The sequence below is a fragment of the Puccinia triticina genome, chromosome 7A (assembly GCF_026914185.1).
Source record: "Puccinia triticina chromosome 7A, complete sequence".
Taxonomy (NCBI): Eukaryota; Fungi; Basidiomycota; class Pucciniomycetes; order Pucciniales; family Pucciniaceae; genus Puccinia; species Puccinia triticina.
The window spans coordinates 833050-904327 of record NC_070564.1 but is presented as its reverse complement, the minus strand read 5'-3'; the positions used below and the strand labels follow the sequence as shown (position 1 = coordinate 904327).

At 47.8% G+C, this 71278-nt stretch overlaps 6 protein-coding genes across 6 annotated transcripts; 3 read left to right on the top strand and 3 right to left on the bottom strand.

Annotated features, from left to right (window-relative positions):
• Nucleotides 1–13642: 13642 nt before the first annotated feature.
• On the top strand, nucleotides 13643–16631 carry PtA15_7A106 (uncharacterized protein; the record flags this gene model as incomplete). Its single annotated transcript, XM_053170678.1, has 5 exons — nucleotides 13643–14246; nucleotides 14334–14495; nucleotides 14589–14726; nucleotides 14804–16519; nucleotides 16594–16631. The coding sequence occupies 5 exons, from the start codon at nucleotides 13643–13645 to the stop codon at nucleotides 16629–16631; spliced, it is 2658 nt and encodes an 885-aa protein (XP_053021935.1).
• Nucleotides 16632–17600: 969 nt separating this feature from the next.
• Nucleotides 17601–21504, bottom strand: PtA15_7A105 (uncharacterized protein; the record flags this gene model as incomplete). Its single annotated transcript, XM_053170677.1, has 18 exons — nucleotides 17601–17804; nucleotides 17882–17935; nucleotides 18014–18092; nucleotides 18161–18205; nucleotides 18311–18414; nucleotides 18481–18629; nucleotides 18707–18764; nucleotides 18855–18886; nucleotides 18948–19066; nucleotides 19137–19168; nucleotides 19238–19405; nucleotides 19483–19730; nucleotides 19793–19985; nucleotides 20096–20173; nucleotides 20246–20293; nucleotides 20390–20477; nucleotides 20556–20804; nucleotides 20885–21504. 18 exons carry the CDS (start codon nucleotides 21502–21504, stop codon nucleotides 17601–17603), a joined length of 2568 nt encoding a protein of 855 aa, XP_053021934.1.
• A 12455-nt stretch (nucleotides 21505–33959) lies between these two features.
• PtA15_7A104 (uncharacterized protein) lies at nucleotides 33960–37935 on the bottom strand (the record flags this gene model as incomplete). Its single annotated transcript, XM_053170676.1, has 18 exons — nucleotides 33960–34166; nucleotides 34244–34297; nucleotides 34370–34448; nucleotides 34521–34565; nucleotides 34663–34766; nucleotides 34859–35007; nucleotides 35103–35160; nucleotides 35248–35279; nucleotides 35348–35466; nucleotides 35545–35576; nucleotides 35654–35821; nucleotides 35908–36164; nucleotides 36225–36417; nucleotides 36528–36605; nucleotides 36681–36728; nucleotides 36851–36938; nucleotides 37014–37262; nucleotides 37346–37935. The coding sequence occupies 18 exons, from the start codon at nucleotides 37933–37935 to the stop codon at nucleotides 33960–33962; spliced, it is 2550 nt and encodes an 849-aa protein (XP_053021933.1).
• A 1187-nt stretch (nucleotides 37936–39122) lies between these two features.
• On the top strand, nucleotides 39123–40432 carry PtA15_7A103 (uncharacterized protein; the record flags this gene model as incomplete). The annotated part of the gene is made up of 6 exons (XM_053170675.1): nucleotides 39123–39250; nucleotides 39354–39388; nucleotides 39503–39531; nucleotides 39664–39717; nucleotides 39777–40209; nucleotides 40308–40432. 6 exons carry the CDS (start codon nucleotides 39123–39125, stop codon nucleotides 40430–40432), a joined length of 804 nt encoding a protein of 267 aa, XP_053021932.1.
• Nucleotides 40433–40753: 321 nt separating this feature from the next.
• On the bottom strand, nucleotides 40754–41836 carry PtA15_7A102 (uncharacterized protein; the record flags this gene model as incomplete). The annotated part of the gene is made up of 2 exons (XM_053170674.1): nucleotides 40754–41100; nucleotides 41215–41836. The coding sequence occupies 2 exons, from the start codon at nucleotides 41834–41836 to the stop codon at nucleotides 40754–40756; spliced, it is 969 nt and encodes a 322-aa protein (XP_053021931.1).
• A 743-nt stretch (nucleotides 41837–42579) lies between these two features.
• Nucleotides 42580–45020, top strand: PtA15_7A101 (uncharacterized protein; the record flags this gene model as incomplete). Its single annotated transcript, XM_053170673.1, has 3 exons — nucleotides 42580–42883; nucleotides 43906–44250; nucleotides 44902–45020. 3 exons carry the CDS (start codon nucleotides 42580–42582, stop codon nucleotides 45018–45020), a joined length of 768 nt encoding a protein of 255 aa, XP_053021930.1.
• Between the last annotated feature and the right edge of the window lie 26258 nt (nucleotides 45021–71278).

The following is a 71278-nucleotide window of genomic DNA, read 5'->3' as shown; positions in this document are numbered from 1 at the left end:
CTTCAGCGCTCCTCTACTGAGCCTGATCTATAGCGTAATAATCCGTGAGTGAATAAAGCTCCGCACGTCGTAAGCACAAAAATCCGCAAGTAACTCTTGAATAAGGATAAGAACACAGATAATCTCTCAATAACTCTTGTACGTCCGTAGTTGTAAGTACAATGATGATGAGTCAAAAATCCCCCCTTCGATAGGATAAAGATAATAGGATACAAGAGTCCCCCCTTCCGTCCTCCCCTCCGCGCACATCGCCCTTCCCACCCGATCCCACACGTCTGACACTTTCCCGCACTAGTCCGCCTACTCCGCCCGCTATCCCGCTGGTCACTTTCCCAGACTCCGCTCCTCTCCGACGCTTGCCCTCCCACCGTCCTCTGTCTAGCCCCTGTCAGTCGTTCTCTCGCCACCGCCTTCACCCTGGTTCCACCCGCTGATGGAACCCGCTCGGGCTGTCATGGCTCACCCGCTGACGCGCCGCTGCTACCAGTCCACGTGTGTAGTCCTGCCGCAATCCAGCCCTGTCTTTTTCCGCTCCGATCCGAATACCCAATCCAAAATCCACAATCCGCAATCCACAATCCGTGCATTCCAATCCGCGCGTGACTTTCCGTAAGCTTTCCTAGCGTGCTTTCCTGACCTCATCCTCAGTGCTTATGTCACCGGAATGCACCCTGCCTGAGCGGCTTTGTGCATTCCCTACCCGCGCTATCCCCGCGTGGACATTCTACCGCGCTCGCCTATATAAATCACCACATCCGCCCCAGTTTTGAAGTCCTGCCCCCAGGATCTTCCCACACATTTGCCCGCTCCCACACTCGTCACACATCCCCATACACATCATCCTCCTTTCCCACCCATCTCTTCCCGTTCAACATGGTAGCTTGCGTTCGCTGTACTCAACTTGGATTAACCTGCGTCTACTCCCGCGCTGGTCGTGCGTGTAACAACTGTAGGGATTCAAAACGCCGCTGCTCCGCCTTCACTCCCAAATCCAACAGCTCCTGCAGAAACCGCGAATCTCAAAACCGTCCACCGCTGTCTGGATCCCAAAGCTCTCGTGCGGAACGTTCCCCGTCTGTTATCTCGGTCAGTTCCCGCACCAAGTCGCCCTCCGCACACGGTGAAGACCTTATGACGCCGCCACCCAATCGTGCCGACTGCTCGAGCGCCAAAGAATACGTCCAACGAGCCCAGGCGTGGGCCCGTAAACACGGCGTCAACAGACCTTTAGTCGACGAGCGTCTCAAACGTCCTCAAGAACCCGCATCGACACCTACTGCTGGACCTTCATCGGCTGCCGCGCCTTCTCCCACTGCTGGTTCGAAGCGCCCCTCGGCGGATTTTACGGATCGATCCTCAAAGCGTCCATGCCCAGCCGGTTCTCAGACTCTGGGTCTTGCAGCCCGTTTTTCCGCTCATCCGCGTGACCCAACGCCAATCGTTCTCTCTCCAGAGCCCACGTTTCCCCAGGCTCCCGGTAAGTAACTTTCCGCTTCTACTTGTCGAGCCGTCGCTAACAATTGACCGCTTTTCCCGCTCCAGCCACCCCAGCAAGGGACACCGAGATGGCACCTGAAGACTCGTCCCATACTCCTTCTGGCTTGCCGCCCAGCTCCCCGCAGTCCGTTCCGCAAGCCAGAACCGCCCGCGCCGCCTCGATCCACACGTTGGAGTCCACGGACCTGCCTTCTCCGCCGGCCGATACCACTCAAAAGCGCCTCGACTCCTTGCCCCGTCAGCCGCTACTGTTCGAGCCGCATCTCCTGACTCTCCGACTCCACGCCCTCGAGCCTTGTTGGTATATATCCACCTACCGCCGCCTGCCGAGCCTGCCGCGGACACCAAAGCCGCATTGCTAAATCGCCAACTCGCGGAAATCTCCCGCGACCCACGCGACACCTTCCCCGACAACCCCCTCTGGGAACAAGCCGTGTTCCCCGCCGCCGCCGTACTCGACTTCGTATGCGCCTTCCGCGATATGTACCGCGCTCTGCTCCACATCTCCGCGATAACGCCCGCACAACGCCGCCGTAGGTACGCATTCTTCCTTGTCGGCATCAACCAGCTCGTCGAACGACTCGAGCTAGCCATTGTTGTTCCCGCCGACAAACGTACTCTACGAGCTCGACAGAACATGGAGGAAGCGCTACGGAATAAGCCGCACCCCGCACAACCCACCGCCGCGGACTATGACGCTCCTATCCCTGCGGAGCGTACCCGCCGCTCCTCTGACTCCAGACTTCCCTAGCTTCCCTTTTCCCGCTTTTTCTTCTCTTTCTTTTGTCGTCTCCCCCCTTGTATATAGCCCTATCCTGCGGAAACAATGCTCGTAATACACGCGCAGTCTGTGTTCCGCACCCGGATATTTTCCGCCTAGAGAGAGCTACTGAGAATCCAAAGCAAAGTGAGCAAAAACAAAGGTCCGCCATCCCAAAAAAATTTTTTATAAGTGCCTGGACCGCCCCAGAATGAGAACCACTTTAGTCCCTGCACTTCCTTTTTCCATTTTTATCCTTTTTTTTTTTTTTACCACCTTTTACCATACACCATTCAGAAAGAAACCGCAATCCATGAGAGAGAGAAACCAGAGAAAACGTAATCCACAAAAGAAAAACCAGAAAAGCCGCAATCCACAAGAGAGAAATTCCGCAAGGTACCTGGTCCGCCCCAGAAGGATTTTCCGCACAAAATCCCCATACCCCGCACCTAGAAATACAGATAGACAACAAGCCAGTGAAACGCATAACAAAAATGAAACCGAACTCTATAAGATAACAAATATTCTGGGGTGGCTATGTAACCTGGCTGTAGACCAGATAGCGCACCCCCTCACCAATAATCACTTGTGGCTTTTGGCCACGGCTTTCCCTGCCCCAGCCTTTTTAGCGCTGTCCCCAGCGGTCCGCAAACGCCGACTCCGTCGCAACGGCGGAGGTGCCTGATCCGCACTGTCCTCCTCCGACGCAGCTTCCGAACCAGAATCTTCGTCGCTAGCCGCCGCGCCCGTGCCCTCCGCACCCTCTGAGCTTGCTGAAGAAAAGGCGTCCTCAGGGACCCGAACCTCCTCCTCAGAGTCATCCGATTCCGCGGTCTGATCGAAACCCGTAGAACCCCGTGCGTAAAACCGCTTGACATGCGTCGCCGCCGCCCGCCGCTTCAGAAGCGTCCCGTCCAGTTCCTCCAGCTGATAACTTCCACCAGGGAATTGCAACACAACGCGATAAGGACCATTCCATCGGTTAGCAAACAACTTGCCCCACTGAGACTCGAGGCTACGATTGTAAAGAAGAACCAATTCCCCCTTGCGGAGAGAATCCTGCAAGCAATGCAAACACCAAAGGTCCCAGTATCGGACCGCCTTAGCACGACTCTCCTTAAGGCGCGCCGCCGCCTTTGCGATCACTGAATCCCGCCGCAACAACTGCCCCGCTTGCACCAAAAGCAGGTCCTCCGCCGATTTAACTTTCCACCAATCCACCGCCAGATACGTGAACATCTCTATATCTACCGGCAAGACCGGCTGGCACCTGAACAACATCTCGTACGGCGAATACCCCGTCGTCCGCTTAGTGGAAATCCGATCTGCAAACAAAACAGCGGGCAGATACTGCTGCCACTTCTTACTGTCCTCGCCACACAATTTCACCAGAGCGCTCTTGATCGGCTGATGGCCATGCTCAACCATTCCCGCACCTTCAAGGTAGTACTCTGTTACTTTGCCAAACTTAGCACCGCACGACTCCACCAATTTCTGCAAGCCGCCGCGAAATTCCGCACCGCCGTCCACCGTGATGAGTCGCACACTCCCAAACCGCGCAAACCAGTCCTCTTCCAAAAACTGTTTGACTTTCGCCGCCGTAAGATTCACCAGAGGCCGCGCCTCCACCCAACCGGAAAGATCATCTCGCGCCACGATCAGGTACTTGAACTTCCCTGCCTTGATGTGCACCGCATCCATTGATATCCTACTGAAAAGCGTGTCTGTTTCCGTAGGTTTCCCAACTTCTTTAGGCAGTCGCTGACTACGCCTCTGGAATTGCTCGCAACTCCGCACCCATTGCCGCACACTTCTCGTAACACCCGGCCACCAAAACCGCGACTGAACTCTCCCTCTAGTTTCTGCTTTGCCTCGATGACCCAGCTCCTCGTGTAAACTCCGCAGGACAGCTTCCTGATCAATGCGCCGAGTCACTACCACCAAGTGTACCGGTGCGCTCCGACACCATAGTTGACCCTCATGCACGAAGAAATTCGCCGCTTTACGTTTGATCCAGCAATGAACTGTTGGACCAATTCCCGCAGGATAACAAAGAGTCGTCAGGAACACCACCAAGTACTCATACCTCGGCGTCTGAGTCACTGGCAAGCCTCCACCCTCCTCCGCGACCGCGTCCTTCGCCATTCGCACATCAAGAATCCGCCGCTCCACATCCAGCTGTTCCGCCAGCGCAAATTGATCCTCATCGTCACCCAGGGGAATGCGGGAAAGCTTGTCTGGCATCGTGAACGCCTTGCCCGGCACGTGCACCACTTCGAAAGAAAACAACTGCAAGAATGCCACCCACCTTGTCATTGGGGCATTAGGCAGCAACGGACAATTGATCATCCGCATCGACCAGTAATTTGAAATAGACGCCCCACAGTATGTGTTGCAATCTCTGCACGATTTTTGCCACTCCGCACAGCTCCAACTTTGGCTGGGAATATCGCGATTCCACATCTGTAAACGTCACCGATTCATACAGCACGGGCTGATCCTTCCCATCCTCTTCCTGGGTGAGTACTCCGCCCGCACCAAACTCACTTGAGTCCACTGCCAAACAAATCCCGCCGTTATCATAATTGAGTTCTTTTAACAAGATCTTTCGGCCTACTATGTCCTTCAGCATTGCGAACGCCTCATCACACTCTTGGGTCCAGTTCCACTCCGCATTCTTGCGTGTCAATCTCCGCATCAGACTCGCAATTTCCGCAAACCTTTCGATAAACATGCGCACAAAACTACATAACCCAAGGAACTGCAGGATATGAGACGCCGTGCGTGGTTTCGGCCAATCCAGTATCTTGTTTTGCTTAGGTTCCGCGACCCACCGTCCGTCTTTAGACACCTTGTTCCCTAGGACCTCCAGCGCCGGTACACAAACCGCAAACTTCTTTCCTGACACCGTAAGGCCCGCTTCCTTGATCCAAAACAAAACCCGCTCCAGCGCCACTGCATACTCCCAGATAAACCGACGAATATTAGGATTTTTCGCCAACGCCGCTCCGCCGTAGTCACTCCTTGGTCCCTTCACGGCCGCATCTTCAATAAATATTTGCGCCGTGTGAGGTAACTCGTCCTGAAGGATCCAGGACATCTGCGCCTGATACACCGCCACCGAATTGGTAGCCCCCTGCGGAAGCCGAGTAAGCTGCAAGCGCCCCAATTGCGTCTCGAACGCCGTCAGCGGCCTTGACTCCGCGTGCAATTCCCGCTGGTTGTATCCGCCCATTACATCCACCAGACCATAGCAAACCCGCCCCGCCATAGTGTCAATGAATTCCTCTATGCGTGGCGGTAATCCAGCGTCCCGTATAGTGACCGAATTAAGCTGTTGCAAGTCGTGCACGATCCGCAGACTCTTCTTGTCCTGCTTAATTACCGCAAAGATCGGACTAGAGTAACTGGAGCATGATTGCTCATACAACCCTGTCCGCAACCGTTCCTGCACCAGTTCTGTCATCTCCCCACAAATCGCCGCCGGTATAGGGATGGGCCGTATCTGCCATGGATCATGCGGAACCGTGGGGATTCAATAAGGATCCCCAATGCACCGCTTGAGTAAGCCCCGATCTTCCAGTCCGAATGACAACGCCTTCTCCCGCAACGTAATAGCTTTGGCCAATAAGTGAAACTCCTCCTCGTGGAGCCATTCCGGTGGCCCAAAGTTGAGACTGGCCATCCGTTCCGTCGTAATCCGCTTCGTCGGCTCGAACCTTGGCGGAACCCAATGCAGAGGAGTCTTGAACGGATCCCGGCTCCACTTGATCTCCCTCAATGGCGGGTTGAGCTCCTGCGGCATTGCCAGGTTCCGCGGCCGCACCTTCCTCGCCACTGGTTTATACCTCCCACCGTTGACCCGGCCCATTCTTGCTTCACCGTCGTCGCCGATCGTCCTAGCCACAATCAAACCCCTGCGCGGACGTCTCATTTCGCTCACGACCATGGCACAATGGTAGGGTTTTGTAGAAAGCCGACTCGGAAGTGCATACTTGGGAGGACTTACTTGTACACTACTCGCCTCCGCCGCGCAGTTCCTGGTTTCCGCACCAATTTTTCCGCCCTCGTCCATTCCCGCTTTCCGCTTGTCACTCGTCCCTGTCGCAGAGTAACAGCTCACCACAGTGGCGCTGTGGTAGTGCTTTGATCCTTCCACACTCAGAGATGCACACAATGGAAAGCTCACTTTGGTATTGGACTGCCTCGCCGTACCTTCGCCAATACCCTCCTGCTTCTTTAATGTCGACCGTCCAGGCTGAGTCAAAGCTTCCTCCGCCCGGATAGCTCGGCCAACAACTAAAAATCCTCCGCGGGAGGCTCCGCACAGTGATGCAGTGCCCCTTTGCCCACCTCCGTCACCCAATCTCCGCTTTGAGGCTGGCAGATGATTGTCTTGTACTGCTTCCCGTGAGTCCCTTCCACCCGCATCACTTCCTCTTGCCTTGCGGGACAGAAACACAGTTGCGCTCGGAAAGCAAACAGTGCTGGTTGACCAAGGATGATCTCGTGAGACCTAGTTACCAAGAGCGATAACTTCTTGACCACTTTCGCCACCTCCACGGTCTCCGCCTCCGCTATCCCGTCCACTTCACAAGTAAACCCGCCCATCGTGCGGATTTTTATGTGAGTCTTCCGCAGCACCAAGTTAGCCTCCGATGCCAAATCCGCTGGGAGAATGTTGATCATGGACCCTGTGTCGATCATAGCCCATTTCGTGATGTTTCCTACCCTCATACTCACGTATCCCAGTGGACAGCACACGGCCGTAGATGGTAGAACGGGAATTTAATCCAGCGAGTGTCCAAACTCCGCACACTTAACCTCCGCAGTTTCTGCGTTAGTGGTGAAAGCCGTCGCCGCTGGCTTCCTTTCACCTGAAGCCTCTTTCAACACGCTGATCATCTTGTCCGCCATCACCGGGGAAATTGCCGCCAGCTCCTTCAAGGTAAGGGCTACCGTGGTTTCCGCGCCCATTGCTCGCCGTGCAACTTCTTCTGCCTTTTTCCTATTGCCCCCCGCCATCGGAGCTACCGGAAGCTGCTTGACCGGCTCTGGTCTGGCTCTAGGAGCGGGAACGGGATCCAAATCCATCTTCTCCAAACGCTCCCCTAAGAAGACTTCCCCCGTTTGCACGCACTTCACACTGCTGGCCACTGCCGGCGGCTTCCACACCATGCCCTTGACCATCCCAATATTCACTTTCCCTTCCACCTCTTTTCCTTTCACCAAAGGTTGTCCGGCCTGCACCACGTCCCTTGGAATCGGTCCATCCACTGGTGTACGATCCGGCCAGAAGAAAGCGCGCCCCCACGAGGAGACTTTTCCCGCAGCCTGATCCGTTTCAAAGTACTCGCACTGATTCCGCATATGGCCAGTTTCCTTGCAGTAGTCACACACCGGAGGTCCTTGCCTCCACGGCGGCATCCCGCCCGCCTGCGGAGCACCATCTGCCTGAGGAGCCGCTGGAACGGCTGCTGGTGCCACGGCCGCCTGTTGTTCCTTCGGTTGCTTGTGCGCCGCTTTCTGCATGAACAGCTTCAGTTCTTTCAGCGTATCCGCCAGGTCACTCACCTCTTTGACCGTCACCGGCGCCTGCGAAGCCGGTTCGGCCCTCACGACCGCATCTCCTTGGCTGTCGTTCATGAGTTCCAACACTTCGAGTTCCGCCTTGACAGCAGACCGCAGCTCCTTCATGCTGGGCAACAGTTTTGGCCCACCAAGCCGTGGTTTGACCATCAGTCCCCGCTTGTTAAGTCCCCGAAGCACCTTCTCGGTGAAGGTCCGGTTGAATCCCTTCAAGAAAATCCGCTTCGTTGTACCCATATCGGCCGTCACAATCTCATTCCGCTCCAGATACCGCAGAACCTGGTCAAAACTGGTAATGTAGGACACGTACTCCGCTCTTGTCCGCACACTCCAAAGCCACTTTCTCCAAGTCACTCTCCCGATACCTGGGTCCACGATCTTCCCACCTCTCAAGTATCTCCTCCTTGAGCTTGGTCCAATCCTTACTCTTGAACCCCTTCATGTCCTCCACTTCCCGCAAGTCCTTGCCTTCCGGGAAAAAGTTGACCACCTGGTACGCTTTATCCGCATCCGTCAGACCTTCTTGCAGAGCCGCTCTTTTGAACCGGTGGATAAAACGCTCCACCTCCGCCTCTGAAAACTTAAGGTGCGGACAATCCCTGGGCCGTATCTTCGCTCCACTCGGCGCAGGAGCCGCAGGTTGTTGTCCACCTAGCGCTTCTTCCATGGTCTCGTCTTCTGTCTCTTCTGGTTGAACTCCGTAAGTTCCCCTCGTCGTTCCTCCCGCTGACACTGCTGGTCAATCGTTCAGGGTGCTCCGCTGGTACAACTGTCGCCTCCTCGCTGCGATTGACTGATTAGGTGAGAACTGACTCCGCGCTGACGAAAAAGATATCTGTCCTAGTCTTGGTCCTCCCGCTGATCCCAACCACAATTGTCTTTTGGCTGGTCTTGAAGAAGAACCTTCTCCGTTTTCCGCAATTACTGTGTCTCCGCTGTCCGAGCCGCCTGATCCGATCTGAGACTCTTCGTCACCTGGGGTAAAGAATTTGCCTTCCGAAGGGTTCATTCAACGTTTCCGCGCAATTCTAGTTCCCGAGTATCCGATAACGACACAAAGTTGGGTTCCCGGCCAGAACCCCACTTGTGAGAATGAAAGCTGGTTGGCTGGTGAAGAATGTCCGCTAACCGCCTCCTTCAAGAATATTGATGTCCGGGCTGTGTGATTGTCGGTAACTCGGCTCCGCACTGCTACTTTCCGCTAGCCTTCAGCGCTCCTCTACTGAGCCTGATCTATAGCGTAATAATCCGCGAGTGAATAAAGCTCCGCACGTCGTAAGCACAAAAATCCGCAAGTAACTCTCGAATAAGGATAAGAACACAGATAATCTCTCAATAACTCTTGTACGTCCGTAGTTGTAAGTACAATGATGATGAGTCAAAAATCCCCCCTTCAATAGGATAAAGATAATAGGATACGAGAGTCCCCCCTTCCGTCCTCCCCTCCGCGCACATCACCGTTCCCACCCGATCCCACACGTCTGACACTTTCCCGTACTAGTCCGCCTACTCCGCCCGCTATCCCGCTTGTCACTTTCCCAGACTCCGCTCCTCTCCGACGCTTGCCCTCCCACCGTCCTCTGTCTAGCCCCTGTCAGTTGTTCTCTCGCCACCGCCTTCACCCCGGTTCCACCCGCTGATGGAACCCGCTCGGGCTGTCATGGCTCACCCGCTGACGCGCCGCTGCTACCAGTCCATGTGTGTAGTCCCGCCGCAGTCCAGCCCTGTCTTTTTCCGCTCCGATCCGAATACCCGATCCGAAATCCGCAATCCGTGCATTCCAATCCGCGCGTGACTTTCCGTAAGCTTTCCTGACCTCATCCTCAGTGCTTATGTCACCGGAATGCACCCTGCCTGAGCGGCTTTGTGCATTCCCCGCCCGCGCTATCCCCGCGTGGACATTCTACCGCGCTTGCCTATATAAATCACCACAACGGGCCTGTAGCGGGCTTGAGAGGGCCTTGAGTGGGCCTGAGACGGGCCTGCCCCAAAAGCACATTGGTTCAGTATTAAAGGAATTTTGCCTTGCCCTCGGAGCTGCTGGGGCTTTTGATAGGCCCAAAATTCAACCCGGGCCACTGAATAGCCAATGGGCCCTTGAATTCCCAGAAATCCCACCATGAGCCCCCACATACTCTTGGTAGCCCATGAAGATCTCCATGGGCCAACAGATATCCTCATGGGCTTTTGGTGGCCCATGAAGATCTCCATGGGCCAACAGATATCCTCATGGGCTTTTGGTGGTCCAAAAAGCCTCCCATGGGCTTTTTGTGGCCCAGAAAGGAAGCGAACAGCCCATGGGATCACATGATGGATGTATCTGTTGGCCCGTGGGGATCTTTATGGGCCACCAAGAGCCCATTAGCTATGTGGGGGCCCATGGTGGGCTTTCTGGGAATTCAAAGGCCCATGGGCTATTCAGTGGCCCAGGTTGATACTTTTAGGCCACCAAAAGCCCATGTTGAGATTTTGGGCCCATCAAAAGCCCCAGAAGCTCCCAGGGCAAGGCAAAACTCCTTTGATACTGACCCAATGTGCTTTTGGGGCAGGCCCGTCTCAGGCCCACTCAAGGCCCGCTCAAGCCCGCTCCAGGCCCGCCAGGCCTGGGAAACAAAACAATCCCAAAACATTGTCCAATGATTTTTGCTCAGTTTGGGAGATTTTATTTTTTTGGCTCAGCATGCTCAGTTTGTTCCCCTGAGTGAAATTTTGGTTTTATTTTTTTCATGTTGACTTTTATTTTTTTTGGGCAAAATAATAAATGTTTGTAGTGACAGGTACCGGGTGCGGGTGTCCAGAATTCTGGTAGGGAGTAAGGCAGGTACTTGGACTGGTACCCGCCGGTCAGCCAGTCATTGAAGAGGCTGCAACCTCTCAATGACCGGTCAGCCGGTCATCAAAGAGGCTACACTCTTGATGACCGGTCAGCCGTTCATCAAAGGCACTAAAACCTCTCAATGACAGGTCAGCCGGCCATCAAAGGTGACACCCGTGTAACTTTGCCTGGCACCCAGGTACCTCCCCCTCTGCACCCAGGTACCTACCATGGCGGGTGCCGGGTGCGGGTGCGGGCAGACCATAGCACATTGAATCGAATTGATTAGAGTATTTGTATTCAAATTCAATTTGAGTCCAATAATGTCTGGGCAAATTTAAGCTCAAATATTCAAATAAATTCAAATAATGGCTCAAAGGGGCGCGTAGAGGGCCAATGCAAGGTTTCCTGGGGCCCAAAGGCCCCAGATGAGTTTGAAATGGCCCAACAGTGGGTCAGCTACGCTAACCATAGCTGTTAGCGTAGCGTAGCGCAAATGCACTATTTTTTAGCGTGGCGTTGGCGCAATTGCGCGCATCTGCGCTGATGCTACGCGCACAGGGTGCAAAGCTGTTTTAGCTTTTAGCATAGCGTTAGCACAGATACGCGCAATTGCGCTAACGCTAAGCACGCAGGGCGCAAAAGAGCGCGCGCTAAGCTGCGTCCGCCACTATCAAAAGTGTGTCTGCCACTATGAAAAGTGCGTCCGCCACTATCAAAAGTGCGTCCACCACTATCAAAATTGTGTCCGGCACTCTGAATAGTGCGTCCGCCATTATGAGATATGCCTCCGGTAATATTGTAAGTGTCTTTGGCACCATGATATTTTTGAAGGATGACCTCCTCAAAAATATATGGGCCAGAAATGAGCCAAAAGAAGTCAAAGACACAAAAAATGTAATCTTTTGGTGTTTTTAATGTATTTTGGAGGTTTTTCCGTCGAATGTCTCCGAATACTCGAATATTCCACGAATCAGTATTTGACGGGCCCAAAAAACGTGTCGAATACCACCGTGCTATGGTCTGGATGCAGGTGCGGGTGTGGGAAATTTGTGAAAAAACAGGGGGGTACCCAGTGCCATATGCCATCTCTATTCTTTGGTCCAGTCTAGCTACTACTGAGTTACAGATGATTTCCAGCTTAGTTATGGATACTTCATATATAGTTGTATATCATTTCATGTTTGATTATACATATGATGTAGTAGACATTGCACTGAGTTGTGAAAAAAATCAAGGTAAGGCACTCCCTGGGGAGTGCCCCCCAAGCTTCCCTGGTGTTTGCTAATACTAGGCTAACACTACACTACATTATGCCGCTTTTAGGGGAAACCCCCTCTAAAAAGCGGCATAACACAGCATAGCGGGATTTGCTTTTGTTTGTTGGTGGTTAGCGCCAGCTTAACTCCGCTAACAGCTAACGGGGAACCACATTAATTTTAGCATAATTAAGCTACGCTAGGATGTGCTATTGATAATGATAGCGTAGCTGACCCAGTGTTGGCAATTTGCACGGGAAGTCCTCCAGGAAGGTTTAGCCCGCTCCTCCAAATCAAGCATTTTGCTATTAGCTGATGGGAAGTACTCTATCATTTACCAAAATTCAGTCGACGTGAAGAGAACCACTATTTTCCAATAATGTTATGCGCTTACACTGTTACCATAAGCATGAAACAGGTGCATTACTGTGTATATGGCCCTCCCAAGCTATACGAATTTTAGCAGTTTTGGGTTTCCAAATTTATCCAGAGCTGAGAGCCTCCTGGGCCCATCCCTGTGCTTCAGAAAACCGGCGAATCCTTCTAGTTGTTCGAGATGGTGCAGACAAGTGACTGTGCATACTTTCTGAGTTGGAAAGTGGATTTGGAAGTTGTTGCGCCTGGTGAATTAAAGACACTTGACCATTGGGTTTTGCCTATGGATTGCCCGGGTGAACTTGCAAATTTCCCTCTGCCCGTTGCCTTGACATACATATTCAAGCTTCTTTTTAGACGGTCATGTTCGTGCAGATGTCAACGGCGGATGTGAGCGGATGTGTCCGATTTGTAAGTGCCCTTTCATCATTGTTCTGTGTATACCTTCCCAATAACCTCAGTTCTGCTTAGGTTTAACTTTCAGGAGGCTAACGATAGAGCGGATTGGCTTGCTTTTCTTTTCTTTTGAAAGGGACGGGGTAAAGAAGGAAGGATATTGTCAGTTGTATCTGATTCTACACTCTTGCTCAGTCCTGTGAAGGAAGAAACTGCTGCGTCACATACAAACAGTATCCCGCGGTGCATGGATACATTACCTGCCAGCGAGGTGCTGGGGATTCTGAGCAGGGTAACCGGCTGGTATTCCCCTTCAGTTTATGTATCCACATCCTCCTTGACTCCAGCTTTCGCTCGAACTCCTTGGTGCTTATACATCGCTCAATAATTGTCTCATGAGAGGAGGTGTGAAATTGAAGGTCCCAGTCGCCGTTGTCGGTTGTTTCTGACCCTCAGGCTCAGGCTCTTGCGCCAACTGAACTTAAAGGTGAGGTCCGCAACCTTTATCGGTTCATCAGATAGCTCAAGTTGGCTTTGGTCCCGTGCCTTCTTTCATCTGGCATTCCTCGCCTGGCTTTGTCGTGTCTCATTCCTTTAAATGATCGGACAAGAGCACTCAACGTCCCAGGTTTTCTGGACTTGGGATTGAGCGCAAATTCCAGTTTCTCGATTTAACACCCTGACAAACATCGACAGCCTATCACGCACTTTTCTGCTTACTCCTGCATCTCCAAAGCTTCATCCTCTCACCTGATCTAGAAACTAGCTGCTAAACATTTAAAAAAACATTGGCTTTCTCGATATCCACCCCACCCAATAATCCCGCCTGCACAGCGTATTCTGTTTTATTGACCACTTGGTAAACAATTCAAGCTCCCTTGCCGGACACACAACTCACTCGTCAAGTCCCTTCCAACTTGACGGGCACTAAACATATATCGGAGCTGCAAGATGATACCGGAGGTCGATGGAAAAAAGATACTACTTGTCTTCGCGTTTCTGGGACAGGTCCTGATCACTTCAGGAGTGCTTAGTTCCGCCATTACTTCGCTCTGCACACCGGAGGCTTGCCTCAATGGTTCCGTGAGCCAGCTATCCACTGGTGCGGTCTGGGAAGAGCCTCTCACTGGCACGCTACTCACACCCGGAAGTTATTCACGTTTTCGCGATGCCGCTCGCGTCCGCGCCAATCCGGGCTTTACAATCGATCAACAAGCCGCCCTAGTCGTTACTCAACTATCGCCTATGATTGCTTACCCTCTTCCTCTTTATCAGGACCAGCCACAGCTTATCGGAGAAGAAGTAGGCAACTCCAACGCGCCTCTGACTTCCTTTTTACTAGCAAAGGGTTATCATGCTGCTTTCGGGATCAATGGAGATGTTCGGATTGTCGTGCACGATAGCTGCCCTAACGTAAAGCAGTGGAGCCTTAAGGGTCTTGAGTTGATGTCAATCGAGTCCAACAATTGCCCTGGCGGTTGTGGTTCCGGCGGAAAATGCCGTCGGCCGACATCTTCATGCGAGTGCAACACGGGGTATAAAGGCCCACGCTGCGGTGAGAACTCCGTGGTGACCTTCTGATCTCCATTTCACTTGAATATTTACGTGCTTTTCTTGTTGGCTTCACTTCTGAGTATTTCAGATTCGTGTGCGAATGGATACTTCGGCCCCGACTGTCAACGATGTCCTAACTGTGATACTTTATCAACCAGTACCTGTGATGATGGGGTAACTGGTACCGGCCGCTGCATCTCGCTCAATTTTCTGAACAGGACACAGAATCCATTGTCTATTTCCCAAAGCAGTGCGTCAATGTCCTATGGATTTATTCGAAAATTACTTGAGCTCTTTGCTGATGGAGTTTGATATCTCCCATACATTTCCGCTCTACTCACAGGATGCAACTGCGTGAACGGTGTTTGTGCGGGTGACACAAGCTGTCTTTGCTCTGCTGGATGGACTACATCATCAAACGGAACACTGTGTGCCAGCTGCCAGTCTGGTTTTTTTCTTGACTCTCGTGGGGAATGCGTCGGTGAGTTCCTGGGATCTTTCTGGTCGATTCTCTTTGGCTTGGGGTATGTCTAAATGCTAACTTTCCGCTCTTGACAGCGTGTGGTCCTGCTTGCGCATCTTGCGAAGGTCCTTCTGCCGTCTGCCAGTCCTGCATTCAGGGCTTCCAGCTCTCGAAGAACGATTCGAAAACTTGCGTTCCTTCAACGCTTAACTTGAATGGCGCTGCGCCTACTTCTTGCAGCGATGGTTTCTTCAACTCTCAGAATTCCACATGTGCCCACTGTGATTCTAGCTGCAAAAACTGTTTTGGAGCTTCAGCAAATTCATGCACTCAATGCCCTTCACCCAAGGCACTTCTTTCCATCGGTCAAATCGAAAATAACACCTTAGGAGCCTCTTGCGTTGATGTCGATTCTAATACGGGTGTCTGTTCCTCCCCATCCGGTAGTCTATTCCTCTTCAATCAAAGCAAAGGAATCTGCGATCCTGCTCCACGTCTTTGCGCGGCCGCTGCCATTCCTGGATTCTCTTTACTCCATCCCGCATCGACTAGCAGTAACGGTGCAGTCTGCTCGGCATGCGTCGAAGGTGCTCTACTTCTACCAGATCGGCCTGGGGGATCGGTGGGTCAATGTGTTGGCATTTGTCCGAACGGTACTTACGATGATCTCCATGGCCACTGCTCTCCCTGCCCCAACGGGTGTTCATCTTGTAGTATATCACAAGACGGGACCCATCCCCAATGTATCACGTGCGCATATCCTAATATATTGCTCGTCTCCGGAACGTGTACGGATGCATGCCCGGCCGGCACCTTCGCCAGTATGACGACCAACGATACGCCACTGGCACCTAAAGGAATCAACGTCTGCTTACCTTGCTCGACATCCTGCGGAAATTGCACTCAGTCCCCAACAGCTTGCCAAAGCTGCCCGAAAACTAGACCAGCATTCGATCCCGGGACTCAAACATGCGCCATGGCCTGCCCGAAAGGAAAATTCGCCGATCTCAATGCGGGAGGTCGCTGCTCCCCTTGTGAAGCTTCTTGTGAGACGTGCAGCGGACTCGGACCTGGTGATTGCCTGAGCTGCAAAGCGGGAGACATACTCCAGGAGGGCAGGTGTCGTGCTAGCTCGTGTGCGGGCAACAGGACACAAATTGTTACCGATTGGGGAGTCTGTTTGCAAGATCTGCTTGCCGCCAGCTCAGAAAATGGATCTGCACCTAAGGGCATTCCTGCTTGGTTAATCATACTAGTTACTATATTGCTATCGGTTACGCTCGGTGCCTTCTTCCTTCTGAGCTGGAGACTTTGGCAACGGAACAAGCGGAAGCAAAAGACAAAACAATTTGGAGATGAGCTGGCGACATCCGACATCAAGCTGCATCAGCTGGATGGAGCGGTGATGCAAGAAAGCTATCGACCAGATTGGAGCGACGAAACGATGTCTGCGCCACTCACCTCGAGGCTTTCGCCACAGACACCAACTCCAAGCGAATTCAAGATTAAGCGAAAGGTCGTTCCCACAGACGCTCGAGTGGAAGATTGGGAACGCGAAAGTATGTCGATATACAGCCACAGTGAACATCAGACTCGCACCAACCAGCCTGCTAGCATCATTGATCTCCCTCTTGGTAGTCAAGTAGCAAATGATTCCGAGAGTACAAATAGTTTCAGGGAACAATGCAGAACTGTCCAGGGAAGTGTTTGGTTCGAAGGCGGAATGGGAAGGCAACCAAACCATCCCTTCCGCCCACAGCTTGGTTCCCATCCATCGATAGGTTCTTTCAAATCAACTAAGCTACTCTCTAGTCAGCCAAAATAAAACAATATCAGCAATGCAGGGTTTTCTATTCCTCTTGTCTTGAATTTTATCATTCCTCAGTTATCAAAGAAATCATGTACTTCTCGGTCATAGAATAGTGCGGATGATTCGTCCATGAACCCCCCTTCATACATAAAGCCAATTATATAAATGCTAAATCAATATATATCAGCAGATGCCAGACTTCATCAAACCAACGATCATTAGTTCCAAAATAAAACTCGATTCTATAAGCAGCTCTGTCTTTTCTTCACCTGTACATATTTATCCCTTCACACGCGTAGAATCCCTTAAAACAGACAATATCTATGACTTGAACAATACCTAGTGGATGCCAAGATCAATGCCCAATTGTTGGGATCATGTATTTAATATTTAGGCCCCGTTTGGAGCCGATATAATTGCGCGATATAATCTGGAAACTTGTGACATCTGATCAAGTTTTGGCGCACCTGATCAGATGTCACATAGGATGTCGTGCAAAAAAAATCATATATCGCCTGGATTATATCGGCTCCAAACGGGGCCTTAATCATGACAAGACAAGGCTGTGAAACAAACCTGAGGCTTCTGATCTGTCAGGCTTCGTAAGAGGTTGATTTGGTAAGATGGTGGCAGTAAAAGACTTGCACATTCATCCATCCAAATTTGGTATGCGGTCTTAAATGAAGCCAAATCATTCATTGAACTGATTACACATAAGAAACTAAATGGAATTGGTTACAAGAGACAACAACAAGAAATACAAAAAAAGGTCTACTTCCACGTATGATCAGTACCACAAAAATTGTAAAAGAAATATTTAAGCAAGGCGCACTGCACTGAATTCTACCAAGTATTACAGAGAAAGAACGGCTAAGATTTTCATTTGATACGCGATAAATCAGAAATGATTGCAGCAAGTGCGACGAGCATAGACTTCTACCAGGATGGAATTGAAAATCGACAATTCCATCTTCACCGAAAACGACAACAGTATTTCACGCAGTAGCTCAAAGCTATCATTGACACTGAAAAAAGTCGGGAACCTAGAACGCTGCTGAGGAACTGATGCAGGAATTGGAAATCTACAGTGCCCTTGGAAGTTGCAATGAAGGTAAAGAATGATCGCTTTGCATGGGGCGCGAGGGGTTTCCTGAGCGATTGGTGGTTGCGAGGCTGGAGGAAAGTGAGCGAGCTCCAGCTCTCGGGTAGTGAGATTGAATCGAACTGTTTTCAAGCTTCGACGAAACCTGGCGAAGCCCAGGTCGTTGCGGGAGTAATGATATAGGCTGTTTGGGACATTATAAAAAGGGTGTTGTTAGGATTCCTACAATTTAACTTATAGTACGCAGAGGAATCTATTTACTTGTGGTGGTAGCTTATAGGATATGTTCAAGCTATTCATGATCCGCTTCATTTCCTGTGTAAGATGAATCAAGAAACTGTCAACTTCCTCCCATTCATTCGGCGATGGAATAGTGATTACAATGAGGTTTACCTTCATGATAAAGGTACGACGATTCCATCGAGCACCCCAATCCTGCCAATTCGTTTTATGCTCCATCGCAACAATGAGTCTGGAAATTTTGGGCCGGAAATTTCAACATCACCAGCTTTCGGTAAAAAAATGACCCAAGTGACTTACTGAATCAGATTTTGATTATTGATAAAATCAATGTTGACATCCAGCCTATTTGGTGAAGATGAGGAGGAGGTTTGTTACATTTAATGGGTATTTTGTTTTTGATTTCTGGGTTGCACCCGTTGACTGGTGCAAAGGTAAGACAATGCTTACCCTCCCTTCCACTCTCGAGGGTTATCGATTACATATTGCCTCAACTTTGCCCGAAATTCGTGCAGCACCTCTAAAGGAGTGTCAAAGCCGACCATGACTTCGGTCTGTAATGAATTCAAATTGTCAACTATTTTGATTTGCATGATTTATTTTATTTTCGACTGCCTGACCGTTTCCCACATCGGGCCACTTCGACGAATATTGATGATGTGCTTTTTTCCAATGAGAAGCGAGTTAGGAGCCACAACGACCTGTCCGTCCACTCTCTGAAAAGTTGTTGAAAAAAGCCCGAACTCCATCACATACATATGAGTATTATCTACGGAAAGTAAAATGCGCTCAGTTGGAAGTGTTGGCGACGTGATTCACTTTTTTCAGCTCAATTCCATCACAAACCTATGAAAACAAGGTCCCCAACGTCATATGGATGTATGCTGAAAATAAAAAGCATACTCTGTCCAAGAATTTGTGAGTTTTTTGTTTTTTGGCATCAGTTTGTTAACGGTGTGCGTATTTTTATGTTTGAAGCTGAAATCGTGATTACCTCGAAAAGATTCTTTGCCGCGTTACCAAATACTGTGTCGCAGAGTTGAGATCAGTTAACGATCTAAACGTTTGCTTTTGGAGCATAGCTTACTGAAGGAGAATCCTAGAATAATTGTGGCCATCGGTACCAACTGAGCAGATGTTCCTTGGGGGTTGAAGATGAAGAACCATATGAAAATCGTGAGAAGACAGGCCAATGAAATCAAAACCCTTATGAAAAACATAAATCCAAATTTTATGTCAGTACACAGTCGCAGAAGCACAAGAGAAATTCACTCACACATCCAATTTAGAAACTGCGGAAGACATATCCTGTCGTGTTGCAATATTTTTGATTAAATTTCCAAACAGATTTGACGTTCCGATTGTCTGTCTACATACCTTCAATCCAATCGCCAAAGCCCTTCTCTCCTTGTAGATTCTGACAACGGCGTTGCGCATCTCCTTGCGATCGATGTCACCATTGCCATCTTTATCAAATAGTTTGAATGCCCTTGTAGCATCACTGGCGGTTTTGAAGAATGGCTCGAATTCGTTCCGCGTGATCACCTAATTTTAGCAAAAAAAAAAAACACAATAAATCTCAATCCAAATCACTACCGGTTTGTCTTGTACTTCTTACTCACACCTCCCCTGTCCTCGTCTAGACCTTCAAACAGTTTTTTGGCTAGCTTTTTGGCGGAGTGGGTTGACACCGTGCCACCTGTGGGTCCGTTTCCATTTTTGAGAGCTGAATTGAGCGCTGTGGTAACGTGGTCGGCGAACATCAGAAGATTGGAAGATCTGCGTCTCTTCTGTTGCGGTCTTATCAATCCAAGTTCATTGCCCGGTTCGAGGCATGTCATACCACCTGGGTTTCTCTTCTCAGGAGTCCCTAGGCACATTTATAGAGAATAAGAATGTGCCAACTAGTTAAAAATGCAAGCAAATACTTACGCTTTTCTCCCGAAAAAACCGTTCTAGATCCTATCGGCGTACTCGGAACATCAACTATTGTGGAACCTTTGGTCGGAGAAGACCACCTTCCACTCTTCATGCGATCATAAGACCAATTACTTAGAAACTTCGAGTTTCGCTTCTTGGGAGAATGTGAGATCCCTTTTGCAGCCGCCAATTGGTCCAAAGCCCACTGGCTCGACGGTCGGGGCAGAACGTTTGCCAGAACAGGGTCAGTTCTTTTTTCTTGTCTCCCTCGTTCATGAATGGATGTTGCATATAAGAAATTTTAAGGATACTTACAAGGGCTTGTTCATTTTCCTCGAGCCTAGCTTTCAAGCTAGTTCGATGAAAATTCAATTGGATCACTTGTAGTAAAACCTTTTTCGAGAATTTCAAAGACAAGGGTCAACTTAACTTATGTTCGGACTGCAATCGTGATGAATGGCTTACTTTTTCACAGAGCAACACTACTCCTGCTGTAAACAACCCCGCGGTAGCCTAGTTGTATTCAATGGTCGGAACTTACATACTTAGCTTGGACTCTCGGGATAGTAATAGAGCGTAGTTTTTAGAAAAGTAAGAAATCCAGCGAACCTTCTTCACCCAACCGAAATAATGTAAATGCGAGTCTTCACGAAGGTGGAAGACGTGAGAAAACATTACGGACAAAGTCACCCAATACCTATACGAAAGTGCGCGGAGACTTAGAGCTTCCACGGAGGTTGATTGATAGAGTGATGAGAAGAGTTGGATGACTTACGACGCCAGGCCCAAAGCCAACTTGGTATAAAACCTGACATTGATCCACAATTCAGCTTGAGTCTTTAACGATTCGGGCTTTGAGCCATAAAGCAGGTCAAAAAGTTTCATCGCAATCGAAGGCAGGACATCGACAATTATCGATGTTGCACATGAGGCAGCAAAGCTAATACTAAGCCATATGGACCATGCTAGAACATGGTTTCTAGCAGATAGATCAGTAAACCTTAACCACACAAGGATCGCTGGCCTGTAAATACCCGAAATGCTCGATGAGAGACAAAATTTTGTGGGGATCAGGTAGATATTTAATAGAGCTTTTTACTCAACGTCATGGCAGTGCTAGCCCCCAAGAAACCTATAATCGTAGTCCTGACTGGCGCTGAAAGTTTCATCAAGAAGAGATAAAATCTCCTAAGGCGCTTGGCATGACGGATGGTATGTTCATGCTCTTCTTGCCCTTGTACCTCGCGCCGCTTTCGCTCGTCTCGCTCCTGCCGTTCGGATTCGTCAAGTTCTGATTCGTCGGTTTGATTCCAGTCGAAATGCGACTCATCGCCTGAGGATGAGGATCCCGTATCCACGGCGTTCAAGGGTTCTTGTTCTTCGGCGGCCCCCGTAACATTCAATGTTTCCGGAACACTGTCATTTACCGCACGGCGGTATCGAGAAGCCAGGGAGTCTTTGGAAACTTCATTCGGATGCTCACATGGTGCATTTTGCTGAAATCTTTTTCCAGACTCATGGCCGTGGTAAGAAGAATCATCCCGGGTGCCAAGCGGGGGCTCTCGAGTCGACGCGCCATCGGGTATCACTGCTCCCGGCTGTTGATTATCCCCTTGACGCGAGTGGCCAGATTTAGCAGATGTGATGGAATGCTGACTTTTCTTAGACTTGAGGCTGAAGGCAGTTGAAAGCTTCTTCTCTAGGGGTCGGAGTTTGCGAAGCATCTTGCACCAGGATTGGAACCGGGAGATGTAGGGCTAACGACACAGTGTTCTTATTCCTCAAAAGCTTGGCTGGGCGAAATGGTAAATGGTAGGGCGGACGGGGTATATGGTAGGGCGGACGTGGTATATTCCGGTGTGATGCTTTGGAAAGAGGCATCGATTAATAAAACTTCTCTAATGCTGTTACGTTGCGGGGATCAGACCAAAAAGAATGTATCGCGAGGATACGGATGAGCCTTGAGGGAACTCCGGATGAGGCGTGGTGGAATCCCAGATCCCACGTTGGCTCATAGGAGCTCTCGGTGCACAGGAGAAATGCGCATACATCCAATTTTCCTCAAGTTACACTACACTATGAGGACGCTCGATCTTTTAAATCCATTCAGACCTAGACGCCGCAAGGGAGTCCAACTTAACTAAGTCCCTCCTCGGGGGAGCGAAGCGACCTCCGACGGAGGGATTTATACACTGCCAGCATATTTGACTGGGATGAAGACATCCCAGTTTAACTGGGATGCACTCAACCAATTTAAAATGGGTTGATCTCATCCAATGAAATATGAAACCCAGGGGGGTACCTTGGATTTATATTTCATCAGTTGAGATCAACCAAGTTTAAATTGGTTGAGGTCATCCCAGTTTAACTGGGATAACCTCAACCTAGCCAATTATGTTGGCAGTGTTATGACTTATGTCACACTTCTTGCCTGAGAGATTGGGGCTTTTGTGGCTTTTTATGCCATTTTTTCCTTTCTCCCTTCACACAGAGAAAATTAGGCAGCCTCTGCTGGAGCCCTGAAGGGTCAAGACAGCTGAACATCTTGGCTTCATGTCCCTGTCCTCACAAAATTGCCTGCAAAAACATTTGGAAGATTGGAATCTCTCATGCCAAAATGTGGACATTAGTCCCAAGTCCCTCCTTTGGAGGTTGTGCTTTGCGCCAGCCCAGGCTGTACCAGGGCCCTCCAAAGTGGGGGTCTTGTGTTAAGTTAGCAAGGGAGGATTGCGGCATGCGTGCTCCACAGCTGTGCCTCAGACGTCTGAGGGGTGGCACACCCACTCTGACTTACGTGAGGCAAGGGCACTGGAGGTGCCCTGGTACTTTTGGTCTGTGCTGCCTTCTGGTCTCTCTCAGCCTATGAGGCTATTTTTTTAAAGTGCTATTGATTTCACATTCCGCTATATCTGTCTAGCTATTGTTTTATATGTACTGTTATGGCCTGGTTTTATACCTCTCTGGGGGAGAGTTGATGCCCGCTACAATTGTGTCACCAGGGGAGAAAGTGTGGCACTCTCTAGAGAGTGCCAGACCGTAACTTTATCTTTGACTTGGTCAGAATTCAGTTCAATGTGGGTGGGTAACTTGTGTTCAACTTTGTTGGCAAAATTATTAGCAACTATTGTATAAGAGTATGATGAGTTCAGTGCAACTCATCTGTAACTCCTGATAGTATCATTTTGAATTTTATATTATCCTTCAGGCATCTGTATTTGAAGATAAGTGACTGTCAGATACATACCCAAACTTGTCTGATGCTGTCCTCATTACAGGCCTTTTGTGTGATTTGTGAAGATGTTGTTTTGGCTTCCTCATGGACCATATTCTGCCACCTTATTCACATGAGCTATCACCAGGGGAGAATTTGACGCACTCTCCAGAGAGTGCCTGACTGTAATTTTATGTTGTTCTGGGTCTGATTAGGGTGTTCAAAGTTGACTTGCATAAAATCATAACACCATTAAATCATAAAATTTAAGCTGAAAAAAATATGTTGCACCCAAGCACTCAAATTAGAGCAGCATTTCTAGAATGATACATATGAAATCATCACTTGAAAGTTTTATGATTTTATGATTTTATGTATTGAAAACTTCATGATTTCAACTTTGAACACCTTAGATTTCAGTCAGATGTGTATTAGGAAATGATTGATAAATTATTCAGAAGTCAATTGGAAGTCTGTCATAATTTATGAGGAAGTATCACAGGACCTCATGCAATGTTTTATAGAACTGTATCATTTTTTAAGGATAACTCAATTACAACCTATAATTATGGTGTTCAAAGTTGGTTTGCATAACTTTATGCATGCATAAATCATAAAATCATAAAAAGATTTTGGTGAGGAAATTTTTTATTACATAATCAGCCCAACGCTGGGCCGCTACGCTACACTACGCTACAGGGCCACTTAGCGTTAGTGTAGCGGCGCTAACAGGAGGCCAGTTTTGCTGTAGTGTTAGCGGGAAAATCCGGCCACTAACACTAGCACCACCGTAGCATAGCTTAAAAAAGCTAACACTACGCTACGCTAGCGCTAATGTTAGCATAGCTGGCCCACCTCTGATCAGACAGTCATATCCCCTGCAAAAAAGATTTCATGATTTTGTGATTTATGCAAACCAACTTTGAACACCATGAATGAAATGATATTTACTCAATTCCTAATTATCAATCATTGCTGGTGAATTCATGTTGATTGATTTCTCTATGTGCAAGGGGTTTCACACAACAGTGACTAGCTGGGGCTTTAATGGCTTTCTGACCAGTTTTTACTTGTCATGGAGCTGTGAAAGTCCACTCTGGTGATCTGTCACCCCAATGTACGCGCGTAAACAAAGGTGACATTGTCAAAATGGAAACAGCTCACATGCATGTGCATGGAGACATTGGAAAACAAAAAACCATAAAAACAACTCACAAGCATATGTGTCAAGAAGCCAAGTTGTTTAGCTGAAATCTGGTACCAAAAACCTCCAAGCTTGACTTGAAACGTACTTTCACCCTATTTTCAACCTTTTTTGAATATGACAATTCAGGCGGGCCTTTCACATCATTCTTAACAGTGTGTACGGGTTGTTGATCTGAAAGAGGCCCAGCCTGCAATTTGTAAGAACCTTTTATGCACGCATATGAGGGAAAAATTAGCAAAGTGAAAACAATGAACACATTCACAAGCATGTGAATAATATGAATTGAACCCCAAAAAATCATCCCAATCAACAAACAGGTCAAATTGAGTTATGATGCAATTGTAGCCATTGTGTCTTAGTGGTTTCAACTAACGGTGGGCCAATGCGTTACGTTACAATATTTAGGCCTAAACGTGTAACACATTGACTGTTATTTTTAAGAAAAAGGTGTTAATTTTATCAACAAAATGTTGAATTTTCAAAACTTTACAATAAATTATGATACATTTTTGGCTGTATCTGTGAAAAATGGCCAATATTTGCTGTTATGTGGGGTATTTTTGCGTATTTTTGCACCCGTGGGTGTTATAGTTAACTTACTAGAGGCCAAAGCGGCTACGCCGCTGCAGGATCTAAGATCCCCACCCCCCTATCCCCCTTTTTCTGCAGAATGGCCCCGCCTGCACCCTGTTGAACCATGCTTGCCATCCAGTGATTGTAAGGCCTCCATTATGATCTACCGCACTGCAAAATCATAAAACTATGGCCAAGCCTACCCCCCTCATCCTCAATACCTGGTGCTCCCAACTTCAGGGTTATCTGTGGTTACTCCCAAAGTGCCACCTCCTCCGCCCCCCCACCCCCCCCCCCCCCTCCCCCTCCCCCCCAATGGACCCAGTTGCAAGGGATGAGGTTTGACCCCAGCAAGGCAAGGAGAGTGGGTGTTGCAGTTGGGGTGAGGTTCAGTTGCAACCAGAAAATGAAATAGCCAAAGTGTTTTTTTATTGCTAATTAGGTTTTGATTTTGTGCACTCTATGAAATATGGCTACAGTGATTGTTGAGAGCTACTTGTTTTGTTAAGCAATTATGTACCAGTGTATTCCTGGATAAATTATTTACATGTCCCATGTACAACCTCCCAGAAAGCCCCCTCAACACACCTCCTTAATCCACAGTGGGAGAATAGGAGACCCTGAATTCAATCATTCCTGAGCTAGTCTATACAGTGAGAATGCATATTGCATAAGTGGATTTTGCATATTCCAAAGTAGGGTTATACCCCAAAGCTGCATATGGCAGAAGTGGATTTTGAATATTCCAAAGTAGGGTTATACCCCAAAGCTGCATATTGCATAAGTACAATATTGCATAATCTCATGTAAATGCATGTCATGCGCATAGCACATTTCAACTGTTAATCGTGTTAAACCCCCCCCCAAAGAAAAAAAAAGAAAAAAACAATCAATAACTACTTGGTTTGTTGTGTGTCAGTGTCTTCCTGATTAAATTATTATACTTGTCCCATGTCACTGTGTCCAAAAACAGTTCATTTGCAACAGGTTGTGTGGTCATGTTGCAAATCATGTCAGATATGGGCATGTCATGAACTGTCAGGATTGCATGACAGGTTTTTGCATAGCTATCATGAGAGTTAAAGCTCTGTGAACCCCTCTGCACAGTCACTGCATAAGTGACATATACCCCATTGTGCTTACATGTTGTCTGCATGACAAGGAGACCTGTGAAATTAAAGGTCCTCTATGTTATTACAGGCAGGTGTAACCTGTCCTACATACATGAATTCTTTTTGCATGCAGTGTGTGCAGCCTACCTAAACCCCCCCCCCCCCCCCAAAAAAAAAAAAAAACTTACTTGACAGGGTGGTACAGTCCTTAGATGACTGCAGATTGATGAATGACAGCACCAGATCACAAGCAACAGTGAACACCAACCTCAATAAAAGTCCCAGATGAAATTGCAGATTAAGAAAAGATGGAAGATATGTGGATATGAAAAAAAGAGTGAGTCATGATAAGATCAATAGAGAACTGATCATATTGGTAGCTCCAAATGTGAAACCTCCATGATGGGCAGCATTCCTTTTGGGGTGAGTGCAACCAGAACCTCATAGACTGTTAGCCACAGCTCAAAGATAGTGATTTGGATAAAGTTGGTCTTGGACTGCTTGATCTTTCTGGTCAGCTCATTTTGTTGAACCAGTGATGAGGATGAGGATGTCAAGGGTACTGATGATTATTTGAGTAAGGTTTGTAATTCCAATAGGGGCTCTAAGTGGCAGATGCACATTACAATGGTCAACAAGGCCAGCAAACTATCCAGCAGGTTTGGAATAATTGAGTTGGGTTCATATTCTGAACCAGTGATCAACCTGAAGCAATGTACGCTAGTGCATCAGCTTCAAGAGTTCTCTTCTTGCAGAACTGATTAGCCTTAACATGATATCTCACCCTTCAAATTTACTCTTGAACAACTCTTGGCAAACCCTCAAGAGATCTTGAGCGCACTGGAACATTTCCTTGGATTTGGAGTGGTTGTTTGGTTCCTTTTGTCGCTCGTTTAGCTGGATTATTGACTTGAGGTTTTGAAGGAGGAGGATCAAGAGATGCAGACTGAGGAGGATTTTGATGAAGTCATAAGATCTCATTCGTCGTCTCATTGGGTTTTCTATGGGCCCAGTTCATCTCGAGAGGGAGCGCGGGGCTCTTGCGAGTACGAAGTTGCTGGTGAACGGTGAGCTTGCTGCCCGACTTGCGCGGGACGGAGGGGGTCTCCCCTGCGGCTCTCGGCCTGGTTGATGACGTCGACCCAGAGCAGGGAGATCGGGATGAGCTCGGCGATCTGGGCGAGCCGGCGTTGGGTGGGTAGTATCGGCCAGCTCTGGGAAGCGATGACGATAATGATGGTTGTGGCTGTGTGGGTCTGGTGTTGTTGAGGACGTGGCTAGGAGAGATTGGCTTGTTAAGGCTGACTGGCGGCGACGGGAGACGGGCGGCAGCGGCTGGCAGAGGGGGCGGACGCCTGGGCGATGGAGAGGACGACGAGGGGCCGGAGATGCTTGCCCTGCTGAAGCGAGGCGAGGAAGTCGGTCGCGATTGAGTTGAGCTGTTGGAGGTCCGAGCCGACGAGTGACCATATCTCCTGCCTTAGCTGGCCGAGCCCGGTCTGCAAGAGTGCGAGAGTTTGCATTGTTTGTTACAAAGACGGGGTCAAAGAAAGCAGCTGAGGCCCTGCAGATGGGATGTGTTTCGGACTTGCACGTAGTTGAGGTCCTGCACCAGGAGAGCAGCCTCCATCGCAGTCACAGGTGTGCCATCACGGCCAATCAAACTGTTGATGTCAAAAACTGCAGTCATCGAGGCTTGCGGGGATACGGATTGGACAATCATGAAATTAGCTGACTGGAACAAAACTGTGCTAGACTAAGCTCCTGACCTTGACGACATCAGCCAGGTTTTAAGAGTTACATCCAATTCCTTCGCTAAAACTTGAGCAAATCCGATACAAGGAGCATCTGTTGAGGTCATGTAAGAGGTTGCTACTTCGAGCTGGTCCAACCAACAGGACTGACGAGAGCATTGAACCAAATCAACAAATATCAATCGGAGGTCAGTTTGGGCAGTGAATTGCTTTGGAATTGAATTGAAACAGTAAACCTTGTTGTACATGGGGTGGCAGTTCATATGGTGATACAGCTAGTTCCTGACAGCCAGTAGCGCGGCCTGGAAGGGTAGTTGTTGACGCCGCGTGGCTTGGCTGAGGATGAGTGAGCGTGGCGGTGGTGCGGAGGCAGTGAGCGGGCGAATGAGGGGGGATGATGGTTACTTAAGGAGGGCTTCTTCAAAGTGGATGTCCCCCCAGGGGATCCGGTTTCGTCCGCCCCCTCCCTGGAAGCCCCCTAGTTGCTTGATTAGGCCCCTCCTTGACAGCTCTTTCACAGAGTCTTTCACAACCGGCCCTTTTTTGCTTGTTGCTCTGGCACAGCTGGAGGGTCATCCATAGGGCCTTTGGGTCTTTGGGGATACTTTCAACTGCTGTGTGTATTGTCCAAATTGTGTGCTCTTCTGTTGTGTTCTTTTTAAATTACAAATACGCCAAAACTTAGATCTAGGTTTCCACGTTTGTGTGGATTTAAGAAACTTGGATTTTATACACTCAATAATTTTAATTTTCTGTATTGTAACTTGTTTTTTGATACTTTATGATACTTTACAGTTAAGGCTAACTGTAACGGCCCACTGTTGTTTCAACTGTGTTCTGATTGAGTTCTGCATGACTTCTTGATGATTTATGGATGAATCCACAATCATTTTCAGAACAGTTGTGGATGAGTTCAAGCATGTTGAAATTTCATCTCTTACTCATCCCAAATTCCCAGTTCCCTCTTTACCTTACCTTTTCTCCCTCTTGTTGAACTTGTCATTATAGCCTGTTTGCATCTCAGATATGTATGTCTGACCGACGTCTTGTTGTCATGAACCCTGACATTATTGGCTTATCAACTCTCCGAGTGTAACCTGTCTTCTTGTGTGATGTTTATTCATTATGGTGATGTTCTTTATTCATAACCTCATTTTTCTCTAAACCACAGATTGACCACATGTACATAGTCTACTTATACCGTGCTAGTTACATGTGAATCAAATTATTGAACCAACGTGAGCAACAAGCTGACGTGGTCTCCACGCGTGCCAGGAAGGCACATCGTGGAACCGACAGGGAAAAGTGTGAAGCCCATTGGTTCCACGTGGAAAAAACCTGTTTCGTGGAACCGACAAGCTTACCAAGGGGTTACCGAGCCAATCCTTGTCGGTTCCACGGATTACCCTCCTCTCGTTGGTTCCACAAACGGGCGGGGCAGGAAGTACCCCCGCCGTGTAGCTATGTTCAAAAACCCGTTCTCAGGCCAAGAGAACGGGTTTGCTATTCTTGAACTAAACAAAACTACCATAGAACGTTCTATTGGAAACGGCCGGAGGAGAGTAGTAAAGAAGTAAACTACTGCTTCTCCCCCGGCCGAAGATGGACAACCAAAAAAAACGACACAAAGAGTAGAACTCTTCCTCGGACCGAGGAAGAGTTCCACTTGTAATTGAACAAAATAAACAGGAGTGATGCGAGTAACAGAACTCTTGATCACTCCTGTCAGAAATAGTCTTTCCCGCGGCCGAGAAGCCGCGAGGAATTTGCAAAACAAAAAGCAACCCTACCGGTCGCGGCAAGAATATATAAAGGGAGGCTTTTGAGCGAGTAAAAGCCTCCCCAGATTCATACCAACCACTTTGCAGCACAGTCAGCCTTGCCCTTGTCTACCCGACCTGTCCGCCAGCCTGCCCGTTCTTTGACTTTGGTTTCTCTGAGTCATTTGTTGTTTGTTTTGTCGCGGACTCTCTTTACGAGTAAGTCAGCTATTCCTTTTTCATACCAGGATCTTTATCCCAAAACTACTCCTGGGAACGTTCAGTACATTTGAACCACCCCCTTAACTGGGCCCCAGACGTCACAGGTCTTAAAACACCCCTGCGCATCTTGTGCGCAGGCCCTGTAAGATTCTTTGGAGGGAACTTAAACACCCCAGGCGCTCCTGGCCCCTCCGTTAAACCCCCTTTTGGGTTTATTAGAAATAACTGCTATCAGTTATTTCGTATTTTTACCGCGTATTTGCTGCGCGCTCCACCGCACCGTGCACAGTCACCGGTGTAGCTTGAGGAGTACAAGTACTCTTGGCATCACCGTGCCTGACAAGCATCTTGAGCTTGGCTAAACATGCAAAAGTGAGCAGATAAAAATTCTGAAACCTTTCTGGTGGTACTTCCCATTTTCTTAGTTTTTATCTTCCCACTTGTTTGGAAGTCTTGGGTGCTTACAGGAGCGCAGTGGATGGGGGCTGAGTCCATGAGGGGCGCGCCAAACGACTCTCCACCCTGCCCAGCCAGAGCACAGCGCGGGAGTGCAGAGAGATGAGGCAGGTGTAGCAAGGGACACGTATAGTGATGCGGCTACGGCCCCCTCGCCCACAGGGCAGCTAGCGCTAGAGTTCAGTCCCGGCCGGGGAGCTAGACATCCACGGAGTTCATCCGGCAGAAGTCCACCCGGCACACCAACAAACTCACAGCGCAAAGCCCCTGACAACTGGAAATTTTTGCCCCACCTACCTGCCCAGTTGTGGGTCCCGCCCGCCCGGCGTGCTCCAACCTTGAGGATGTTTTCTGCAGAAGCAGAAGACAAGAAACCTCTTTGAGTTAAGCCTACAGGAGAGAGAAACAGAACTAACCTACTCTCCTCTCACTGTTTAAAGGAAAATAAAAAACTGCAGAGTCTTTGGGACAGGGAGAGGAGCAGAAAGGGAAAATAAGCTAACTCCCCTTAGCGCATACCGGGTAAACTTGAGGAACTACCGCAATAGTTCCTGGGTTTACTCAAGGAAACCCTAAGGCTAGATAAACATTTCATGTCCCTTTCAGGACCGTGACAAATCAGATGGCTAAACCGCCTGCTACTTATTATAGGGGTGCCCAGCTAGCAGAATGGATAGCACTTGATTCAGGATCCAAAGCTGGCAAATTTTCCTTTGCGGAAGATTTGTGTTTGCATTTCTTTCTAGATTTTTTCTTCTTCTTTCCTTGGATGGTTGATTCCTCCAAAATTGATGAAGGTGAAGAGTCTAAAACCATTTTGAAATGAGCTGGCCGGGTCAGTGATACATGAGAGTCAGTTGGCGTAGGCACCATGCCTGGTGCAATGACTACTGAGGAAGATTTTTTTGACCAGTGGTCTTGGGTCTGTGATTGGTGGTTAGTTATGTTGCACACATAGGAATCACTGTCCTTTTTGAGGTTGGACTGAGTTGGTTGAGGGGCCATGGGAGCCGAGGATGAGATACAAATTGAAAAGTGGCAACAAGAAAAAGGAGCAAGAGTACATGGCTCCAGACTCATGGAACCCAAGGACAGTATCAGTACAGGACACTCTGTGGAACTTCTACTGTGCCAGGCGGTAGGCAGAGCATTGAGGGGATAGGTGCTGTTGAGCTGCTCTCGTGGGTGGTCCGGGAAATGAGATGAGGATCAAAAAAAGTGATAGCGTTGGGGGGGACTTTTGAGAGACAACGGGGATGGAATACCGTCCGTGGTGGTTGGTTTGAGGAGGATCAGAAAGATGATGATGAGGTATCAGGAATATGTTGGGGATGCTGCCAGCGTATCAGAAAAGTTTGATGGAATTTCTTGTGGATCAGAGCAAGTCCCATGCCATCCCATCCTCCAAGTTCAAGCTCAAACTTGGACTCTGGGGAGTGACATGTCACAGGACATGTCATCACATCCCTAACTACAAACATCAAACAGTAAAAGAGGAAACAGAAGAAAATACCACAACAATCAAAGATAAAGAAAAACCAATAAGAAAAAGAAGAAAGGAAACACACAATCAAATAATAAAGATTCTAAAAAGAAAATAAAACAAAGAAACACAGCAAACCCACATGACTAAGGTGTTAGGACCAAGAAAGGAAAAGAAAGGATCTGGGAGGGATTGAGAATCTTGAGGAAGTGAGAAAGTATGAGAAGGGATCTTGAGGGATCTTGAGGCTGAAGCTGACTTGAAGATTTTGATGATCTTGAGGCCCTGTACCCATCTGGCCACCACAATACGGTGGCTTTTTGTCAGAGCCACCGTGACATAATATCAAAAGCAAACATAAAAAATCATTACCTATGAATGAGACTCTATTAATGTCTCTTACATAAGTAAAAGTCTGAATATTAAGGGGTTTCAAAGTAGACCCGCACATGCAGCTTGCAAGGCAAGGCAAGCCGGCGTTCAACTCAAATGTTGAACGTTGACTTGCAGTCTCCCCGCAAAACTGGGTTCTGCAAAGCAACCTGCATGCACACGCGGGTCTACTTTAAAACCCCCTATTATTTTATATTCTTAATCTACACCTAAATTAACATAGGGTACGTCACTTACATGTACCCTTAATTCTTCCCGCTTCATTGTGTAATCACCCAGTTAGCATTTACAAGGTACCCTCAAATTGAGCAACTTGTATGCTTGTATACATATGTAAATATGTTTATAACACTTCAATGAACATGAAACTGAAGTGTTATGTTTAGTTTAGAAGAGAGCCCAACTTAGGTTGAGTTAACTCTAAACCCGTGTGCTGTGCACTATGCCCAAAGACGGCACAGAGCTCTAAACATGAATGAAACCCCAAAAGGGCTACCTGTACATTACAGCACACCAACCAGGGAAGTAATGGCATCAAGTCTGCCCCTCCAGGTGAAACACTACACACATTACATAAGCTGTGCATATGTAATGATGTCACATGGATGTAAACAGAATATTCCTGACGCATTAAAACAATTCAATACCTAATGCATACACAATACAGACCAATTGGGAAGCACTGTGGCCCATTTGAATAAATATGAGACATGTAACAGCTCATCTGCCTGGATGATGCAATCCTAGCTATTATGGCGCCATCAGCTCCGCCAGAATCCTGAACTGTAGGCACCCACAAATGGCTAGTACATATTCCCAAAGAAGACTAGGTTCTATGGCGCCATCACAAAGTTTTTCATTTTTTATCATTCCTGTTGCATGTCATACTGCTCTCCAATTTTCCCTCCTTGGTTTGAGCAGTAATGAACATTCTGAGAAATTTGCAAGAAATTAAATATTTTTCATTCATTCTTGGGAACTTCTTTTCCACCCCTGCAGCCAATCTCATGACTTGAAGTCTGTGGCCTGAGCTTCTGCATTGAAAATTGTGGAGGTGAAAACTTTGGATAACCCACTGTACAAAGAAAAGGACAAACACAAAGGTGTTGCATTACAAAGAGGGAGAAGGGAGGGTATAAATAGAGGGCCTTTCAAAGCCTCCAGAGAGTTTCCCCATTGCGGTTCCAGTGGGGGCCAAAGCCTTCCCACGCGGTGGTCTTGTGGTTGAGCTTTTTTTGGCTCTTGCAGGAGTTTGTGGGTTCAGATTGAAATAGGAATTGGCAATTAAAACAATAATTAGTGCCAGCAAAAAAAAACCTTGCCCGGGCTTGAAAATGTAGAATACTTTTATTCTCAAGGGAAACTAAAATGGGTTGATCAAGGACTTCTTTCACAAGGAAAAGACAAGATGATTTAAATCTGTGTGTTTTAACGGTTACTAGTGACCCTGAAACATTTATAACAGAATCAGGTAATTTTTTGAGTGGTTCACAAAAAATACAAACTAACACAGTCCTTGATCTTTTAGCAAGGTTTGTTGAAAATTTTTGAAATCTGCCTTACATGGACCCCCTCATAAGCTTATGCACACAGTGTGCATAAGCAACCAAACCATCCTTTTGTTTTGGGTAAAGCTGGCACTTTCCAGCTGGGTACCCGTGGCTCTAGTTTTGGGGCAACATGAACCCCCCATTAAGGGGGTACACTTAAGGCTGCTTTTGAAATCAGTCATCAAAACCATCACCTGCAGCTTTCACTTATCCTGAGAAAGCTACAAGGTTTTGGTGGGCAGCTCCCCTTTGGAAGCAAATCACCATGCATAAACCTTAATGAAAGCTGCATGAGCAGACAAAATCAGCAGTGGATTTTTGCCAACATGAACCCCCCTATTACATAGTTGGTTGACTTCACAATAAAATACACAGCATTGAAGCCTGAGATTATAGATAGAGTAGTATATAGGAATATTGAAGTTTGAAATTGCGGGGCCGATTGACAAGGTCAGAAGCTACAGGGTCGAAGGAAATCTGAATGAGGTGAAATGACGCCCATTTTGGGAAGGGCGCGAGGGTTTAATTGTGCGAGTAGCCGTTGGATTTGTTGAAGAACGCTGTGGGGGAACTCCACCTTTGGGGTGTTGAGAATGAATGGAATTTTCTTCGCGCCTTGAGGAAAGTTCGCGAGGCCCAGGCCGTTGCGGGAGAAGTGATATAGGCTGTTGGGGGCATCGTGAGAAGGGGTCAATTGTATTTCCTGTGAGCAGGCTAATGTGTTACAGAGAAACTTATTTACTTGTGGCGGTAGCTTGTAGGTTATGTTCAAGCTATCCATTATCCGCTTCATTTCCTATGGAACATAAATAAGACACCTTCAGCACCTTTCAGAAGTTTGAATTATATTTAATTTGGTCAAAGGTACCTTCATGAGCAATGTACGACGATCCCATCGAGCGCCCCAATCTTGCCAATTTGATTTATGCTCCATTGCAATGATCAATCTGAAAATGGAAGGAAGAAAATCTTAGCCTTACGACTAGTTATCGAATTAAACAGCATGAAAAGTCACTCACTGGATTAAATTTTGGTTGTTGATAAAATCGATGTTGACATCCAGTCTATTAGTGAAAAATGACAATCAATCCAAATTAAGAAATATTCATTTGACTATCTGGTTGCGCCCGCTGACTGGCGAGTAGGGAGATGACGTCTTACCCTCCCTTCCACTCCCGAGGATTATCAATGACATATTGCCTCAACCTTGCCCGAAATTCATGCAGCACCTCTAAGGGGGTATCAAAGCCTACCATGACTTCGGTCTGAAATTAAAGAAGCGGCGGAGGAGAATCAGAAACACTGAACAGTTAGAGAAAATGACATCAAATAATTATTTCATTGTAACATGACTAACCGTTTCCCACATCGCGCCACTTCGACGAATATTGATGATATGCTTCTTGCTAATCAGAAGCGAATTAGGAGCTACTACAACCTGGCCGTCCACTCGCTGAAAAGTTGTTGAGAAAAGCCCGAACTCAGTAACAAACATATGGACGTCATCTGCGTGCGGTAAAGATATGAAAGGTGTTCAGTTGGTATGCTGCAGCCTTTATGTTCAAAATGCCTCTAAACATCCGTCTACGGGCCCGGCGAACCTATTGAAACCAAATCTCCAACGTCATATGGATGCACGCTGAAGATAAAAAGCATACTCTGGCGAAAATGTTGAGGAGTTTTTTTTTCTTTGATCAGTTCGTGCAAGGCGCCAGGTCCGAAAGTCAGGGCGGAAATCATATGCACCTCAAACAGATTTTTAGCTGCATTCCCAAAAACTACGATGAAATTTAAAATTGGTTAGTTGATGGTTTGTGTGGAAGTTTGCTTGACGAGTACAGCTTACTGAAGGAGAATCCCAGAATGATTGTGGCCATCGGTACCAACTGAGATGATGTCCCTTTGGAATTGAATATAAAGAACCATATGAAAACGGTGAGCATAACGGCTACTGAGATTAAAACCCTGAAATAAACAATGCCAATCCAAGTAGTACGTCAATCGGCGAGTCACATTTTTTGAAGAATAGAGAAGTTCACTGACGCGTCCAATTTGGAAACTGCCGAAGACATATCCTATCAAGTTGGAAATCTTTCAGCTAAATGTTTAAATGCTTAAAAAGGTTACAGATTAAGCTGAGTGTCCATCATACCTTCAAGCCAATGGCCAACGCCATCCTCTCTCTGTAGATTCTGACAACGGCATTGCGCATTTCCTTGCGATCGATGTCACCATTTCCATCTTTATCAAACAGTTTAAACGCCATTGCAGCATCACTGGCGGTTTTGAAGTATGGCTCGAATTCGTTCCGCGTGATCACCTATTTTTATTTTTTAAAAAAAGAAAGAAATCAATGGATTTTAGCTCACACTTATACCTGCTCTTCGGCTACTTCCCCTAACTCACACCTCCCCTGTCTTCGTCTAGACCTTCAAACAGTTTTTTGGCTAGTTTTTTGGCAGAGTGGGTGGATGATACGACACCACCATTGACGTCCTTGATTCCGTGTTTCAAAGCTGAATTAAAGGCTGAAGTTAAGTGGTCGGTGACCATCAAAAGATTTGAGGATCTGTGTCTTGTGTGTTTCTTTTGGTCTATTGATTCTACTTCTTTGGTCAAATGGAGGGATGGAATCCCACCCGAGGTGCTGGTCTCAGCTGTTCCTAAGGAAAAAATGAAGGAGCATGAGAAATTGAAGCTTGAGGATTTCAGGCAATACTCACGCTTCTCTGAAGAATAATTTAGGTTGGGGGTTTTTGGAGCAGACGGCACATCGACTACGGTGGAGTCCTTGACGGGGGTCGTCCGCCGTCCACTTTTCGTACGATTATGAGTTATATTACTTAGAAACTTCGAATTTCGTTTCTTGGGGGAATGTGAAACCCCTTTGGCAGCAGCCAATCGGTCCAGCGCCCACTGTTTCGTCGGTCATAGTGTCTATTGTTAGCAAGATCCGGCCCAGCCCCTCTGAGACGTCTTCTGCTTTATTTTGCATTTATGAAATTAGAAATCTTGAAGAATCTTACGAGTGCTCGTTCGTTTTCTTCTAGCCTGTCTTTCAGACTCGTACGATGGAAGTTCAATTGAATCATCTGCAGCAGAATCTGTTTTTGATTTTCGGATTGCAAAGCGTCAGACTGTGTAGAGCTTAGACCTTTTGATTCGAAGAAATGACTCACTTTTTCGACGAGCAAGACTACCCCTGCTGTGAATAATCCCGCCGTAACCTTTATGGTGTCGTACATATTTAGAATCAGTTTGCTTCATTTGATTGATGGAGATAATCGAGACTTCGCTGATACTGATTCCGATCAGAGGCCGCCTTGAAAAAGATGAAAAACTAGCGAACCTTCATGACCCAGTCGAAATACGCCAAATGTGGTTCTCGGTAGAAGTCGAACATACGGGAGAGCATGATGGATAAAACCACCCAATAACTGTTAAGAGCATGAAGATATGAGTAATCCATAACGGCTGATCGATTAACTGATCAGAACTACCAGATGACACACCATGTCAAACCCAGAGCCACTTTGGTCCAATACCTGACGTTCATCCACAACTCTATTTGAGTCTTTAACTTTTCGGGTTTCGCACCATATAGCAGGTCGAATAACTTGATCGCGATCGAGGGCAGGACATCGACAATTATGGAAGTTGCACAAGAGGCAGCAAAACTCGTACTGAGCCAAATAGACCATGCTAGAACATGGTCTCTAGTTGATAATTGGGTAAATTTTAACCACACGAGAATCGCTGGCCTGCAAACATGCAAAGAGATGATAAGAGACAATATCATTGGTAGATGAGAGTTGAATTGTATGTAGGACAATTCCCACTCAACGTGATGGCAATACCGCTTCCCAAAACACCTATAATCGTGGTCCTGACTGGAGTTGAAAACTTCATGAGAAAGAGATAGAACCGCCGAAGACGCTTGGCATGACGGATGCTTAGCTCAAATTCCTGCGCCTTGCGGAGCTTTCGTTGTTCTCGCGCCTGCCTTTCCGATTCGTCGAGCTCTGATTCATCGGTTTCATTCCAATCGAAATCCGACTCACTACTTGAAGTTGAGGAGCTTGTTTCGGTAGTTTTCAAGGGTGTTTCTTCTTCAATCTTTTTGCCGAGATTGAATGTTGACTGAACATCTTCTTTCATTGCACAGTGATATCGAGATGCCAGAGAATTTGCGGAGGCTTCATTCCTCCGTTCACATGATGTGCTTGGTTGCAATCGTTCTCCTGTTTCATCTTGACTAGGCGGAATGGAATTCACATGCTTGGGGCTAAACAGCTGGTCTTGATGCGTGCCATCAGGAATCATTAGTTGATGTTCTTCTTTCCCCAATTCTCGCGATTGAACGGAGTTGAGTGAGTGGATACTTTTCTTAGGCTTGAGGCCGAAGGCAGATGAGGGTCGAAGCTTGCGGAACATCCCGAAAGAGAATCAAAACTGAAAGATGTGGCGAAATTATTTATTGTTCTGAAACCTCCTACGTGCAGTATGTACCAGGTGGAGGCCTGAAGCTTTACAAAAAACCCTCACAGGGACCGTCTTGGAAGAGAAGGCGTTAATTTCGCGTCCACCGTACCGCTGGTGGGTCGTCAACAGAGGTAGCGATCATGTAGCCGGTTGTGGGGTTGTGCTGATTCTATCCCATGGTAGCCTTGGAGTTGAACCATAAATTTCTTCCAAATCAGTAGCTGTTTCATCTTGTAGTCGCCATTGGCCTACACATCATGAACCAGGCAGGCGCAAGTGGCTTGATGTCCAGAAATTGTAACTCCGGTGATCTGTTTCCTTGAAAGAAGCTTTGGACAATGGACAAGCCTTCACCGGTAAGCGGAAAGTCACACCTTCCACCTTCCCGAACGTGCGTTCGACGGGAAGGTTGGAGAAGCTCGCCAGGGTTCCAAGTTGAACCCAAGTTGGCACAACTCTGTCATGTACCGGACAGTGTTCTGACGGTGTCTTCCGAGCAAGTTATTGTGTGGATTTCCAGTGGCAGGACGACATTGAAGGTTTCTTTAAATTTGAACTACACCCCGCGAGGAGTACTTCGACGAGGGCATCACTTGGAATCAAAAACCCAAAATGGTATGCACAAAAACAGTATGAATGGCCTGTTTCGGCCTCAAAGGTAAGCACTTCAAATTGTATGATTTTTTTCCTGGGCAATGGAGGGCAGTAACCAAACGCAAGAGAGGTTGGTGATGATTTAGGGGGCATTCCCCAGCATTCCCCTATCTTTAGATCACATTCCAGAATCTGCAGGCGACCGATCCGATCCGTCTAATTGACAGGCTTCCGATGTTCCAGATCCACTGCGGAGTTTTGTACCGTGTTCAAATTACTGTGAGAACCCCAAAAACTCCGACTGGAACTTCAGCACTTCCACATTTCGTCATCTCCAACTGTCTGATCTTCCGGTACATAACACGAATAGGAATAAGCGTTTAGTCGCACATCGAGCCGTTCCCGAAAACAAAGTCATTATGGTTACTGTCCCAGTGAGTATTGCCTCATTTCTCGCTAATGACCCGTCTCGAATCCTTATGCCCTCTCGACAAAAGTAACTGATTAACAGCAAAATACGCTCACGCCAGGTTACACAATCTGCAATGTCTACAACAAAGTGCGAGCCGTTCTCGATGGACGAGCTGGTGATGTTTGGTGACAGCATCACTCAATTTGCTTGGCAAGCAGGCGGCACAGGCGCAGAACTAGCCAATTACTATCAGCGCAGATTGTATGTATTGCGAACCATCCTCCTCAAGACTCATTTTGGCTGGATAAAATGACTCTTCTCGTGCTCACTTTGTTCTTCTTTTCTCATTCGAACCCTATCGCAGAGACGTAGTCAACCGGGGATTCTCGGGCTACAACAGTTGAGTTTTAGCTCCCTGGTCAATGTTTGCTTCGCTTCTAATCATTTTTGGAACTTACATGACAACATCCGGACATCTCATTTTTTGATACAATCCGTAATATGGTTGAGCAGCTGCCTGGGCTCTCCATGTTGCCAAAAAGGTAAATTACATCTCTTGAGTTTCTGGCCTTCTTTTTTTCTCGATATCATCAACCATCACACACCCAAACGGGGTACTAATCAGGGTCCGGTTTCGAGCTAATAGGGGCTTTTTGTTCTAAAAAATTATGCAGATATTTCCGGCGCAGTCTGCTGGCAGTAATAGCTTTCCCAGGAAGCGAATCGTGGTAAGTCTGGCTTGACAGATTGGAAGAAGCCAGATCAATTGATCAAGTTGTGGTTTTAGACAATCTGGTTTGGGGCAAACGATGCAGTGATCCCACCGAAGCCACAGACGGTGACGCCGGAGCAGTTTGTGGAAAACATGGTGAAACTGATTGAGATGATCCAAGCGCACGCGTCTCCGACGGGCTCACACCAAGACGGCTCCCAGCTGCTGGTCGTCCTGATCACCCCGCCGCCGATCTCCGTTGCGCTGCGTGCGGCCAACCTAGCGTCCCGGTTCCCGGACTGGCGACCCGAGAACATGGACCGTGACCCAGCCAGGACCCGGCTCTTCGCCGAGCTTGTCTGCCAGGTTGCTCAGCAGAAAGGGCTCCCAGTGATCGACACCTGGACGGCCATCACGAAGGCGGCTGACGAGAGTCAGGGCGGGTTGTCCACATTCCTCGTCGATGGCTTGCATCTCACTCCTGCGGGATACGAGATCGTCACTCAAGGTCCTTCACTTCCTTTCAAATTACTTTACCCTATTCATGATCCTCTGGATGGTGTCAAATTTGGCTAACACTCTCTACTTCATCATTTCTTCCGATAGAATTTAAATCGATCTTGACTCGCCACTACCCAAGCTTCTTGCCCGAAAGCCTCCCACACGATTTTCCATGGTGGAATGATATTGACGCCGAACATCCCGAAAATAGTTTTCCTAGCTGCTGCTAGTCCTTGACTAACTCCTTCGGTACCATCAGGCGACGAATGAGGTAGAGGGCCGCTGGTTTACTTGACCAACATAGACTTACATCATGCTGGGTGTCCATTTTGTATATCTCTATCACGTTCTTGTCTTTTCATTCTCTACATTAGCTTGTATGTTCAGTAGCCTATTCTCTTAGCACAAGGTTTTTTCCCCCCTTGGGCTGGTGTACATGTGAGAGTAAGTAGACAACATCAGGCAAGTGGGATTTGTACGACGTAAAAGAAGAAAAAAAAACCCTCATTGAAGGTAGAAAACAATAGTAAACTTTGACTAGATCGGATAGGTTAGAAAAGGCCATCCAGGACAGATTTTAGCTTGGATCCCTGCTGGTTGGGAGCGGTGGGCAACTCTCTCTGTTTGAAATCCAAGGGTTTACCGGCCTTAGCGGCGGTTGACAACTCGGGATTCCTCTTGAGTTTCTTCGCGAGAATCTTCTGATTGGTTGCATTCTTTTCGACCATACCCAGATACCAATCCTGTGAGATCTTGCTCTCTTCCAGACTGTTTCGAACCAGCTGTTCCTTGATTCTTCGTTCGATAGCTATCTGGTCCGATAGATTGGTCCATTTGAATTTCGGCAAATAAGTTAATGTCCACAAATCGGAGTAGTATCGATCGCTTGGTTTTCCTCCTGCTCAAGTGTCGTCATGAAGCAGTAAAATAATCGATTTATCAGTATTCTCATCTCCTTCACGACCGTTCTTGATGGGTCGTAGATACGCTTGCTGGAAAGTTGTTTACGAACCGATTGGACGAGTGTTCAACATCTCAGCGGCCCTCCTCGCAACTTTTTTATCCATGAATTCAACCCATCCTTCTTTGAACAAGAAACTTTGATGTTTATCTTTTAACTTCTTCCTGATCTTGCCCTTCTTGTTAAACTTTCGTTTCGATTCCTCGGCTTTCTCGTCTCGGGCCAGATAGATTCTTCCGATCGCACCCCACTTGGAGAGCAGATGTTTCAGTTTACTCGGCCCCATGCCGGGTGGGATTCGAGATACGTAGACCAATCCAGTTCGGTCAACCTTTTGTCCGAACTTCTTGATTTCATTCAAGTCGATCACTTTTGATGCCGTTGTTGATTTCGGGAGCGTCTCTGAATTGTCCTCTAACTCGTCATTCTCGTCTCCCTCGACCTCGTTGTGATTATAATCGTCCTCCTCATTCTCCTTTTCAGTACTCTCGTCCGCCTGTTCCTCGTTTTCGTTGTTCCCGTCCATCCCATCCTCGTTTGCATTCAGTTCTTTCTTCTCAGGATTATCTGTAGCCAGGAGATCTGCGTTAAGTGGCTTTTGCGATTTCTCGGAGCTTTTGCGGGGGGGCGAAGAAGGACCAGCGACCTTCGATGGTCGTTTTCGTTTGCCCATGTTCGGTGTAGCGGGTTCTTGAGCGGAGTCCATGCAAGGGCCACGGAACCTTGGATACTGAGCCCGCACTATGTGCGCAGCGGGTAACCATAACTGATCGGGGGTGAAACTGTTTTTACCCGGTGCGGCCCCGTCCAGTGCGCCGCACGACTTCGGTGCTCTGACTTACAGCAATGTCAGAAAAGCTTGCGGGTTCGCGAGGCTGAAAATCCGACACACACACATTTTCATTTCAGCCCCCTGCCCTGTATGCCCTTCCAAATCTTCGATTTCTTCCCAATCCTTCCCTCTCAGCATCACCTCTCTCTCTCTCCCTCCCCCCTCCCCAACCACCATGCCCCCCGGACCTCCTCCCCCCTCCACGAAACCTAACCGAAACCTAACCTCCCCCCAACCGGTACCACCGCCTGTCCCGCCGGCCGCCCGGCGAACCGAATCCCCACCCGCCGACCACCCAGCAATAACCAACGACCGCGCCAGCAATATTGCCTACGCCCCCAGCGATACCCCATACCAGGTTTGTTCCCCATCCCCATCCATTTTTCCCTGTCGCCAAAAGCTGCTAACTCACCCAACTTTTGACCGCCGCTCCTCCCACAGGCCTATCACAAAGACCGTGTCCAATCAAGCCCAATCCATTCATCCAAAAAAATCATTGTGAGTTACTCCCTGTGATTCACCACATTTCTTCGCAGGCAGATGCTGATACATAGTTCTATTGGTCCTGAACACCAATTCAGCCAATGGCCAACAGATCAACGACCAACCACCAAGCAACTGATGATTTCTTCACCCTCACCTGCCGGGTTGGTGCCAAACGTGATCCGCCGGACTACACTCCCAACGGCACCGCAGAGGACGCACCCCAGGAATCTCAACTTGGCCCCTTGCAGGCGCCAGAGGGGCAATCTTGCAGGTTGTTCTATGAAGACTCCGATGGCGAAGATCTGGCAAGCCCCTCGATCGAAGCTTCCCACTCCGCCAATCAAAACCCTCCAGGCCCCCCTGATGGCGGGAATCCAAACGCTACTGCTGCAAATGCCCCGGGCCCGAGGCCCATCCAGATTCTCCACCACGTCTACATGCGGACCGCGGCCGGCCAGCTTGCCCAAGCCGCCAATGCAAGGAATCCTCCGGCAGCAGCAGCGAAGGAATGGGAACGAGTGCTTCCCAGGGGCACCGCGGTGCTCCTGACTGACATTGCAAATTCAAACTGGGCAAGATTCAAACTCGACGCCGTGGATGCCGTCAACAAAACGATTCCTCTCCTGGGGGCGCATCTCAAGAGCCTCGACGCCCAGGGCCTGCTACAATGGCAGGGGATAATAATGAAGCACGCGACATACAGTGCAAAATCGAACGCCATGATCACCACCGACGCCGACTTTGCGCCCTTCGTCTCTGCGGTGTTGGAGAACCCGCTCTCCAAAGTGCAGGTCAAGATAACGATGAATGACCCGCGTAGGGCTGCCCAAGAGCAACAGCAGGTGAGTTTCTTTCCCCTGATCATCCTGCTGGCTGGCCGTGATGGTATGCTGACGTTCAACATTCACAGGAGCGGGCACAACAAGATACCCTTGCCATGAGCTATGGCCCAGAAGACACTCGACTCGCGTTGGAACGAGCGCAGGCCCGCCTTGTGGTGAACGTAAGTACACTCCCCTGATTTCCCTCTCTTGCGTCCGCGGGCCGCCGACTGACGTGTGTTTTTCTCCTCAACCAGCCCAGGGCAGATGTAAATGCCGCAAGGAGGTTGAGCATCCTGACGGATTTGACCCGACACCTGATCGCCAAGTATGGGGGCAATGCGGAATCGCTTCGGATCCAGCACCCTCAGGACCCATCCAGGTCAATAAGGGTGAACCGGGAATGCCTGCACACCTGGAGCCGGGCCCTCCTCCACAATGCCCGCGGGGTAGACTTCGACAACCCACCACCTGGACCAGAATTTGTGGTCGAAAACGTCCGCGTTCACACCCTGGCCGACTTGGCTGCGCAACAATCAGCCCGCCTTGGCCGGCACAGACAAGATGGTCCTACCGGCAACTCTATCAGCCCCGCTCGCCCAGCCAATCCCTCCCCCCGCGGTCGCACCTCCGGCCCCGCTGTCGGCAATGCTCGTCCAAACCCGTCTTGCTCCCCAGATGGCTCCACGGCTTCCCCCCTGGCCAGCCGTGGGCCCATCCCGCACCCCGCTGCCGCCGCCCGCGTATTCCTCCCAGCCCCTGGAGATTGGGTCTTCTCTGCCCCGCGCATTACGTCCACTGGCCGAGTTATCCCTCCACGCCTCGTCTCCAACCCGTCCCCGACGGCGCCCGCCTCTGTCCCTGTGCAAGCCGCGGAGACGGCCACGGCGTTGGGACCCTCTCCGAATCAGTCGGATTCTCCCACCCCTGCAAACGGGGCACGTCACGGTGTGCAGATGGCCCGTGGACACGAATCAGACGAGCTGGAATCCTTACATCCCGAGGATTCCTCCTTCCGCACGGCTCCCAACACCCGTGCCCCCAGCCCCGCGGGGTCCGAAATTGAGGTGTTATCTGGTCCTCCGGCTGGCGAGCTTCGATCCCCGGCCCGCAAGATACTTCGCAGCCCCGCAGGTGATGGGATTGCTCATACAATCAGTCGCTTAAATTTTGGCAGGCCACGATCCCCGCCCTCTTCCTCCCCAACCCGCAAGCTACCGATGTCAAGATCGGACTCTTTGAGCTCGTGGATTAGCAAGAGCAGCCCGGAAGACAGGCTCCGCCTCAACGCCTTAGGGACCGCCCTGACGATTGAGGAGTTCCTCTCTTTGTGCAACTTTGACAAAGACGACCCCGTCCCCAGGGCGCTGATCAACCTGGCGCACATCCGACGATGGGATTACTTCCTTGATACAACCCCAGCGGATTTGCGATCCCTCAACTTCCCCTTGCCAATTGCCTCACAATTGATGAAGGGTGCGCAATGGTTGGTGGCCACTCACACTGAGTCCGCCACCAACCCAACGAATCCGCAAACTCCGGCCCCGTCAAGTTCCAGTGCCGCCCAAAGCAACATTGAATCCGCAACTGGACCGCCAGTGGCCTCTGGCTTGGGCTCCCCACCCAGCCCAAGCGAGGAACTCCCCTCCCCATCGCAGCCCGTCGACCCTGAGGAATCTCCCGCACAACCCATCATGGGCCCCTCCCCGGAAATCTGAGGACCAACCCCAGGACCGCCTAAGTAAATCCGGGTCCTGAACCCGGTGGTAAGTGGCACAGCCAGTGGCGTGTCTTTCTTTTCGTTTTCCCATTATCTGTCATATCCAAATGTCTTCCCCATGCTCCTGTCACATGCGGAGCAAGCACCCCCTCCCCCCCGCATAGCAATGCAATAGTCAGTTCTTCATGATTTGCGTGAGCTGCCCAAAAAAGGCTCTCTGTGAGCTCCCCAAAATGAGTCCCTGTGAGCTTCCACCTTCTTTTTCTTGCTGACAAGTCCTCCATTCTTGCAGCGCCCCGTGAGGACTTAGCGAAAAACCCCAAGAAGGTGCACGCTCACATCGCTAAGTCCTCCATTCTCGCGGCGCCCCGTGAGGACTTAGCAATGTGAGCGTGCACCTTCTTGGGTTTTTCGCGCTCACATTGCTAAGTCCTCTATGCTCGCGGCGCCCCCATGAGGACTTAGCAAAAACCCCCAAGAAGGTGCACGCTCACATCGCTAAGTCCTCAATTTTCGCGGCGCCCCCATGAGGACTTAGCGAAAAACCCCAAGAAGGTGTACGCTCACCTCGCTAAGTCCTGCATTCTCTCGGCGCCCCTGAGGACTTAGGGAAAAACCCCAAGAAGGTGTACGCTCACCTCGCTAAGTCCTCTATTCTCGCGGCGCCCGTGTGAGGACTTAGCCAAAAACACAAAAAAGGTGGATTCTCACCTCGCTAAGTCCTCTATTCTCGCGGCGGCCCCGTGAGGACTTAGCGGAAAAATACAAATCACAATCATTTTTAATCTCACATTGCACGTTCATTGCCAAAGCACTTGTGAGATAGGATTAAGAGGCAAAAGCCTATGAAACAAAAGAAGGAAAAAATGAGGGCCCCAAGCGCCCACAGAACCTCGGGCTCATCAAATTGCGTTGGGGACAGCCCCCGGGGCCCCATTGTCTTCCTCAGGTGCATTGATGATCGCTTCCCCTTGGGCCCCCGCCGAATACCCGCTGCCCAAGAATAGTCCTCTCATCAACGCTGGGGTCACAATTGTCGGCAAGAAGTCCTTGATGATCTCGGCGTCCGCAATAGTACCGGTCAATATCTGATGCCGTTTGATCTGAGACTTGAGGACGGAGAAAACTTTTTCAATCGGATTGAAATCGGGGGAATATGGTGGCAAGTAAATCAAGAGGATGTTGGCCGCTTCGCATATCTCTGCGATTCGACCGCCGTGGTGGATGCGTGCATTATCCATCACGAGAATACTGTTTCGACCGGGGAATGGGTTCATTTCCGGAACCTGCGGGCGCCAGCCGTGTCAGTGCGGGGGCGGGCAACATAAGAGTTACAGGCCGCTTACCAATACCTCCTCAATGAAGTACTCCATATCAATGCGGCGCATCGTTCCTTCTTGAGCAATGGTTGCGAGCAACCCATCCAACGAGACAGCAGGCAGCACTGAGATTCTAGGAGCTCGGAGGGGCCTGGAGAGCCTAGAAGTGCGCCGGCCACGAAGCGCCCATGCACGGTCCCGAGAGTGTGTCCCAAGGGAGACCCCGCACTCATCTGATAACATAGCAAAACAGGGCAAACGGCATCAGCTATTCACCGGTCTGGTGAAACAACAAGCAGCCCCACAGCACTGACCAACAAATACCAGGTATTCCGGGGGGTACATCCCAATGTGGTCGGTATAGGCCGCGCGATGCCCCTCAGACGGATCAGGGTGTACAGTCCTTGCTACCTTCTTCGTCAGAAGAAGGCGCCTGGTTAATTCCTGGTGAATCGTGCTGATGGGGTGGCGAGTGCCGGTCATAGCTTCAATATGCCTCTGGATCTCGTCAAGATACAAAGTGGGCTCCGCGGCGAGGGCGTCCAGCACAAATTCGGCCTCCTCACGGGTGAAGGCCAAAGGACGGCCCCGATCCTCGTAGAGAGCGGGATCTCGGACCACATCACGCGTCTGGCGATACAAATCGTTCCACCGTCGGAGCGAGTCGGGTGAGACCTTCTGAAATAACGTCTTGTTGATCTGGTCGAGTGACAAGCCCCGCGAGGCCATTCGGACCACAATGAATTTGACGTCTCGGGCGTATCTGACATAAACCATGACTGGGGAGGTGATGTCAGCGCTGGGGGCAGTGAGGGGTGCGGGGGAGGTGACTCACTGGCCTTAATCCGCTTGAATGGGTATTCAAAAAGAATGTTGTTGGTCTGCAGTTGTCGGGGTTAGTTAGCAGCTTTTTGGCGACAGGGAAAAATGGATGGGGATGGGGAACAAACCTGGTATGGGGTATCGCTGGGGGCGTAGGCAATATTGCTGGCGCGGTCGTCGGTTATTGCTGGGTGGTCGGCGGGTGGGGATTTGGTTCGCCGGGCGGCCGGCGGGACAGGCGGTGGTACCGGTTGGGGGGAGGTTAGGTTTCGGTTAGGTTTCGTGGAGGGGGGAGGAGGTCCGGGGGGCATGGTGGTTGGGGAGGGGGGAGGGAGAGAGGGAAGGATTGGGAAGAAATCGAAGATTTGGAAGGGCATACAGGGCAGGGGGCTGAAATGAAAATGTGTGTGTGTCGGATTTTCAGCCTCGCGAACCCGCAAGCTTTTCTGACATTGCTGTACAGCAATGCCAGAAAAGCTTGCCAAATTTTGTGGCTGAAATGATTTCTGCATTTCAGCCACAGGCCTGTACAGCTTCACTGTACAGGCAGACAAACCCCGTTCGGGCAGCTGGTTTTGCTTGACATGGGTGCCGGGCCGGGCGAGGAGCGAGGGGGGCAGGGGCAGCGAAGGGCCGGAACAAAGTAAAATCACTCCAGGAATCCAATGGTGGGGCCCTCAAGGCCCCAAAGTGGAAAACAAAGAAACTAGGTTTTTTCTTCTAATGGCATTCCTGACGTACAGGAGCCATACATACAGGCTTTGAGGCTGAAATCAGCGGTCCAAAAGCTGGCCGCAAGCTTTCCTGGCATTGCTGTACACCACGGCTCCACTTGTAAAGTGCGTCGCGCGGCGGGCGGACCCTCCCGTCAGATTTGGATTGGGCCGTCCTGGCAGGACGTCGAGCAGCCCTTCGGGTCGGCCCGACCCTGCCCGACCACCCGTCGGCTGTTCCTCCCGACAGGGAGGGCAGGCCGACCTCGTCCGACCGTGCCGACTCGCGAGGCAGCATGGTCGGCTTGTCTGATAGGTCCGGCCAACCCATCTGCCCAGCGGGTCAGCATGGTCAGCCGGCCCTCGAGGTTGTCAACAGGTCGGCTGCCCCCGGAAATGAGCCGACCTTACCAACAAGTCAGGTCAGAAACTCACTTGAAAAAGTGAGATTCCTGAGACCACCAGTACGATCTGCCAAGCGTGCTCGCAGATCTTAGATAGAAGAGAAAGAAAAAGAAAAAAAAAAAAGTCGGACTTCACACCATTTGCTCTTCATGATAAGTAGAGAATGCGGTATATGTTGGTGACTAAGATGTATGCTGATATGAATATTGTTGTTATTGCAGTGGTTGGAAGCAATTGCACCAGTGAGAAATCAATCTCCAGAGTGTATGGTGCAGTTGCCGGATCAACCCTCCCTTTGGATGATTTTTGCTGCTTGGATCTCATCATGACCCTGGGCCCCACGGCCAACGTCTGGGTAATCCCAGCTTGAAGCCCAACATCCGGGTAGGATTTGTGGCCTAGCCGCCGTCAGGGGCAGCCCAACCTTCCCAATGTCCGCCGTGCAAAGTTTAACTGCAGGGGCGGAGAGGAGGTGGCCGACGTCAGGCCGGACGTCCGCCCACCATCCAACTGCACCCGTGGTGTACACCAGGGTTTGCAGTTGACACAGCAACAACACAAAGAACTGCACCAGCGCAACCTCCCCAACGCCACCAAAGAACTTTGGTGGCTGACCTGATGTCTCTACACGGGAGGCCTTCAGAGCCGCAGTCGGCATATCTTCTGATGCTGGCCTTGTGTCAACGTCTGACATTGGTATTTCTTTTGCGTAAGGCCTGCACAGTGCCAGTGCATTGGCATATCATTTGCGCAGGCCTTGCACAATGGAAGTGCATTGGCACATTCTTGACGCAAGCCCGGTGTGGTAGACGCTCTAGTTCTGGATGGAAAAATTCAAAAATTTCTAGTTTACATATGTAGTGTTACATTACACCATCTAGTGATACACACACTCCCTTCAGCTCACATACACAGTTTTAAAAAACTGCATGTATATAGCTTACATACTACCCTTTTACATATATATGTGTGTATATATGCGGCTACGTAGCAACCAGCCAGCCTCAGATGTGACTGTGTAGCAACCACAAGCCACATTAATAAAGCGGCATAGTAACCATGGGGCTGTGCAAGTCATTTAAGCAGACTACACAGCAGTACAGGAAGCTGTGCAGGTCACTTGAGAAGACTCCATAGCAACCAGAGGGCTGTGTAAGCCACACTTGTAACTAGATCACCAGCTAAATTTGCTCATGTATACACTGCCACACTGTACATAGCTGTATTTGCACAGCATTTGTAAAGGCACACCAGCCAAAACCCCTCATGTACATAGACCACCAGCATAAATGCCTCACATTTTTCTATATAAGGAGGGGCTCTCTCTTCCTTTTCCCCGGCATCCAATGAAGGAGATCATTCCTCCCACAAGATTCAAATAAATTGTCACCCTCACACTCTCCGCCACATAATAAAATACTAGCTTTATATCTTGCAATACACAGTCCATTGTGAGCCACTTGTGAGAAAAGTATTCAACTACACTAGACCACTGTCTTCTTGCTTCCAGCCTAGCTGGGGGTGTTGTCAGTCTTTGTCTTTCAGAGAAGCAGGGGTTTCCCCACACATACTTCTCTAAATTCAGCCATAAGAGGTGCAAACCGTTTTTGGAGTCTCACAACTGGTGTCCCAACAGTGGCATAGTTAGTTGAATATTTTCTTCAAGCATAAATTGGTATTATCAGTTGTGATATTATTGTTACTTTGAAAACCAGACTTCCATTACAAAAAACCTTGTATTTTTTGAAAGATCATTGAATTACAAAAAAGAGTAACTCTAAAAACATATAAAATTAGATAAATTTGGATATACTAAAAGCTTTTGTAGTACTCTCTAGACAAACCATTTGTTTCAGGCTAGCTATTCCTTTGCAGTGAGTACTGGGGAATAAGCTAGATTTTATATTATTTAAGGATAAATCAGATCTGCCCTGGTTAAAGAGGACCAGAGACTATCAGTTTATTATATTTTTTGATCATTAGGATCTTTGATATTGTCTAGCAGTCTACATCAACTTCTATTATAAACCAAATATTTTTTTTATATATATTTTTTACAGGAACCTCTTATTTTAAAGAAAAATGTCTTATACTATACCAGGAGATTTGGATGGAAGTATGGCAGACCAAGGAAACACTAGTATGACAATATAGCAGCCACATTTTATGCAGACTAACAAACATAGAAGTACATCAGTACCTGGAAAGGCAAGAGGAACAGCTTTTGCGTCAGGATCCAGAGCACCTTCAACCTTGGCTGCAGACATGGCAGAAAGATTATTCAAGACAATAACACCCACAAGATATCGCATAAAACCCCAGACACAAACTGAACTCAAAACACCGGAAATAAGTCAACCCAACATTACACATGAAAAGAAGACAAAAGTCGTCAAGATTGAGAATGACACCCTCAAATTTGAAGGAGAAAAGTTAAAAACTTTCTTATCACGTTACAAGAGGACAGCAGAAGCATGTGGTGCCAGCGACTGGGACATGGTGATGCAAATTGACAAGTTTGTGGTGGGCGAGGAACTCAAAGAAGAACTGGAAAACCTGGACGGCTACGTTGAGCGTGATTGGGAACAGCTGAAGGAAGTTTGGGGAGACTTTTACGTCCAAATTAAGTATACCATACATGACCTCCGCACCCTGTCTGAAGAACTTGCCAAGGAAGGAGGATTAAAAGACTCACACGAATACAGGGAATTTGTTTCAAAATTCATGATGATTGTGAAATACCTTGTGACAAATGAACATATTACCTCACAAAAAGATGTAGTCTATTTGTTTCTGGCAGCCTTCTCCACAGAATCACAAACAAACATCAAGCGAGAATTAATCAAGGGAAACAAGATCACATACAGGAAGGACGGTTACTGCAAACCACCAGAGCTTAAGGATCTCATCAACTTCAGTGAAATGGAAATGAAGGCTGGGTCCCAGGACACATTTGGATACGGAGGCACCTTTACTGAAGCTAATCGTGTAATGCAAAAATCACTAGATGCAAAGAAAGGATCTGAGCAAGGCAAAATCCTCCGTCAGAAGATGATTTCAGAGAACCCTGCTGGTGCTCTGGAAGAAAAGGTTGAAGATATTGCCAAGGGTATCCTATCTCTATCCCTGGAACTGGAGAAAATTCCAACAACTGCTGGCAGAGAATTCAATCGCGATGCGGGACCACTGCCAGCATAATTGGGTGGGTTGAGGTTATCCCAGTTAAACTGGGATGAAATCAATCAATTTAAACTTGGTTGATCTCAACTGATGAAATATAAATCCAAGGTACCCCCCTTGGATTTATATTTCATTGGTCAAGATCAACCCATTTTAAATTGGTTGAGTGCATCCCAGTTAAACTGGGATGACTTCATCCCAGCCAAATATGCTGGCAGTGGACCATCCGGAAAAGCCTTATATGAATCTAGGTCTCCCATTTGCTATTACTGTAGCAAAGAAGGGCACACTATGAAAAAAACTCGAGAAACTGCTGCCAGTTGACATGCAGCATACTCGAGTCAAATGCCCATTTATACAAGGCTCATACCAATGAATCCCAGGGTGGTAAACCCTGGAATTCCTGCACATTGCTCAACTGAACTCTGGTGCAGTGCACAATACTGAGGCACACCAAGCTGAGTCTGAGCTATGTATATATATGTATATATATATATATATATATATATATATATATAACACAACCTACTCTGAGCTGAATGCTCAGCTTTATTAAACCTTCCTGGTCAACAAGCCCACAGATTTTATGTAGACTGGGAGGGATCCCTCTCAGTCAACATGATGAAAGGGTACACACCCTGCTCGATGACCGGCACAGTCCGGTCATCAAGCGGGTACACATACTCACTCAATGACCGGCACACGCCAGTCATTGAGCGGGTATGTGTATCCGCTCGATGACCGGCACAGTCCGGTCACCAAGCGGGTAAACATACCCGCTTGATGGCCGGCATATGCCAGTCATTGAGCGGATACACATACCCGCTCGATGACCGGCACACGCCAGTCATCGAGCAAGTACACATACCCGCTGGATGACCGGCACACACCGGTCATCGAGTGGGTCTTATCCCACTCGATGACCAGCAAACACCGGTCATCGAGTGGGTCTGATCCCACTCGATGACCGGCACACACCGACCGTTCTTCGAGATGGTACACTCAATGACCGGCACACATGTTTGCCGGTCATTGAGAGGGATAAGGCCCTCTCAATGACTTGCTTGTGCCAGTCATCAAGCGAGTATGTGCCGCTCGATGACTGGCATGTGCCGTTCATCGAGCGGGTATGTGTACCCGCTCGATGACTCGCGTTTGCCGGTCATCGAGGGGGATAAGACCCTCCCAATGACTGGCGTGTGCCGGTCATCGAGTGGGATCAGACCCACTCAATGAGCGGTGTTTGCTGGTCATCGAGTGGGATAAGACCCACTCAATGACCGGTGTGTGCCGGTCATTGAGTGGGATCAGACCCACTCGATGATTGGTGTGTGCTGGTCATCAAGTGGGATAAGACCCACTCGATGACCGGTGTGTGCCGGTCATCGAGTGGGATCAGACCCACTCATTGACCGGTGTGTGTCGGACATCGAGTGGTATTAGACCCATTTGATGACCTGAACACACCAGTCATTGAATGGGTCTAATTCCACTCGATTCCGGCGACTTTCAATGTATGTAGGGCCCTTGTCCAGGAGGGATTCCTCTTGGACAACCGGTGCATGAAGCAGTTGTCCAGGAGGTATCCCTCCCGGGCGACTGATATATGAAGTAGTCGTCCGGGAGGGATCCTAGTCGTCCGGGAGGGATCCCTCCCGGGCGACTGGTGTATGAAGGAGTCGTCCGGGAGGAATTGCCTCCCGGTGTGGTGCTCCATTCCAAACCATAAGTAGTGTTTCATTGCTTTTCTTTACATACATTCATCATTACATTTCCCATTTCCCCCATAACCCTTCACAAATACTTCATTATTATTGCATATTCAGATTCTACGCCAAATTTCACCTATAGTCACTCATACATAGTACCCCCTTATCTTCAATGGTTCAGTAGTTATATAAGGATATAAGACTTACAGACAACCTACATTCTTCATTAGTTACAATACTCATTTCATTAGTAACCTACTTGAATCATTACAGTAAATTCCTTTTACATATTTATTCTCACATACTAAACCCTTTACATACATTTCTCATTATGTACTATGCCTATTGTACACATTACATCATTGGATCTGTGCTTACCTCTTTCAGTAGTGCTCATCATTACAAGTAGTTACTATGTTCTCATCACTCTTCCCCATTAGTACATTCTTTTATTCCCATAACCAGCATTCCCCTTTCAGCATTGCTCATCATTACATACTGTTACTATGTTCACATCACTCTTCCTCATTTGTACAACCTTCATTCTCATAGCCAGAACTCCTTATTGTCTGTGCTCATCCTTCCTTCATATAAGAACTGTCTTTCCCCCCTCACTTGTACCTTATGTAGAAGTTATAGATAATTTTAGATACAGAAATTATAAAGTGCCCATTCTCATCAACCCCTTGCCATTAAACCTTGCCATTGCATTCCCCTCTCTCATCACTCCTCCAAACTCTCTTACCCTCAGTAGTCAGTAGTTAAAGCTCATAGTACTAGCTCCTAAGATCAAGCAGAAATCAGCCACACCTTTTTCTTCTTTTTCTTAGTGTTACTCTCATCCCCTCAGCATTAGTCAGGAAGGCAGCCTCATCAGCACCCTTGCATAGCTTACATTAGTACTAGTGTTGCTATCCATTTCCCTTCCAAGCTCTATTCTCCCCCTTGAGTAGTTCCACAAGTGGTGTCCCAACAGTGGCCTTTCTATACTTCAGATATCTTCAGCTCTAGTAACACTCTTACCATCAGCTACATACTACTTTTACCTACACATCCTCATACTCCTTTCTTTATAAATCAACCTCCTGCTTTTAGAATCAACTTCAAACAACAATAACACTATCAGCATCTCCATTATCAACCTTCAACACTCTTCAGGTTTAGATTCAACTTACCTGTTTCAATCATGTCTGCCCAAGGATCCCCCAACACCAATGTTGCTCCCAGTCTTTACCCTCCAGTGGATCCATCCAGTAATGCTGCAGTTCAGGACTCCACCACTTCCAATGCTGGTCAGACTCAGGTACCTCCTACTGGTCCAAGTTACCAACCTTCTTCTACTGGTCCAGGTCCACAGGCTTCTTCCAATGCTCCAGATCCTCAGGTTCCTTCTACTCCACAAGTCAACTCCAGTTCTTACAGACCTCCATTTGGACCTCAGACTTCTGGTATTCCTAGATACATAGGATATAGAGATACCAATCAGCCTTCAGAAGATTCAGAAGATTTAGAGGCACCTCCACCCCGCTTTCCCAGGTTCCAGAGCCAAAGGTACGACTCAACACACTCCACCAGGTCCAACACTCACTTTTTAAATAAGGAACCAGCTATGCCTAGGTATCAGGATCCTGTCAGCAGAGGAGTAAAGATCAAACCCATGGACAAGGAGCTCTTCTTTGATGGAACCAACATGCCTGTGGAGAAATTCATTAGAAGGTATGAAAGTGCTGGAAGAGATGATGGTGCTAACTCTAAGGAACTGGCTGGACAAATCATTGCTTTTATCAAAGGGTTGGACCTTAAGGATGAAGTGGAAGACATGTCAGGCCATGAAAACTTGGATTGGGAAACCCTGAAGAAACAGTTACTCACCAGATTTGGAACCTCTCAGCCATTGGTCAGATATACCAGGGAGGATCTCAGGAAACTAGTCTACAAATCAGCTCAGGATGGAGGAATCAGCACCTTGGAAACCTTCAACACATTCAGAAACAAGTTTGAAACCATCACTCACTACTTGGTAAGAATGGGGTACAGTACCAGCCTGGAGGAATTTAGACACCTTCTTTTGGAAACTCTTCACAAGGATCTGGATCAAAGGGTTACTAGGAGCTTGATGAAGGACAATCAAATGCTAGCCTCAAAGGATGGAGGTGATATCTTGCCAGACACTGAAACTCTTCTTACCTACATTCACCAGGAAGTTTACTCAAGATCAGTGGTCAACAGAAGGACTGAATGGAGGGCAGAAGAGAAATTCACTTTGGACAACTCACCTAGGACCTCCAAACCCACACCTGCTACTCAGGGAGCTGCCCCTACTGCTTCTACTTCTCTGGACAAACAAGTGGAACTCCTTACCAAACAACTTGCATCTCTCACTGCTGGCAAAGGACTACCTCCCCACATGGACAAACCTGCTAGGACCTGGCCATTCAAATGTTATTATTGTCACCAGGAAACCCATGGAACCAACAGCTGCTCTCAACTTTCCCAGGACATGTCTAGTGGTGCTGTTATCAAGGATGGAAGAGATTACAAACTTCCAGACAAATCAGTTATTCCATGGATTCCAAGCAGGCCAATCAGAACCCCAGTGGAAGAGTACTCTAAAACTAAGCTCACATCTTCTTTTGGCCAATTAGAGGAGGAACCAGCCTATTATCAAGCCCATAGTTATGAAGCAGACCTTGGAAAGAGGACCAGAAACAATTCTAAGGATCAGGATGAGGAGGAAACAGCCAAGTCAGACAAAAGGATCAGGAAGGAGAAACAGGACCTAATGGACATGGATACAGAGGAATTACTTCACATGGCCCAGCCCCCCACTCTTAGTGCTTCCAAATCCCCTGCTTCTAAAGGCTCCCCTCAAGTCAGATTCCAGGATAAGGACAAGGATTCAACCACTGCACCTAAGGACAAACCAGTTAAGAAGACCTATTTGGAAAAGACCTTGGCCAAGGAATACCCAGGAATTGAAGAAGAAGTGGCTAGTAGGATGTTGACTGCAGGAAAGATAGAGTTGGCCTTTGGAGAAATCTTTGCTATATCACCAGGAGTTACTGACTGTATCAGGAAGAAGATCACCAACAGAAGAGTCCCATTAGATGGTGTCAAATCAGCAAACTTCACAGACATGGAGGATGAAGAAGAACCAGCACAGGAGTCACCCACTACTCACTATTCCTGTCCTTTTGGGTACATCACCATCACTATTGGAGGAGAGAAACATCAAGCACTCTTGGATACTGGCTCTATGGTCAACATTATTCCTGAAACTCTTGCACATAAACTTGGATTAGTACTCACTGCTAAATCTATGAAGCTCAAAGGAATTGGAGGTCACCTTACTGATATACCTGGAATTGCTGAAGATGTGGAGGTAACCATTGGGAAAGTAGTCAGGACAGTTCATTTCTGGGTAGCCAAAGGACCAGTTCAGATGATTATTGGAAAGCCTTTCTTGATGGATGTCTCAGCTAACATCAACTACAATGGAGCCAGAGGAGAAGCACTTTCAATCATGGATTCAGCTGGTCAGACTTTTTTGGTTCCAATCATACTCCCCAGTAATCAGAAGTGGGAAACCAGCATACCTTCCAATTCTGGACTGGTAAATTTTTTAGATTAAGACCAGGTTTTCAGTTCCCCTCTCTTACAACTGCAACCCTGGAAAATAACCAAAAGCAACAAACTGTAGTCACTCATTCAGCAAAGTATAAATCAACTCTAAAAAAAATAAAACCAGTAAACCAACCAATGCCATTATCTCTCAACCCTCCCTTATCAAGGCCACCACTCTCCAGGGATCCTTACCTCACTCCTTTGAACCCTTTTCCCCCACCATTCATTCCTACCTCCAAGATTACCCAAGGAAGGCTGGACCTCATCAACTTTGGACCTCCTGGATGGCTCTCTCCTCAAGAATATCTCCTACTAGTATGGGTAATTGTGATTAGACAAGGTGCTTTGGCTTTTGTAGAAACAGAAAGAGGCCTTCTTAAACACACCTATGGACAACCTTATATCATTCCAGTCATTCCCCATGAACCTTGGCAACAGAAACCAATTCCAATCCCTGCACCCATCAAAGACCAGGTTATAGAATTGGTAAGGGAAAGACTCAGCACTGGCCTCTATGAACAATCCTTTTCCAGTTATTCCAGCCCTATATTTTGTGTAAAGAAGCAGGATGGTAAGCTCAGAATTGTACATGACCTTCAGAAACTCAACAAAGTCACCATTAAGGACGCTGGACTACCACCAAAGACAGAGGAACTCATTGAATCATTCATTGGAAGGGCTTGCTATGGACTAGGTGATATCATGGGAGGATATGATGAAAGAGAATTAGCTCCAGAATCCAGACCTTTAACCACCTTTGAAACACCCCTTGGAAGATTTCAACTTACCAGATTACCCCAAGGAGCCACCAATTCAGTTGCAGTATATCAGGCCCAAATGATGTGGATACTCCAGGATGAATTACCTCAGCATATGGGTATCTTTGTGGATGATGGAGGTATAAAAGGACCAACCTCTGACTACAATGAAGAAACTCTAAAGGAAAACCCCCAGATCAGAAGATTTATGTATGAATATGCCATTACTTTGGAGAGGATACTTTTCAGGATTGAAGAAGCTGGACTCACTATCTCTGGGAAGAAATTTGCTTGCTGTGTACCTGCCCTGGATCTGGTTGGCCATGTGGTTTGTAAGGAAGGAAGAAGGATATCCATCAAGAAGCTCAACAAGATTGAAACCTGGCCAACTCCCACCACTCCTTCAGATGTCAGAGGATTCCTAGGTATCTGTGTATATGTTAGAATGTTCATCAAAAATTACTCAACCATCACTGCTCCACTCAGAAGACTCACCAGAAAAGACTCCTCTTGGGATTGGACTGAAGATTGCCAGGATGCCTTTGAAGACCTCAAGAGGATTGTTGGAACTGACATCACCCTGAAGAAATTGGACTATGGACCTGATGCTGGCTTAATCAAACTCTCAGTGGACTCCAGTGTTATTGCTGCAGGTGCTGTACTTACTCAACAGGATTCTGATGGAATGGATAGGCCTGTGTTATATGAGTCAGTAGTCTTTTCACCCAGGGAATCAAAGTACTCACAATCCAAATTAGAACTCTAGGTGTTGCCAAGATCCTCAAGAAGCTTCAAACCAAACTGTGGGGTCAACATTTTCAACTTAGAGTGGATGCCCAGTGCCTTATTGGAATGATCAACAACCCTTCACTTCCCAATGCCCCTATGAACAGATGGATTGGATTTATTCAGTTATTCTCCTATGACCTTGTTCACACTCCTGGAAAAACTTTCACCTTACCTGATGGACTTTCAAGAAGACCCCCTGATTCTGATGAAGATGATTGTCCTAGCTTTGATGAAGATGAAACCTGGATCAAACCTCACCCTGGATTTGGAACTAAACATTCTTCTTTTGGCCTGCTTCTGGGGACATCAGCTCAGTTGGGGGAGGGGGTAAGTAACTTGCAGCAAGGAATTTGGAAGCATCTCCAGGAATACCTTTCAACCATGAACAAACCTCCAGGATGCAGCAGCCTGGAATTCAAGCAAATTTTGCACAAATCAGCCAACTTTTTCCTTTCCAATGGAGTCTTGCACAGGATCAACAAACCATTCTCCCAGATAGTAGTCACCTCTCCTTCAGCTCAGAAATCCATCCTCAATTCCCTTCATGAATCCTTAGGCCACAGAGGTATTGCTGAAACCTACAGAAGAATTAAACTCAGATTTTGGTGGCCAGGTCTCAAGAGAGGTGTTACCAAGTGGGTTCAGTCTTGTGAAGCTTGCCAGAAGAGGAGTTCAAAATTGCCAATGGAACCCAAGAAACCTACAGGAGCAGCAACCATCTTTGGAAGAGTCAGTTTGGATACAGTTCACATCAAAGCTGGCAAATGGAAGTACCTGGTAATTGCAAGAGATGACCTTTCTGGATGGGTAGAGGCAGTTGGACTAGAAAAGATTCAGGCAAAGAAAATCTCTCAGTGGTTCTTGGACAACTGGATCTACAGATATGGAGCCCCTTGGTCAGTCACAGTGGATGGAGGCTCTGAATTTGGACAACAATTTCAAAAATCCCTTCTGGAATCTGGAATCAAAATCAAAGTCACCACCCCTTATTATCCTGAAGCAAATGGTATGGTAGAAAGAGGACATCAGGCAATTAAGGATACCTTGGTCAAGCTCTGTGGAAAAGAAGGCAAGAAGTGGAGGAATTATTTACCTTTAGTTTTATTTGCAGACAGAATTTCTACCAAGAGATCAACTGGTTACTCACCTTATGAGCTAGTTCTTGGACAGCCCCCCATCTTACCCATTGACCTAGAATTGGAAACCTTCTTTGGAGTGGATTGGTCAGAGGTAGAATCAACTCAGGATCTTTTATTGGCTAGGACTCAGCAGCTTGAAAACAGGGATACCATCTTGCAGCAAGCACACCAGCAGCTTATGGATTCCAGGAAGAACTCTGTGGACTATTGGAACAAGAAGAAAACATCAAGGCAGCCACTAAAGAAAGGTCAATTAGTAGTAGTGTATAATAAATCTTTGGACTCTCAGTTTGGCAAGCTCTTTGAAAATAAATGGAATGGCCCTTACAGAATCAAGGCTCAAAACCCAGGAGGATCTTACATCTTGGAAGAATTGGATGGCACAGAATTAGCCAGAAGGTTTGCTGCAGCTCATGTCAAGGAATACCACTCTAGGTAAAAATAATAAATAAGGAATAATCAATTCATTTATCTTCTCTTTTCTCTTTCTCATCTTCTTACACAAATAACATAAAAACAAAATAAAATCAAATCTATAAACAAATCAGAAATATATAAATCAGTCTCAAAACACTCTCAAATAAAATAACTAAATATAAAAATCAAAAGCTCACCTCTTCTTCTTTTATCACTACATCACCCTCTTCCATTTCACTTTCCTCCTTCTCTTTTCCCTTCTCCTTATCTAAAAATAAAAAAAAATAAAAAAATAAAAAAAATTCAAAAGACATCAAAAGAAAATTAAAGCATAACATTAGTAAAAATCCTCAATAAAGAATAAAAAAATAGAACTTACCCTCAGCTCTTATCCTCTCCATTTCTGCTTCTACCCTCCAACCATCTTCCTCCTCTTCCACTTGGTCCCTCACCCTTAACAACTCCAGGGCATTCCTTTCCTCAGTCTCTGCTACCATGGCATCAATTATAGAATGAGAATCCATCTAACAAATCAGGGATTAAAGTATTAGTATTATATCATCCTTCTTCTAGTCCTTTTTGTTATATACATACAGAATCCACTCGACATACATGTGTAAAGGCGTCGTGAAATCGGCTGTATAACCGGAGACGGGCGTTGCGAGCCGCTACTGGGTCGTCGAGGTCCTCACGAGCGAAGGCGAGGAGTCCTTGCTGGATATAATGGCGAAGAGCATCCACTTCTTCTGGTTTAAAGCTATCTCTTGCAAAAGCATTGTATACGGGGACGTTGTTGACAAACGAATGCGCTCGTCGAATCGAGAACGGGAACTCATGGCTGGGACAAATTACGGCTTCTTCATCAAGCTGCGATGAGGAAATAGAGGTGTTGGACGAGTACTCTAACGATGGTTCAAGGATCTCTTGTGGCGATGAAGGCGTGGACGTAGCGCTGGACGAAATCATTGTGGATAAGGTAAAGCAATAACGGGATTGTCCCGTTGGCTGACAACCAGGGCCTTATAGATACCACTTCTTATTCATATTATGACGTCACGATGGACGCTTCACTGCTCAGAATCGTTTGGCGCGGATTCTCTTTCATTTTTTTAATATTGACTCTGGTGTTCGACCCAGTTTAATTAATTCTTGGATTGCTCTTGGATCGCTTTCACGTCGTTCTTTTCGCCTATAACCTTTTTCAGTCGAATTGCCAGCTTCAGGAGTCCAATCGGACAGCTCCTTGGCGTTACCTCAAGATTATTTCATCATGTATTCATTTTCTTTCAACTTCTATACAATGAAAACCGCGGGAAATCATATTGATACTCTGAACGGCTTCAACAACCCCTCGGCCGGTCACAAAATTAATATTCCCGGTTTCAGAATGGATCTTTCCGATCTTGCCTTTCATTTGAACTCGGTTCCAGCTCATCCTATCGAGTGGTTCAAAAGTTATACGCGCTCAAAGTTCCCCTAGTATTTCCACGGACTCATTTACGGTTTTCATTCAGCATTCACGGCTGCCCATCGGCCGAATTAATCTTTAATATTGATCGGTTGTCTATTCATCCTCTCCTTCTTGCCTTTCTAATGAGCCCGGAATTAGAACTTTTCATCGACGGAAATCCAAGTTATACCCGAAAACATATCGCCTTATATTTACGCGGTGTTACTACTATGCGCGCCCGCGGATTTCGCTTGGATCTTTAACCGGCCCTACACAATCGATACTCAACCCTTAAAAATAATTAGTATATACCATTTTAATCTAGAGAATTGTATCTTTCGAATGGACTCGGTTTCAAGAAATTTCATCGAGCCGTTCCGAAGATACAGGTCGACCATTTCCTACTTTTCTTTTCGTCAGTCCGCATGCGCGCCTCCCGCACGGAGCCCCTGCTCAGACATCAGGACCCCTCTTGCGACAGCACACGCGCATGGACCCAGGTTCCATTCCTCATCTGGACAAAATTCAAGGTTTTTTTTCGTAGAAATGTTGAAATAAAAGACCATTATCAATGATTCCTCCTGGGAGGAGGAGGGATTTATTCCCCGGAGGATTCATCCATCAATAATTCACTCCTCCAAAAATCAATCTAATCATCCATTATCATTCCTTACCATCCCATGGCAATTACTGGACATCCAACCACCTCAATACTGGAATTTCCTCATCATCTTCACCATGTATTCTAAGAATTATTGAACCATCAATTCAAACAGTCATTCATTCACCATTATAATCAATTTCTTCCAACACATGGCAGCTCAGAAACCACTCAATTTGAGCAAGAATATTCTTTGGACAACTTATCAACTTCTCTGGACTTCAACTTCTCTTCACAGAACTCTACAATATATATTCAGATACTCAGAAATTCAGTCATTCAACTTCAAATCATTCACAACCTTCAGAAATTACAATTATCAACCCCATCAATCAATCATCATCAATCATTGCATTCTTCCATTTGCCTCAGTTAGGCAGGAAAATTAGTGTATTCTTCAGAATGGAATCTAGTCTAATATGTGTCTGTCTCAAGGATATTGCCTTCAGCAGAGTTAGATCTTCTTAAACATTCACCCCTCATTGATAATTGGACCTTCTTTTGGATACTGGACTCTTTGGATTGGATACTGGACTATGGATACTTTGGATACATAGGACTATTGGACTTTGGATTGGACTTGGATACCTTGGACTCAGATATACTGGACTTGGATTATACTTGGATTCTATTGGCTTTGGACACTGGACTTTGGATTTTGGATTACTACTCAGGACTTTGGAGTTCACCTTTTGAAGGAAGAACACTGGACTTTGGAACTTTGGACTCTTGGACTCAACGTTCTTCAACTCTTTCTGGATCACTCTTCTCTTTGGTGCATTGCCTGGGGACAGACAATAAGTTGGGGGAGGATGTGGTGCTCCATTCCAAACCATAAGTAGTGTTTTATTGCTTTTCTTTACATACATTCATCATTACATTTCCCATTTCCCCCATAACCCTTCACAAATACTTCATTATTATTGCATATTCAGATTCTACGCCAAATTTCACCTATAGTCACTCATACATAGTACCCCCTTATCTTCAATGTGTCAGGCTCGGTGATGCCAAGACACGAAGTCCTCTAGCTACACGAGTGACTGCGGCGAGTGGGCGCGTCTGTAGACGCGGTAAGATGATGGTTTATAAAGATTTATATCCCTGATGGGATGTAACGGAGGGGCCGCGAGAGCAGCGGAATGGTTAAGGTGCCCTCCGGGGCGGTTCTTACAGGGCCTGACAAGCAGGGGTAGTATGTCCTGTGTTGTCTGGGGTCTGACAAGCGGGGGTTGTTCGACAAGTTCCCAAGTATATAATTGATGGGGATTACTCCCGAGATGATAAAGAGAAAATGAGCTGGACTTACTGTTGGAGCAGGAGTCCAGCGACGAGCAATGAATCTAAAAACAATCTAACACAAGCTGAGAGCGAACTGATCAACGAATATGTTCGGCAAAGTAGTGCGCTGCTGGGCGGTTAAAGTGATTGATGATTCTGGGGAGCCAGAGTCCTCCCAACACCGGCTTTTTATGCTGTTTCTGGGAGGCTCGTCGGCTCGCTATTCTCCTGGCTGGCCTTCCAATACATTTTGTTGGAAGGCACAGCCTCTTTACTGGTCTTGCTACTCTTAAGACCCGTATCTCTTGGATACTGGTCGCAAGGAGGATTCTTCCTTCTCAGAACCTGTTTACTGAGTTCTACTCGGAATGACACGCTAGAGATCTTCTGCTCTCGAGTAGAGGATCACTAGGAGTCATTTCCTATGCGGAGCTCTTCGGCGATTTGTATCCGAGTCTTTCCGCTACTGTTGCTGCGACGGAGCTCGGAAGAAGATTATTACCACGCGACCAGGTACTGTAGTTCTCTGAGTCGCGTGGCTTGGTTGTTTAGCCGCCTACCGGCGACTGTTGTTTCCATGCGACCAGGTATTACAGGCTGAGTGATTTAGCCGCTACCAAGCCCACGTAGTCTTCACACAACCAGTGGCTGTCTGCTGAGTATTACGTGGGTTTTCTGAGGGGGTCTTTTCATACAGGCTCCCTTGGTTTTGTTACTTGTACTTAGTTGGAATATATTGTACAGAAGAGGTTCTGGACCGCGCGGCGGTCCTCTTGGTGTCTAGCTTCTCTAGGAAGCTATTTGCAAGTAATTAAAACAATCAAAACTCATCTATGCTGCGCAGAGGTCCGCGCTGCGGTCTGCTCTGCACCCAGTTTACGGTGCTCTTGGCTGCGCTACCGGAGCTGCAGGCGGGGCTCTATTTTAGAATGGTAGCCCGGCTGACACAATGGTTCAGTAGTTATATAAGGATATAAGACTTACAGACAACCTACATTCTTCATTAGTTACAATACTCATTTCATTAGTAACCTACTTGAATCATTACAGTAAATTCCTTTTACATATTTATTCTCACATACTAAACCCTTTACATACATTTCTCATTATGTACTATGCCTATTGTACACATTACATCATTGGATCTGTGCTTACCTCTTTCAGTAGTGCTCATCATTACAAGTAGTTACTATGTTCTCATCACTCTTCCCCATTAGTACATTCTTTTATTCCCATAACCAGCATTCCCCTTTCAGCATTGCTCATCATTACATACTGTTACTATGTTCACATCACTCTTCCTCATTTGTACAACCTTCATTCTCATAGCCAGAACTCCTTATTGTCTGTGCTCATCCTTCCTTCATATAAGAACTGTCTTTCCCCCCTCACTTGTACCTTATGCAGAAGTTATAGATAATTTTAGATACAGAAATTATAAAGTGCCCATTCTCATCAACCCCTTGCCATTAAACCTTGCCATTGCATTCCCCTCTCTCATCACTCCTCCAAACTCTCTTACCCTCAGTAGTCAGTAGTTAAAGCTCATAGTACTAGCTCCTAAGATCAAGCAGAAATCAGCCACACCTTTTTCTTCTTTTTCTTAGTGTTACTATCATCCCCTCAGCATTAGTCAGGAAGGCAGCCTCATCAGCACCCTTGCATAGCTTACATTAGTACTAGTGTTGCTATCCATTTCCCTTCCAAGCTCTATTCTCCCCCTTGAGTAGTTCCACACCGGACGACTGTTATGTAGGCTGCGACTGTTGTATGTATCTGTTGTCTGGGAGGGATTCCTCCCGGACAACTGGTGTATGAAGCGGTCATCCGGGAGGATCCCTCCCGGGCGACTGTTGTATGGGGCCGTCGTCCGGGAGGCCTCCCTCCCGGACGACTTTTGGTTGACCGGTGTGTTACACATGTTGTTGACTGGGAGGGATTCCTCCTAGTCTGCATGGTTGGGTCTATGCGGCCTTGTCTGTTGGCTGGAGGGATGCCAGCCACTTGACAAGGGTGCTGGTATGTACTTATAAGGTGCTACTGCTGTGCCAGCTGAGCATCTCACAAGTACATAACTGCACAAAAATTTAGTGTGGCTAAGCAGAGTATCAACATACTTGCTTAGCCTGAGCTAATCCATAAAAATACATGGACTAAACCTGGAATAAAGCTGGACAAACTCAGGTATGCAGCAATGTATCAGCCTGGATCTGGCATGTCAACTGACACCAATTTCTCGAGTTTTTTTCACAGTGGCACACACTTCCCAAATGTTTCTTATTAGCAGAGGATGAAAAACAAGGACTGGTATGGTGAATTGGACGTGATTTCCACTTACCAAATGGGGACAAAATTCCATATGACCCAGCTTGCCCCATCCAAACAGTAGTTGCCAGTGCTTCAGTTGACCCAAAAATGAAGCAATTATCTGCCCAGTTAGCCTCCTTTGGACCAGCCACTTTTCCAAATAACATTTCAGTACCCGAAGCTAAAACAATGTTAAAGAAGGAAAAAGAAGCCCAACCTTCTCGAGACGTTGTGTCCTCCGTTGGGATGATTCACTTGAAAGACTGGAAAGCACCAACCACCGGAGCCAAAAACTTCATAAGCCAGCTTCCTTTAAGTTCAAATGGGGTACAAAGCCGAGGTGGAGGGTTCTCTGGACGGAAGGAGCCTGAAACAATCTCCAAATCTGGTGGACCCTTTGAGATTCTGACAAAGCACATGGAAGATAACCAAATGGATGTGGACCGCTGTGGTGCACCAAATGGTACAGGCGGTGATTCAAATCAAATCAGCAGCGCGCGGAGTGTAGCCAGTCCTCAAGATAGTCAGCTTTCATCCCCCAGTCTCAAGAACTCAGTCCTCAAGATCCTCAAGACGTTTCAAGATCTCCTCCCCCCTTTTTCCCTTCTTTTTGTCTGTTTTGTCTCTTCCTTCTCTTTCTTGGCTTGTTTTGGTTTGTCTTTTCTTTTTTTCTTATATGCACTCTTTTGGAAGGAGATATATGTGGTGGGTTGGTGTGTTGTTTTGTGTTTTCTTTGGTTGTGTTCTGTTCTCCTTTCCTTCTTGTTGTTGGGCGCGCAGAGGCGCGCAGGTGTATGATGACCTGTCCACAACATGTCACAGCTCCCAGAGTCTGAGTTCAGTTTGAACTCAGATGATGGGGCGGCATGGACTTCGTCTGAACCCTTTTCTTTTGGTTTTTCAGATCATCCATCCAGAATCTTAATCTTATTGATCCTTCTCTGAGTCCGCGTGTCTTCTGAGTTCAAACTCTCAGCACCTTGAGTCACATTTCCCCGAATCCCTTCTTTAGATCACATCCTCCGGCCCTCTTTGCCAGACTCCTTTCCTCTTCAGATCCTCAACAACAAACTACTGCCAACGGGAATCTACACCTCGTCGTCTCTCAACAAATCCCCCTCCAACTTCCGCTATCCTCGATTCCTCATCTCTTTTCCGGACCACCGCGAAGGCAGCGCACAGCGCAACTTTCCCTTCCAGTAACTGCCGACGGCCCAGCACCGGTCGGAGTTCCACATTTGGTCCCCCGAGCCGGGATCGAACCAGCGACCTCAAGATTTACAGTCTTGCCCTTACAGATTTCGAGACGATCGGCGGTTGAGGCGCTCTCTTTTTGAAATCCTTTCTACTGGATCTCGAGTTCTTCCCTGGATTCCTGCTTCCTTTTTCCTTCTTGGGTTCTCTATCTAGGACGACTCCGCTCGGCGTCGTAGGCGTGGATCTGCTCCGCTTGGAGTCTCCCCTTTTGTTTGTGATTTGTCGGCGGAGTCAAAGCCCCAAGTCAGCTCAACTTTAATCGATCGAATCTCGGATACGGCCCGACGTTAGAGGACGCTTTTGGCATTAAAGTCGTAGAGGACGATTCCAGCTTTCTTTTGAGCCCTTCATTGGTGTTATTGCGCGACTTGATCAAAAGTTATCCCACGTGAAAGCCGACCTATCCGAATCCCTTGATCTTGAACTTCAAGCTGCTTTATCGCCAAAGCCGTTAGCTTTCGTGCAAAGTATCCAACCACGAGGTTCTAGAGGACGACCCGAGCTTCAATCGTACATATTCGGCGTCTCGATTGCTTGACTGGATCAGAAGTTATCCTACTTCAAAGTCGCATCCCCTTCCCACTTTCGCTGATCTCCGCTCGATCGATCGACTAGCGCTTGGCTCTGCCCTTCTCTCTTCCTAGCTGGACCCGAAGGCCCGAAGACGAGTACAGACACGTGATCACCCCATTCCTGGCTCTCTGGAACTCGACTTATCGATTAGAAGAATCGTCGGCCCCTGTTTTTCATTTTTTAGGCTTGACTGGACGTCCGTATTGCCCTACCCTCTCTTTTCCTTCTCCCTCGTCTGAGGAGTCTGCTTTGTTATTTCGCGGAGGCTGGGAGAAACTAGAAACGCTCGGACAAGCTCGCTTTTTTTTGGACGGAGTCGAGTCTCTCTGGGCTGTCAACGACCAAGCCGAGCCCTCTTTTTCTCGTTCGATCAGGATTAAGACAATCTGGTTCTACAGTTTCAAGATGCCGTTATTTGCGTTGTCGTCATCTGGTGGCGTAAGGGTCAGGATCAAGCCTCGGCCAAACTTGTGCTTCGAAGGAAACAACATTGAGAGCTTTCTGGAGAGGTATGAGGCTGCTGCCGAGCAGGACGGAGCATCCCAATTCAACATGGCAGATCAGATTGGTCTTTTCACCCGCAGCGCCGAGATTACGGAGGTTTTGGAGACACTAGACGGTTACGAGTCAAATGATTGGATGAAGCTCAAGGCTTCGATGCTTGCGTATTGGGGACAAGATGTTGTTTCTTCATTCACTCCTCAAGACCTTGAAGACCTACTTATGTCATGGTCAGCAAAGAAGGATATTATCGCGCATCAGGATTATCCAATCTTTTGTCAATCCTTCAATCCGATTGCATCAAAATTACTCCGCAAGGATCATATTCCTGTCAGTGCCGGAGAACTTCAAGAACGCAGTGCTCGAGCCTTTTTGCTGGTTTGTCAACGATCACTGGCCGCCAGCCGAGCATCGTTGCCTGTAGATCTTATTCCTGCTAAAGAGTCCACACTTACGGCCCTCCATTCAGAAGAAGAACGTCGGAGCCCTAATCCTGATCCTTCCGAGCAATCGAAGGAAGTGTCCCGGTCCCCTAGATCACTTAATATCGATTCCAAGGCGGTAGATAGGATGGAAGATTCTAGCCCTGCCTCTCTTTCCAGTATTTCCGGCCGTTTTTCAAGAATGCTATCAGTGTTTGAAGATCATCTAGAAAGGCTTAGACTATTGGAGCGGAGGTTGATGGAAACACTCTCCGCCGCCGCGCTTGGCAAGATCCATTCCCCAGAATCAGTTCCTCCGCCCTTCCAATATTGTGTGTCAGATTCTGCAAAAGAAAGGAGTACCGCGCGGCAGTCACGGAGAGCGCCGCCCGCTTCTCAGCCATACCGTTGTTTTTCTAGTCGTGAAGCCGCCAGTTCCATCAATTTGAACTCTAACGCTCCGCCGTGTGCTGTCCAGTCTGTACAGGCGTCCAGTCTGTACAGGCGGTGGATCGAGTTCTCATGAAGATTTCCAATCTGATGGTCCCGGGTTTTTCCACTTCTGCGCTAGCCAACGTCCGCCTTTCCAAGAGGAGAAAGGCAAGCAAAGTGATTCCGCGGAGGCATGGAGGAGCAAAAGTAAGTTCTCTCCAACGTGCACCTCCGGAGCGTGATGCTACCATCTGTGTCAAAACCCTATCTCGTGCCACACTTGTGAGCAATGGACAACCTTCCACCCTTGTTTCTCCAGGTGGACCAGATCTTATTCTTTCCGACGACCTCCGAGACGAGGTAAAACTAGGTCCCAGCCCTTCCCCGATTCCGACTGCCAATCTCGCTTCTAGTAATCAACTCCGCCAGGCGGCGGAGCATCCTATTCCGCTTCCCAACCTCAGCTCTAGTCTTCAGCCCCGCCAGATGGCGGAGCATGCGATTCCGATCTCCGATCTCTGTTCTAGTAGCCAGCTCCGCCAGGCGGCGGCGCTTCTGATTCCACCATCAAACCTCCGAAACGAGGTAAAACTATGTCCCAGCCCTTCCCCAATTCCAACTGCCAATCTCGCTTCTAGTACTCAACTCCGCCAGGCGGCGGAGTATACGATTCCGCTTCCTCACCTCCGAGACGAGGTTAAACTACGGTCCACTTCCTATTCAACTTCCGCCCCCAATCTCAGCTCTCAGCCCCGCCAGATGGCGGACCCGTTGATCCCATTGTCTCGCCTCCGCAAAGAGGTTAAACTACGGCCCAGTTCTTCTTTGGTTTCGATTCCCGATCTCGATTCTAGTCACCCACCCCGCCAGATGGCGGAGCGCCCGATTCCGCTTCCTAGCCTCCGAGACGAGGTTAAACTAAACCCCCATTTGATTTTGAATCCAACTCCCGATCTCCATTCCGGTCGCCAACTCCCCCAGGCGGCGGAGCCTCTGATTTCGCTTCCCAGCTTCCCAGAAAAGAATCAATTGACATCTTTGCCATCCTACGCTGCGGAGCCACCCCGCGCGCTCAATGATACCGTCCCATCCCTGCCGTTTGATTCTCTTTCCTCGACGACCTCAGACTCTTCTCTGATCTCTCCTTCGCCTCAAACTCCGGCTTCAACACCCAATCTCTTATCACCGCTCATTCCAATGCTCCCCGATCTTCCCATCCAGATCCCGGTTCCACCTGAATCATCCCCCTCAACTCCAATCCACAAGTGGGGCGTATTGGGCTCTTTCCATTTGGTTGGCGGAGAAGTCGTGGTTTGTTGTGGTTATTCCCGCAGGGACATTACTAACCAAAAATGTAGGATGAGCAGTCTAGGGACAGACTGCAAGCGTGGTGGAGATGTGGTGCACCAAATGGTACAGGCGGTGATTCAAATCAAATCAGCAGCGCGCGGAGTGTAGCCAGTCCTCAAGATAGTCAGCTTTCATCCCCCAGTCTCAAGAACTCAGTCCTCAAGATCCTCAAGACGTTTCAGGATCTCCTCCCCCCTTTTTCCCTTCTTTTTGTCTGTTTTGTCTCTTCCTTCTCTTTCTTGGCTTGTTTTGGTTTGTCTTTTCTTTTTTCTTATATGCACTCTTTTGGAAGGAGATGTATGTGGTGGGTTGGTGTGTTGTTTTGTGTTTTCTTTGGTTGTGTTTTGTTCTCCTTTCCTTCTTGTTGTTGGGCGCGCAGAGGCGCGCAGGTGTATGATGACCTGTCCACAACATGTCACAGCTCCCAGAGTCTGAGTTCAGTTTGAACTCAGATGATGGGGCGGCATGGACTTCGTCTGAACCCTTTTCTTTTGGTTTTTCAGATCATCCATCCAGAATCTTAATCTTATTGATCCTTCTCTGAGTCCGCGTGTCTTCTGAGTTCAAACTCTCAGCACCTTGAGTCACATTTCCCCAAATCCCTTCTTTAGATCACATCCTCCGGCCCTCTTTGCCAGACTCCTTTCCTCTTCAGATCCTCAACAACAAACTACCGCCAACGGGAATCTACACCTCGTCGTCTCTCAACAAATCCCCCTCCAACTTCCGCTATCCTCGATTCCTCATCTCTTTTCCGGACCACCGCGAAGGCAGCGCACAGCGCAACTCTCCCTTCCAGTAACTGCCGACGGCCCAGCACCGGTCGGAGTTCCACACCACATAGAAACTCCAGAAGTGGCCACCAAGAAGCCTAAACCAAGAGCAGGAGCATCAAAAACCAAAAATGCTGTTGCAAATGAAATTGATAATGCTCAGTTTTCAGTCATATTTTCTCAGCTCAGTAATATGGCCCCTAGATTTACAGAGGAAATGATCAAACGGCTATCAGAACGGTTACCACAAAAATCTGGTGCTACAACCTATCTATCTTCAGAACCCAAAACAGAAGCAGAAAAAAACCTTTTTTTGGCATCCATGAAGCTAAATGAGGATAAACAGGGATTTGATGGTTCCAGTTTTTACAGTT